This window comes from Capra hircus, assembly GCF_001704415.2.
Source record: "Capra hircus breed San Clemente chromosome X unlocalized genomic scaffold, ASM170441v1, whole genome shotgun sequence".
Lineage (NCBI taxonomy): Eukaryota > Metazoa > Chordata > Mammalia > Artiodactyla > Bovidae > Capra > Capra hircus.
The window spans coordinates 42182330-42254418 of record NW_017189516.1 but is presented as its reverse complement, the minus strand read 5'-3'; positions in this window follow the sequence as shown (position 1 = coordinate 42254418).

Here is a 72089-nt window from a genome sequence, read left to right as displayed (position 1 = left end):
CTGCATAACAACCTTATCCTTATTTACTGTGCTTTGCTCATTTATTGTGCTCTTATAACTGGCCTCCCCTCAACCCAATATCTTCTTTTGTCTGTAGCTGGAGATGTTATTTGAAGTAGTAGCTTGGGCCATTTTGGGGAGTTACCCAGCTTTCCTGGGTATCTCCCGTGGATAAAGGAGGTATGTTGTTTGGTCACTAAGTCATGTACGAATCTTTTGCGACCCCATGAACTGTAGCATACCAGGCTCCTGTGTCCACGTGATTTCTCAGGCAAAAATACTGGAGTGGGTTGCTATTTCCTTCTCTAGGGGATCTTCCTGACCCACGGATGGAACCCACACCTCCTGCATTGGCAGGTGGATTCTTTACCACTGAGCCACCAGGGAAGCCCAATTAAATATACAATATTAAACTTTTGTTTTTCTCCTGTTACTCTGTCTTTTTTATTATATGGCGGGGGGCGGGAGGCGCTCATCCAAGAACCTGGAAAGGTAGAGAAAAAATTATTTTTATTCTCCCACATAGCCAATAAAACTTTCTTGTTATTGCTCCACTTTGGGGGTAGGTCTTTATTTCAGGATCCTTCTGAGAAGGTGCTTGTGGCCATTTCTGTCACTATACTGGCAGAGCTTTCCTAAAAAGTAAACAAAGAGGAATGTAGCGTCTGAATATGGAGAAAGCACATTTCATGTTGTCATTTGATCTTTTGAATATTTCCCTCTATTTGAGGTCAAAAGCACCTCTGAAATTCTTAGTAGTGATAAATTACCTTTTGTTTCAAGTATTTTTCGGCTTGGGTTTCTGTTACCTCCAACATGAATATTTCAAGTACATGATGTCAAATATAAACAAATTCTAAGTTAGATACAGAGAGAGTTTAATTAGAAAGAAAGACAATTGCAGTTGTGAGAACTCTCCAATCTCAGAAATATGGATTTCAAATTCTAACACACCAAGTTTTTCTTCCAAAGTGTAAAGGAGGGGTGAGCAGAGACAAACTTAATCTTTTAAGGGGACACTGGACAAGAGGGTCTCCCTGAGGTCATCTGATTCCCAGGAGAAGCTGATAAGGGTGGGATAGGGGGGCAGGTTCCATTTTTTTAGTGTTTTCTAAGGTTTTGGAGCAAGCAGTGCTCAGGGGACAATAGGAAGGAGAGAAGCTTAACTAGAATTTGGTCAAAACAAATTAGAGGGTAAGAAATGGCCAGTTGCCAATACTTAGTCAAGTATAACTGGGCTGTTTGGGGTTCTGAGGATCCACCAGTGTCTTGGTGAGAAAGATAATGATGAATCTTTTATTTTGAATGCTTTGTCCCTTCTGGCTGCCAATTAAGAAATTCAATGTTTAATCTCCAGTTCCTTAAATTCAACATATGTATCTGCATCTATGGACTTCTCCTCGTTTTTAGGTGTTATTTTTTTCTTTAAGACAGTATAAAATGGCTCAAATTTCAGTTCCATGAATAATGGGAAACAGAAAATTTGCAAAAATCTGAGGATTTCTTGGGAGGGAGACAAGAAGGAGAACTTTTCCTGATTTGGTCCACATTACAGCCTGCTTCTCCACCACCATATAACTCCACAATGAAAATCTGAGCTTCAGAGCTTCTGTTCTACCATTGGGGGAAGAAGAAAATACCTTACAAATTTGCCTTAAAATTCTCTCTCTAATACCCCTGTTTCTGCTACCGCTACTTGTTTTTACATTCTGAAGTTGGTGAGCAAACTGGTATTTGTGTACCTCTTTTACAAACCCTGCAGAGATGGTCTCCTAATTGGGACTAGGAGGTTATTGCTACTTAATATCCTGTGGCCTCAGACACAAATAAGATTAAAACAGTTCCATTTAACGTCCAACTTTCACATTATTTATATTATGAATGCATTATTCATAGAAAACTCAAAGTAGTTAAGTAAACATATACTGGAAAACATATTTAAATTATCAGATACAATATTTTTTTTAATGCCATAGCTATTGAATATGTGGAGAGTGCTGTGATAAGAACAGGAAATTGTAATGGGAAAAGTTACAAAGAAAAAAGATTTAGCTGGCACTTAATTTTTAATGTGTCAATCACTGGTTTTTGAAATATACTTTTACATTATTAATTTTCAAACCTACAACATTGAAACCAAGGATGATTTTGTTGAACTGCACATCATAGGAAGCTACTCAGGTTGATAACAGTTTTCTTTCAGATCTATACCTTCTGAAAGAATGCTTTTTAGATATATTATTGTTCTCATCCATCAAACCAGAGCTATCTTAATAGACAAACTAATGAGAGATTTGTCAAGATTTTATTTATTTTACTCATAAATGTGGCCAGCATTTCATAATTCTAATAGGGCAAGGAAACAGTTTCTTCATGATAAATCCAAAGAAACCTAACTCAATTTAACTTAAAAATATTAATTTTACAAAATTTAAAACATTATTATTTAGTACTAATTGGTACGAAATAGGAGCTTCCCAGGTAGCACTGATGGTAAAGAACCTGCCTGCCAATGCAGGAGACATAAGACATGCAGGTTTGATCCCTGGGTCTGGAAGATACCCTGGAAGAGGGCATGGCAACCCATTCCAGTATTCTTGCTTGGGAAGTCCCATGGACAGAGGAGCCTTGGTGGCTATAGTCCATAGAGTCACAAAGAGTTAGACCCAATTGAAGTGACTTAGCACTCATGCATGGTACCAAATAAAAATTAGGAAAAAATACATTTAGCAAATATTCAAAATAATATTACCTATAGAAATAGAAGTTGTTGAATCAGATATTAGAGCCACTAAAATATTTTCATTACAACAGGATATCCCCTAAACATTTCGTTTAGAATGAGAACTATACTGCTATTGCCTAAATGATAGAGAATCTGTGCTCATACTGCCATTCCATGATTCAGTCCAAAACTGAAGGCAAGTCTTTGCTAATATATAAATTGTTTATTCTAGGGTATTCCACTTGGGAGAAGATAAATGCTTAATTAGTATGTTTCAGAAAAAACTGCATACTTTTATTGTGTAGTATGCATTTCATAATCACTTCACCTTTATTTTAACATTTTTACTTAATTAAAACTGTTAAGTTACTTAAAGAAATGTTACTATCTCTATTTGATACTGCTACAGAGTAAATTAGGGAGGGCTACAATATATTTGTTCCATACCTCAGTGAGAGATAGGTTTAAACATTTACATTGGATAGAAGCCCATTTGGGCTGCCTTCAGTGCATTAGCAAGGAATCATTCTGGAGTTTTCATGTCAGTTAGGCATCATTACTCTTGGAAGAAGTCAGATGTGGAGCACTGTTTTAGGTTCCATAGAAAGATACGTCTGCCTTCAAAAATATAATGATCATTTGAGGTGGAGAGCATACATAATAAACAAGTATAATTCAAATGTGGTAGCAAGCTTATGAGAACAAAACATAGAGAACCAATATTACTGATGACATTACACATGGCCTTTTGACCATAACTCTGAACTCAAGCAAATATTATACTTTTGATCTATTTCTGGCTGCAGGTAGTGTATCATAAAAACACTCACTCAAACCAAACAAAAACATATAGATTAAAAAAACACAAACAAACACCCTACCAGCTTTAAACAAACAAATGAGACAAAATCTCAGGTAGCAGGTCTACAAGTAGTATAATTTCTTAATCTCTCTGAGCCTTTTCTTCATCTGAAAAATGTGAAAAGTTATCTGTCTCCTAAAACAGAATTATGGAAAGATCTGGGCCTGACATATTGTAGGCATTCTATAAATGTAGCTCTTAATACAATGCATACAGTACATTTGCTGACAAATACATAACTGGAGGAAACGGTGTACATGAAAGCGCAAAACAACCTTTTTCTCGAAAAAAAATGAGGAGACTGAAAAGATATTAAATCAGCTCTAACACTATGGAAGGGGTTTAAAACTTAGGTTCCAAGCTTAAAGAATGTAATTTAACAATTTAGATTATACTGGCAATGAAATTCTAAGGCTCCAGTTTTAGAAAGGAAGACATAGAGGAGTGAATAAATGAGTAGACAAAAAGGAAAAAATTACTAATATTTCCAAATGTAAAAAACATATTTTTGGCATGAAGATGCCTCCTCACAGAACTTAAGCAGAACTTCTTCCCACAGAACCTCATGCAATGAAAAATATCTGTGAAATGATTTTCTAAGCCTGCACGCGAAGTTTAACCAAGTCATAACATTTTTTCTATCCATTTGTTTTCAGCCCCTCAGCTCATGATCTAAGAGGAAAATTCATCCAGTACCCATGTAGATAGTGAAGAATGCCAACGTGAATCCTATTACACCATTTCGATGACAGGAACAGGTCCAGAGAGAATTCCCCAAACTAGCATTTAAAAATAATTGTATACATGTATTCCTCAAAGAAATATTATCCATATGAGGATTCATAAAAGAGTAGGGGAAATAAAACTGGGAACTATGTAAAATTATAAAAAGAGAAAGGAGGATGAAGAAGCAGCAGCAAGAAGATCAAGAAGTGGAGGATTCTCTGGAGAGAGGCAGAAGGGAGAAAGAAGGAGAGAAGGGAGAAAGAAGCAGAAGAAATCAGGAAAAAGAGGAATGGAGCTCACCTTAAAAGTATTATTTTAAAAAAGAAAAAAAAATTAAAATAACATAAAAGGAAAAGTTTAAAACATCCTTCATAGTTTCAAGGAAATTAAAAAGAAAACTACCACTAGGAAAATGAGACTATGAGTTATAAGATGATATAGAAATGGAATGGGGTAAAAAAAATTAAAAAATTAAAAAAATGGAATGGGGTAAAAAGAATACTTCCAAAATTAAGGAATTAAATAGAGGAGAAAAGACAGAAATTTAAAATGCATATCAAAGTAGTGAAAAGCAAAAACAAAGTTGCCGAGAAGTGAGTCAATGTCTTATAAGTAAGAATTGGTGAAAGTCACAGAGATAGTAAAGAGAGGATAATGGGTAGCCTGACCAAAATAAAAAAAGAATACCTGGAACAGAAAATAAACGCCTTAAGAATATGATGCAAGGAAGTTTTTCTATAATGAAAGAAGATGAGCTACTCAATCTGAAAGTGTTCACTGTGTTCCAAGACAATTCATTTAAGTGTTAATGCTATCAATAATGCATATCCTAGTGAAATGACTAAACCACAGAGTCCCATAGGCATTTAGTCAGAGAAATAAGGCCATTAAGTTGGTGAAAAATGTTAAGAAGGACTTCTAGTTCTATTCAAGAACTTTAGACTTAAGAAGTTAAAACAGCAGTATCTACTGGATTTTTTTAAAAAAGTAACACCCCTCCACCCTCAACTTTTAAAAGTTAATATGTGTATTATAGAATCCAACAAGCAAAGAACATAAAAAAAATCCATAATCACAAGTAGTTTACAGTTTGACTTAAATTTCTACTTGTGTTGTGTGTGAGTATGTGTGTACATTTATACAATGACACAGTTTTGAGATAGAGACTGTATCAGTTCAGTTCAGTTCAGTTCAGTTCAATCACTCAGTCATGTCCAACACTTTGCTACCCCATGAATTGCAGCACGCCAGACCTCCCTGTCTATCACCAACTCCTGGAGTTCACCCAAACTCACATCCATCGAGTCGGTGATGCCATCCAGCCATCTCATCCTCTGTCGTCCCCTTCTCCTCCTGCCCCCAATCCCTCCCAGCATCAGAGTCTTTTCCAATGAGTCAACTCTTCACATGAGGTGGCCAAAGTACTGGAGTTTCAGCTTTAGCATCATTCCTTCCAAAGAAATCCCAGGACTGATCTCCTTTAGAATGGACTGGTTGGATCTCCTTGCAGTCCAAGGGACTCTCAAGAGTCTTCTCCAATACCACAGTTCAAAAGCATCAATTCTTCGGCGCTCAGCTTTCTTCACAGTCCAACTTTCTATACATGACTACTGGAAAAACCATAGCCTTGACTAGACGGACCTTTGTTGGTAAAGTAATGTCTCTGCTTTTGAATATGCTATCTAAGTTGGTCATAACTTTTCTTCCAAGGAGTAAGTGTCTTTTAATTTCATGACTGCAGTCACCATCTGCAGTGATTTTGGAGCCCAGGAAAATAAAGTCTGACACTGCTTCCACTGTTTCCCCATCTATTTCCCATGAAGTGATGGGACCAGATGCCATGATCTTAGTTTTCTGAATGTTGAGCTTTAAGCCAACTTTTTCACTCTCCTCTTTCACTTTCATGTATCATTCTTTTTCACACATAAAAATATTTACTAATTCAAAACCCAAAGGCCATGACTATTTGGACAATTGAGAATATAATACACCAACTCTGATGGTCAAATATTGCTTAAATGACAAAAATGACAAACTTCTATTAATAGATTAACAAATATTGGCAGAGAGACAAGATAGCATGTTCCCTTAATGTTCAATTTAAAATGAGACACAAAGTTTAGGAGTACAATGCGTTTACTGCTTATAAGAGAATTATCAGGTCTATACTATTAGAGAAGGCGATGGCACCCCACTCCAGTACTCTTGCCTGGAAAATCCCATGGATGGAGGAGCCTGGTGGGCTGCAGTCCATGGGGTCACGAAGAGTTGGACATGACTGAGCGACTTCACTTTCACTTTTCACTTTCATGCATTGGAAAAGGAAATGGCAACCCACTCCAGTGTTCTTGCCTGGAGAATCCCAGGGATGGGGGAGCCTGGTGGGCTGCCGTCTATGGGGTCACACAGACTTGGACAAGACTGAAGCGACTTAGCAGCAGCAGCATACTATTAAAATAATATGTAAAAGGTGTTTCTATTGAGTTGTTTTACAAGGTATTCATATAGTATGACCAAAAGGCACATATCCAGGAGTCTTCTCTGTCTTTCCCTGAGCCAGTATCTAAGTACAATGGGTACTGCTCAAAGAGAAGGCTCATTCATTCCCTTCCCCTAACATAAGATTTCACATGAATTTTAACCAAAAAGTCCCTCACATATATTAACAAAATGTGTCACTTTACTATTTCTACTTTTAACAAACTTTGTACATCTCAGGACATGTAGGAAGACTAGATATTTCAAAATAGAGCATAACATATTTAACTATATACACAAAGTGAGGATGAATATCTCACCTTTGCTATTTTCTCTTCCAATGTCCTTCAATCCAGTGCTCAAAATCTGATAGTACGCTGCACATAAAAGTACTTTAGCAATTACATTGCCAAAGAATATTTCCTATCAATATTTTCACAGCTATTCAAAAGTCTTATTTTATGACCACTATTTTAAGATTTTTTTGGGGGTGGACCACTTTTAAAGTCTTTATTGAATTTGTAACAATATTGTCTGTTTTTATGCTTTGGATTTTTGGCTTTGAGACATGTGAGATCTTAGCTCCCCAAACAGGGATAGAATCCACACCTCTGCACTAGAAGGTGAAGCCTTAACCACTGAACCACTAGTGAAGTCCCTACTACCACTACTTTAAATACCCTGGACATTTCTAAATATCTAGAAAATTTAGCTATCAAAAATAAAAACTTATCTGTCTACTTTATACACAGTTGCTATTGCCGCTGCTGCTGCTAAGTCGCTTCAGTCGTGTCCAAGTCTGTGCGACCCCATAGACGGCAGCCCACCAGGCTCCCCTGTCCCTGAGATTCTCCAGGCAAGAATACTGCAGTGGGTTGCCATTTCCTTCTCCAATGCATGAAAGAGAAAAGTGAAAGTGAAGTTGCTCAGTCGTGTCCAACTCTTAGTGACCCTATTGACTGCAGCCTACCAGGCTCCTCCATCCATGGGATTTTCCAGGCAAGAGTACTGGAGTGCGGTGCCATTGCCTTTTCCATTATACACAGTGAAAGTGAAAGTGAAGGTGAAGTCGCTCAGTGGTGCCCGACTCTTTGCAGCCCCATGGACTGTAGTCTACCACACTCCTCCGTCCATGGGATTTTCCAGGCAAGGGTACTGGAGTGAGTTGCCATTTCCTTCTCCAGAGGATCTTCCCAACCCAGAGATCGAACCCAGGTCTCCTGCATTGTAGGCAGACACTTTACCGTCTGAGCCACCAGGGAAGTCTTATTATACACAGTACCATTAAACAGAAATGCACACCTAACAAAATGATCATGGTCCAAGGTGACTTCTCATTGTGATCGTCCTGGCTCTCAACATGTCTTCCTCACCTTCTCCTTGATACTGCTAATGCAGTGGACAAGTATAGACAAGTATGCTGCTCAGAGGCAGCTGAACAAACTCAGATTCAATTTCAAAAGTATGTTTCAGAGGACAAGCTTTCCTATGAGTCTCAACACAAGATATACAAATGGGCTAATTTTAGTCATACAACTAAGAATTTGTACATTCTTAAACATTTGGATACTAGATGTTGCAAACTGAGATCTATTTGTTCATTATGGACTATAAACAGAGCAAAAGAAAATGCAGCTCAAAGAGGAAGTTTAGCCATTTCATGACCAAAAGATAAGATTTCATATGAATTTTAATAAGATAGTAATAAAATATGTTCTTTTACTCCTCTATTTTTTTATATAATTCATTTTATTAAAAAATTGTATTTACTTGTTTTTTGGGTCTTAGGTGTGTCATGTAGGGATCTTTTTGTTGAGGCACGCAGGTTTAGCTGCCCCATGGCATGTGGGATCTTAGTTCCCCAACCAGGAGCCGAGCCCATGTTCTCTGCATTGGAAGATGGATTCTTTAAGCACTGGGCCACCAGGGAAGTTCCCTACCTGTACTTTTAACATAGTTTGTGCATCTCAGAAAATTTGGAACATGAAGAAAGAGTAGATATTTCAAAAAAAGACATAACCTTATCAACCATGTATGCAGAAGGGGAATCTACATGAACGATGGTTATAACACGAAAATATCCTCTAAATATGAACACTTTCCTTTCTTTCTTTCCAAGGCCTTTTGTTCCACCTCCTCTAACCCACCAAACAAATGCGGTCCTGTGTGGCTCCTGGTGTCTATTCTAGTGGTGGCCTAAAGATTCCACTTCTGAAAGTCATGCCAGAAGACATTTGTTTTGTAAAAAAATAAAAATAGCAAAATAACAAAAGTTTACTTAATAAGATCTGTGATTTCTATTTTTTATCCAATGTCAGCATGTTAGGTCTCGAAGCCTAGAGGTAACAGAAAAAGGATTTTAATGTGTCTCTTAAAACAGCAGTACCCAACCTTTTTGGCACCAGGGACTGATTTCCTGAAAGACAATTTTTCCACAGACCAGGGTAGGGGGATGGGTTTGGTGATGATGCAAGTGCATTACATTTATTATGTATTTTATTGCTAGCATTATTACATCAGCTCCACCCCAGATCATCAGGCATTATATCCTGGAGGTTGAGGACTGCTGTCCTAAAAGGTTGAGAGAAAAACTAAGAGAAATCTTTTTATACTAAGGCAGTACTTTCTTCTATCTTTCCCCTCAGCCACTCTCCAGAGCTGGCAGCAGGCCTCCCAGCCACCTGCTGGCCACCGACCTGTCCCTTGGCCTTGTCCAGGGCACCACTCACCTGCCTGGCCAGCGAGGTACCACTCCGTCAAGCTTGGCACGTGACAGCATCTCCTTCACTGGGGACAGAGTGGCTGAAGCGGGTCCCAGGACATGCGCGTGTCCAAGAAGGCCAAGCTCACCTCGAGGGAGGCAGCTTCTTGCACCTTCTGGCATCCTCCAGCTGCTCTGACCCACTGCAGGAGGCAAAGGGCAGGCCTCGGTCAGCGTGTGGGGCTGCCAGGGTCTGGGCCGCTGCTACCACTGCAGTCAGGTTGCAGGGACAAGCCGTTGCTGCCTCTGGGCCTGGCTGGGTCCCCAGCAAGTGAGGAGACCAGTGCGGGTCCCCAGTTGACAGAGTGCCCTCAGGTTAATGTCCGCAGGGCCCCCGGAACCCTAGTGTGTGGGCACAGGCATGATCGGAAGAGCCCCCAGGGGCACCAGCTCAGAGACCGGAAATGGTGAGAAGGACCGCTGGACCAATATTTTGAGGTCCCCTGGAAAGGACATCAGCACTGAAAGCAGGTAAATGGCTGGAAGGGCCTGGGTGCCACAGTGCGTGGGCTTTGTGGTGGCCTGAAGGGCACTCCAGGATCCTCACTGCATGGGCCCTAAAGTCTCTGAAAGGGCAACTGGCTCCTAAGCTCGGCGGGGTCAGTGACTAGAACGGACGCCAGTGCATCAGTGTGCGGCAAAGATGCAGCTGGTAGGACCCTAGGGGCAGGTTGGTGAATGGAAGGAACCCTGGGTGCCAACACGTGGGAAGAACGATGGCCAAAAGGAAAAAAAGCCTTAGGTTCCTCTGAATGTAGGCGGGCCAGTTCCGGGTAGCCGGAAGAGCCCCAGCTAGCATCTGGCGTGGTATGGGCAAGGGGCAGGGGGGTGGGTGCGATAGGGAGATGGTGGATGCATGGTGATTGGAAGGGCGCTCATTTTCCCTGGACCCAAAATGGTTGGTGAGAAGGCAATGGCAACCCACTTCAGTATTCTTGCCTAGAGAACCCCATGGACAGAGGAGCCTGGCAGGCTACAGTCCATAGGGTCGCACAAAGTTGAACAGGACTGAAGTGACTTAGCAGGCTCGCATAGTCTGCTACAGTGATGAATCCTTCAAGGTATATATCAAGTTGGTCTGGCTTTAGCTAAACATTGCTCTTTCAGATCCTGGAGAAAAGGCCAGCTATGAAGCACCTAGAGTCAGCATAAGGATCTGATAGTCAGGTTTTAGTTCTTGTTGATGCCAAAGTAGGAGAGAGAAAACCTGGAAATGTTAGTTTGGAAAGATATAGTCAAGTATTGAAAGAAACTAAAAGATGGAAAATTTTGGTACAGGTTGACAGTTTGGACAGCATAATAGAATTTATTCCAGTTTACAGGTAAATGCTAAAAATGGTTCTTCCACAGTGGGAGAGAAAGTCAATTAAATCTCTATCAGACAAGATGAAATTTGCATATCCATCAGTTACTTGCAATTTACAAAGAGGTAAGAAATAGCTCAAAGACAACTGACAGGACCAGAAACTGATAACCCAGACAGATGTGTTATACTTTTTTTTAATTGAAACGTAATCAAAAATTGTTTTTATCTCATTTGTTTTTTTTCTCTCAGTTTTATTGAGATATAATTGACATATAGCACTGTATAGTTTTAAGGTATACAGCATAATGACTTGACTTACATATACTGTCAAATGATTATCATAGTGAATTTTGTTGTCCATCATCTCATATAGATAGAATAAAAATGTTTTTGTGATGAGAGCTGTTATGATCTACTCCCTTATCAACTTTAAAATGTACCATACATGAGTATTAACTATAGCCATTATGTTGTATATTACATTTCCATATCTTATAACTACAAGTTTGTACTTTTCAACCACCTTGATCCAATTTACTCAGCCCCAACCCCCACCTTTGGTAACCATTATCGTTGTTCAGTGGATAAGTTGTGTCTGACTCTGCAGCCCCATGAATTGCAGCATGCCAGGCTTCCCTGTCCTTCAGTATCTCCCAGAGTTTGTACAAGCTCATGTCCATTGAGTCAGTGATGCTGTCTAACCATCTCATCCTCTGCCACCCCCTTCTCCTCTTGCCCTCTGGTAACCATAAATCTGACCTATTTTTCTATGAAGTTTTTTTTAATATTCCACATATAAGTGAGATCATATAGTGTTTCTCTTTCTCTGTCAGACTTACTTCACTTAGCATAGCACCCACAAAGACCATCCATGTGTTGTTACAAATGGCAGAAATTCCTTCTTTTTTGTGGCTGAGTACAATTCTGTTGTATGTATATACCACACTTCCTTAATCCATTTGTCTGTTGATGGACTCTTAGGATGTTTCCGTGTCTTGGCTATGTAAATATTGCCACAATGAACATGGAAGTACAGACATGTCTTCAACATAATGATTTGCTTTCCTTCAGATATATACCCAGCAGTAGAACTGTTGGATCATTTGGTAGTTCTATTTTTAATTTTTTGAGGAACATCCATACTTTCCATAGTGGCTGTACCAATTTACGATCATACAAACAGTGAACAAGGGTTCACTTTCTCCAAACCTTAAGAGCATTTATCTCTTATCTTTTTGATGATAGCCATTCTAATAGGTGTGAGATGATGTCTCCCTCTGCTTTTGATTTGCATCTCCCTAATGATTAGTGACGTTGAGTACCTTTTCAGAAACATTTTTTTTCTACTGTCATCCCTCCCCCTTTGAGCAACCATAATATCAAAGAAATATTATTCTGGATCACAAAATAAATCTGATCTCATTAGAGCTGGCCTGATTATTTACATAGAAACAGAAATAATGATTTTGTACCTAAGCCTTTTTTAGTTTGCTGCAAGTTTTCACAAGGAATCTCAGACTGGAATGTAAGAGCCTCTTGAGGATAGGAAGCCAAGCCAAGAATTTGCCATCACATTTTACCTTCATTACCTGTAGATTTGGGTGCGTCCCTCTTTTCCTGAGATCAACAAAATACCCCAAGACTCCTTGCCTGTCAGCAAGTGATTTTCCCTACTCATTTATAAAGGTAGAAGCCTGTATATAACATATCAGGCCAATTTTCTTAAGAGCGATTTGTAAGCATTTGCTCCATAAAGTCAACCTTTGTTCCTTTCCTTTAAAGTTTCTAGTTGTATCATATTAAATGAACCTCATTCTCAAATATGACATTCCAGAAAAAGCCTTGGTTGCATAACCAATGTTTGCAATTAGGTTCTGTTAACAAGGAGGATAGACTCTATGCACATAACCAATATTGCCATGATAATGAGAATACTCAATAAGAGTTTCTGAATTGTAGAGGGATCAATCAGGAAGAGAAAGATAAATGTTTCATTTCTGCTTACAAAAGTATAGTCTGCTAAATTGTTATGAGTTAGAAATAGCTTACATGCAGAAAACAGAACACTAAAGTAGCAACAATATTCCTAACAAAACCTATAATCATCGTTCATCGCTTCATTCAGTCCTCTGTAATTAATTCTTGTTCCGCTTGATTTCAGGTTATCAGTTTCATGAACCCATCTGGTTGTCTACTAGGATTCTGGAAAGCCTGATCCTGGCCACTGGTATGGCCTCAGAGTTAAGTGATGCCATTAGAAGCCTGTGCCTAAGGATACCCAGCTGGCATAGGCCTTTTCCATGGCTCTCTGAGACAATCCTTTGTATACGATAAGCATTCTGGCCTGTAGCTGGTGGCAAGTGCTTTCAGGGAAGCACCAGAGTAACAAAAAAAAAAAAAAAAAGAAAACAATCTGTGGTTGACAAAAGACACAATGGCGGTGGTTAACTTATTACTACTGAATTTCAAAATGAATGATCTGATGAGAGTTCATTATAAAAATAATGCATTTAACCAGGAAATTTGGTTTTGTGGCATGCAACATAAAATAGTCATATCAAAAAGATTTTAGACAAACTATAAACATAACAGCCCTATTCTCAAAGAAGAGTGGATATATAATTTATGAAAATGAATGTATATAATGCTTACAGAGGAAAAATAGCCTTCAAATGTAACAAGTAATAATCCCAAGACATAATATACCAAGAATACATCAAGCATTTATTTAGAATATACCAAGAATATATCAAAAACATTAAGTAAAAAATATTAAGACTGAAGTAGGTCCTGAACATGTTAATAAAACTCCATAGACAAGTGATGGAAATTCTCAGTTGAAAACCATTGCCTAGAACATGTGTGTATGTTAGTCTCTCACTTGTGTCTGACTCTTGCCATCCCACAGACTGTAGCCCCGCCCCCACCCCCAGGCTCCTCTGTCCATGGAATTCTCCAGGCAAGAATACTGGAGTGGGTTGCCATTCCCTTCTCCAGAGGACCTTCCTGACCCAGGGACCAAACCCGGGTCTCTTGCATTGCAGGCAGTTTCTTTACCATCTGAGCTACCAAGGAAGCAGGATTTAATTTTAAGAAGTTAAATTGTGACCAAGGGAACACTTTAAAAAATAACTGAAATCATCACTAATAACATAATACTATTGTTGTCTAATATCAAGAAAAACAGTACCAGGACTCTGATAAATTGAAACATCACTGACAGCAAGGACATTGATGAATCTCTAGTAAATTCATGTAATTTCTTAAATATTTTTATTAATAACATTTTACCCATACATATTTAGCCTCAGGAAGGCTAAGTGGCTCTTCTGATTTGACAATACTTCCCACATACTCAAAACATATCAAAAATCCTAATAATTTATAGCAACTCATATTACAAGGTGAAAGAAAGAATCCTTTGTGATTTTCCAGGGGCCTTTGGGAAATTCAAAGACAGTTTTAGGTGCATGCATGCTAAGTCACTTCAGTTGTGTTGAACTCTTTGCTACCCTATGGACTGTAGTCTGCCTTGCTCCTCTATCCATGGGATTCTTCAGGCAAGAATAATGGAATGGGTTTCCATGCCCTCCTCCAGGGAATTTTAGGTGCAAAAGATGACATTTAGAATTCAGTTCTATGAGGATGAAATGTCAGAATTTGTCAGGAGGTTTGAACATTTAATTCAATGAGATCATGGGTCAGTGAAAAATGGTACTTGGCTACCTATTTTATGCAAGTGATAATAAGAAATTTTAAAAATAAATGTTGGAGTTAACATGATTGTGAAAAACTTTACATCTTTTAAGAGTGAGAACACTTTGTTTTGTTAAATAATCAAGGGTATGGTGAAGTCAACATAAGACAGGAAATTATTCTAATAAGACAGCTTATTTGCCTTCAAAGCGGATTACCAGAAGAAAAAGAAAAACCTTAAGTAACCTCTTAAGAGCAAAACAATAAGAAAATTGTGTCATTTTAACAGCAAGAGAACCAAATTCTACTTTTTCATCAGTATAATATTTGATATTAAAGCTGTTTTTAAAATCTTATTAAGAAATTTATCAACCTTAGCTAGCTTGGACCACAAATTTCCCCACCCATGAACATTTTACAACTTTTTATATCCTTTTGGGTTTTGACTAACACTTTTTTCATTTTCATTCTGGAACGACCAGTTCTTTTATTTTAGGACAAAAGTATTTCTCTTTCTTAATAATAACATACTCTCTATACCTTGCATGCAATAGATTAATTAAAAATTTTAATAACTGGTAACTTCTATTATACAGAAAAAACTTAAAAGTGGCTAATTGTGAACTGTCTGTCATTCACTAGTATTTTATAGCAGACTAGCAAAGCTTACAGATAAACTTTTCACGACTTTTTCTAGTCACATAAAGGATATAATGGGCTTCCCTTGTGGCTCAGCTGCTAAAGAGTCCGCCTGCAATGCGGGAGACCTGGTTTTGATCCCTGGGTTGGGAAGATTCTCCTGGAGAAGGGAAAGGCTACCAACTCCAGTATTCTGGCCTGAAGAATTCCACAGACTGTATAGTCCATGGGGTCACAAAGAGTCAGACATGACTGAGCCACTTTCACTTTCAAAGGATATAATGCTATTAATATATCCTGGTAAAATTTCTCAACTGGGAAAAAAATGAGCATGTTCATTAATGAATCCAAATATATACACCATTAAAATTATGCCCAGCAATTAATTTTCAGTATTTTATCTCATTTATAATGATCTAGATATTTACTGAATATCTATTCATTAACATAATTTAGCATAAATGTTTTTAGTTACCTAAGATCTTCAAAACTATCTTTTTTTTAAATACAGCTATATTGAAATATAATTCCCATACCATACAATTCACACCCTTAAGTGTATAGTTTAATGGCTTTTTGTATAGCACATTATTAATTTTAAAAAATTGTGGTTAAAAAATGTATATCATAAAATTTTTCTTTTAACCATTTTTAATTTCAGTTACATTAAGCACATTCACAGTGTTGTGCAACCATAACTACTATCCACTTCCAGAACTTTTCACCATCCCAAACAAAAACAATAATTTCCTATTCCCCTGCCCTAGCCTTGGTAACCTCTATTATACTTTCTGTCTCTACAAATTTATGTACTGAAAGTAATCCATATAAGTGGAATCATGCAACATGTGTCCTCTTGTAGCTGGTTTATTTCACTTAGCATAATGTTTTCAAAGTTCATCCATGTTGTAGCATGCATCAGAACTTCATTCCTTTTTATAGCCGAATAATATTTCGAGTGTATGTATATACCATCCTTAATTTATCTGTTCATCTGTTGATGGATACTTGAGTTGTTTCCACCTTTGGGCTATTGCAAATAATACTGCAAAGAACACTGGCATATACAAGTGTATATTTGAGGATCTGCGTTTAATTCCTTTGGCTATACACCTTGGGGTAGATTTACTGGGCTATATGTTAATTATGTGTGTAGTTTTTTGAGGTACTGCCAAACTGTTTTTCACAGTGGCTACATCATTTTACATTCCAGAAAGGTAGGTCTTTAGGCTTCCCTCATAGCTCAGTTGGTAAATAATCTATCTGCCTGCAATGCGGGAGACCTGGGCTTGATTCCTCAGTTGGGAAGATCCCCTGGAGAAGGAAATGGCAATCCACTCCAGTATTCTTGCCTAGAAAACCCCATGTAGCCTGGCAGGTTACAGTCCATGGTGTCACAAGAGTCGGACACAACTTAGTGACTAAACCACCACCACCAGAAAGGTATGAGGGTTCCAATTTTTCTACATGTTTTCTGACACTTATTCTGTTTTTTTTTTTTAATTACAGCCCTCTTAATGGATATAAAGAGGTATATAATTATGGTTTTGATTTGCATTTCCCTCAGTTCAGTTCAGTTGCTTAGTCATGTCCAACTCTTTGTGACCCCATGAACTGCAGCACACCCGGCTTCCCTGACTATCACCAATTCCTGGAGCTTACTCAAACTCATGACCATTGAGTCGGTGATGCCATCCAACCATCTCATCCTCTGTCGTCCCCTTCTCCTCCTGCCTTCAATCTTTCCCAGCATCAGGGTCTTTTCCAATGAGTCAGTTCTTTGCATCAGGTGGCCAAAGGATTGGAGTTTCAGCTTCAGCAGCGGTCCTTCCAATGAATATTCAGGACTGATTTCCTTTAGGTTGGACTGGTTGGATCTCCTTGCAGTCCAAGGGACTCTCAAGAGTCTTCTCCAACATCACAGTTCAAAAGCATCAATTCTTCGGTGCTCAGCTTTCTTTATAGTCTAACTGTCACATCCATACATGACTACTGGAAAAACCACAGCTTTGACTAGACAGATCTTTGTTGGCAAAGTAATGTCTCTGCTTTTCAATATGCTGCCTAGGTTGGTCATAGCTTTTCTTCCAAGGAGCAAGCGTCTTTTAATTTCATGGCTGCAATCACCATCTGCAGTGATTTTGGAGCCCGAGAAAATAGTCTCTCACTTTTCCCATTGTTTACCTATCTATTTGCCGTGAAGTGATGGGAACAGATGCCATGATCTTAGTTTTCTGAATGTTGAGTTTTAAGCCAACTTTTTCACTCTCCTCTTTCACTATCATCAAGAGGCTCTTTAGTTCTTCTTTGCTTTCTGCCATAAGCGTGATGTCATCTGCATATCTGAGGTTATTGCATTTCCCTAGTGACCAATTATATTGCAAATCTTTTCATGTGCTTATTGGCCAGTTGTATATCTTCTTTGGAGAAATGTCTGAGTCCCTTAATCATTTTTTAATTGGTTGCCTTTTTGTTGTATAGTTGTAGATGTTATGTGGTCTATATATTAAAACCTATAATTTCCAGATATTTTCTTCCATCCCATAGGTTGTCTTTCCACATTCTTGATGATGTGCTTTGATGCACCAAAATCTTTCATTTTGATTAAGTGCATTATTTTTTTTTTCTTTTTTTGCTCATGCTTTTGGTGTTATTTGTAAGAACCCATTTCTGAATCCAAGGTCATAAAGATTTATCCTTGTTTTCTTTGAAGAGTTTTATGCTTTTAGCATTTAAGTTGTTGCTTCATTTTGAGTTAACCTATGTATATGGTGTGAAGTAGGAGTCCAACTTCATTCTTTTGAATGTGGGAATCCAGTTCTCCTGGCCACCATCTGTTGAAGAGATTATTCTTTCCCCATTTAATGTACTTGCCACCCTTGTCAAAAAGCAGTTGGCCATAGATGTATGGGTTTATTTTTGAACTCTTAATTTTATTCTGTTGGTCGATACATCTGTCCTTATGTAAGCACCACACTGGTTTGATTAGTTTTGCAGTAAGTTTTAAAATTGAGAAGTGCGAGTTCTACAACTTTGTTTATCTTTTTCAAGATTGTTTTGGTTATACAGAACCCCCAACCCTTGCACGTCAATATGAACTTGGGGTTTGATTTTTGCACTTCTGTAAAAAAAAAAATGTTTAAGTATGTATAGGGATTGCATTGAATCTGTGCATTGCTTTGGATAGTAAAGGTATCCCCAGTTTTTCAAAAGTTCAGTTTTTGCCACTTCACTTTTAGGAAATAACTACATTTTCACTAACCAAAAGAAATCTGAAGAGAATTTTTTCTTTTACAAAAAAAAGGCAAAAAGCAAAATTAGCATTTAGCACTTCTTTTGCAGGGAGTGGTTATAGAGGTAGCATGCACCCTGAGCATCAAGAGTGACACCACCAAGCTCTTTCCTGGAGAATAAACTCAGCATCAAGTTGCCCTAGCTATGAACTGTGTCTATGAGTATCTCTGCTTCATCTCAGTTTATTTTGTGCATCCATTAGCAAGATATGTCCTCAGATAATTGCTTGTTTGCTTAACACCATTTCAGTTTACAAAAGGTTTCATAGGACACCCCACTTTCAGATAGCAGGGGAAACCTGTATTGATGTTTTGACTATATTAAATCTTCCTATCCATGAACAAGGAATATTTTTCTACTTATTTAGGCCTTCTTTAATTTTTTTCAGCATTGTTCTATGTTTTTCATTGTATAATTCCTTGGTTAAATTTATTGTTAGGTATTTTGTTCTTTTAGATGCTGTTATAAATGAAATTGTTATATTAATTTTCTTTTCTGATTTTTCATTTCTGATTTAGAAATATGTGTTGATTTTTGTACCCTTCAACTTTGCTGAATTTTTAAGTTAACTGTAATAATTTTCTTCTGTATTCTTTGGGATTTTCTACATGTAAATCTTGTCATTTGTGTTCAGTTCTCCTTCTTCATTTCCAACTGGAATGTCTTTTCTTTATTTTGCTTGCCTAATTTCTCTGGCTAAAAGTTGCAGTGCAGTGTTAAATAGCAATGGTGAACATAGGGATCCTTGACTTGTTCTTGACCATAGTAGGAAAGCTTTCAGCCTTTCAGCATTGAGTCTGTTATTAACTGTGAGTTTTTAATAAATGCCTTTTATTATGTTGAGGTAGTTCCCTTCTATTTCTAGTGTTTTGAGAGTTCTTATTCTGAAAGATTATCAGACTTTCTCAAATGCTTTTTCAGTGTCTAATGAGATGATTATGTATTTTCTTCCCTTGGTTATATCAGTGTGATGTATTGATACTATATTGATTGATTTTATATTCAACCTTGCATTTCTGGGTTAAATGCCACTTGATCATGGCATATAATTTTTAATGCTTTTAATCATATTGTATTTTATTTGCTGGTATTCTGTTGAAGATGTTTATATCTATATTCATAAAGGATATTAATTTCTAATTTTATTTCTAGTGATGCCTTCATTCAACTTTGATATCTGAATGCTGACCTCAAATAATGAGTTAAGAAGTGTTCCTTCTCATATTTTTTGGAAGAGTTTGAGAAAGGCTGGTGTAAATTATTTAAATGTTTGGTTGAATTCACTAGTGAAGGCATCTGGTGCTAGACTTCACTTTGTTGGTGGTTTCTGATTGGCCAAACTGTTTCCTGCTTTGGTTAGCTTGTGGGCTGACCAAGGTCCAAAATGTCCTATAGTGGTGGCCAAAGAACCCTTGGTTCTTCAGCCTGAGGAAAGGCTGGGGTCATTTATGAATATCTTAACCCTAGATGGTAGGAAGACTGGTAGCATGCTGGAGGTATGGTGACTGAAAGGGACCCCTGAAGCGCCATGCTGCTGGAAGGATGACTCCAGTCAGTCCCTGTATTTCACAGTGCTGCAGTGGGCAAGTGTACACAAGCAGCTGGTCTCAGAAAGGCCCGTAACATATGAGTGCAAGGTTAAAACATGTCTGAAAGTGTTCCAGAGTACCAGCATGCTGGTTGGCACATGTCCAGAAGAGCCTTCGATTTCTAGAGGTCAGAGTAGACCTGAGGGTGGTTGGAGGGATACTCAGGGTACCTGCAGGTGGGGATGGCAGGAATTACAGTAGCCAAAGGGACTCAGACACCTGAGCCAAAGGGCCCAGGATAACACCGCTGTGGTCTGAACTATGACTGAGCATACTCTGGTTCAACACCAGAGTTGCAAAATGACAGCCACAATACCTCCACGTCACTAACATGCCAAGAGAATATGGGCGGGGAGGAAATCCTTAAAGTTGCTCCTGACACTAAAATGGTGGTAGTAACAGGAGCCAAAGGTGCATATGAGCTATAGCATAAGATCTAGCTAGAGTCTTTAAGGGTACATGGGACTCCAGTGCATGGCAGTCTGGAGACCAGAAGGGCCCACAGGGCAGGTGGTGTCCAGGGGTTCCATCCACAACACCAGCGAGGTAGCAGGTGACAGGAAGAGTCCCATAACTTGAGAGGGCACAATTTAAATCATACAGAAAGGCCTCCTCTTGCTGATAGCCTACTAGGAGGACCCTATAGTTCCATCATTTAAGGAAAATCTGGGGACCTGAAGGATCCCTGGAGCCCTAGAAAGAGGGGAAGAAGCTTTGCTGGGGCACCCACATGAGGGACAGAAGATGGCTTAGAGGGCTTATGATTCTCTAGCTTCTGAGCTGACTGAAAATCTGAAGAGCTCTCCTTTCCTGTTTGGGAAGCTAGTGTCATAAACTAAATGCTCTCATTTCCTCTCTTAGGGTCTGGTGTTCCTTAGGGTCCAGAAATGTTTGGCTTCCCTGCAGACCTAAAGTCATTAGGTCATTAGACTGACATTGTGATGCAGAGATCAGGGCCTTTGCAGCCACTAGCCAGGCCTGGCCTTGGGAATGGTCCATTTTGCATGTAGCAAAAGAATCCTCCGATCCCCAGAGCATAAACATGCTGGAGTCTAATAGGAAACCTGAACTCTAGCTGTTAGAAAGTAAGAGTGAGTGGAAAGTTGCCTATGGTACAGCCCAGATGGAGATGCAGTGATGAAAGGGCCTACTTGCACCGCAGTGTCCATATGAGCTCTCCTAGAACCCACTGCATAGAGTCAGGTCTCAGAAACAACCCAGCATCCAGGCTAATGGTGTCTGGAATGTGCTCCCTCTGTGAGAGTGCCATGGACCAAACGGTGCCAGAAGAGCCTTAGGGACCTAGAGTTCAGGCTGTGAGTTTCACAGCCACTAAGAAGGTGATGATGTGAAGTGTATCTAATCCTCCAGCTGATGGATGGGCTAGGGCCATCAGAATACATGAAACTCTAGATTGAGGGACCAGATGTTGCTAGGAAGGTGCCCAGGGACACAATAGGTGCAGAGTTCCACGTTTGAAAGAATTCTAGGTTCTGTTTCAAGTGGGATAGTTGAAGACCATCCCCAAGGTGAGGCCAGGCTAGTGGCTGCAAAGGCCCCGATCTCTGCATCACAATGTCAGTCTAGTGATCTAATGACTTTAGGTCTGCAGGGAAGCCAAACAATTCTGTACTCCAAGGAACACCAGGCCCTAAGGGAGGAAACACGTTGTTGACTTGAAAGTTCATTGGTTCATCCGTGCTGTTGGGCTCAGGGTACATGTGCCCAAGTTTGGTACTGTGACCAAAAGACCTCTGGTTTTAAAAGTAATTGCCAGAAAAGTAAAGTAATTGCCAGAACTTACCCTGGTCCCAAGCATGTCCGTGAACTTTGACCAGTAAGATCTCCTGGAAACTTCCCTGATGGGATGTGGATTACAGTGCCTAATTGTGATGTAGATGACCTGGATACTGTAAGAGTGGTTTCCAATTATATATTTCATATCATCAGATTTGGGGGGAGCCCATACGATGCCAGTTCACTGGGAATGTGGCTAAATCAGGACCCCCAGAGCAGGAGTTTCATGGTGGATGGTGTCTGGAAATGCCCTGTTGGACTGCAATGTGATAGCAGGCAAGAATGCAGAAGAGTCCCAGGGCCTGAGAAACTCTAGATGGACATAGACCTAAAGGGATAATTATCAGGTTGATGGCTTAATAAGAGGAGCCCATGTTTCTATTGCCTGAGGTTTGTGGATTTTAAGGATTGCCTGAACTTTGTTGCTGTTTAGTCAGTCAGTTGTGTCTGACTTTTTGCTACCCCATGAACTGCAGCACACCAGGCTTCCCTGTCCATCACTATCTCCTGGAGTTTGCTCAAATTCATGTCCACTGAATCAAAGATGCTATCCAACCATCTCATCCTCTGTTGCTCTTCTCCTGCCATTAATCTTTCCCAGCATCAGGGTCTTTTCCAGTGTATTGGCTCTTCCCATCAGGTAGCCAAAGTATTAGAGCTTCAGCTTCAGCATCAGTCCTTCCAATGAAAATTTGAGGTTGATTTTCTTTAGGATTGACTGGTTTGATCTCTTGGCTGTCCAAGGGACTCTCAAAAGAGTCTTCTCCAACACCACAGTTCAAAAGCATTAATTCTTCCATGCTCAACCTTCTTTATGGTCCAACTTTCACACCCATACATGACTATTGGAAAAACCATAGCTATGACTACACAGACCTTTGTCAGAAAAGTGATGTCTCTGCTTTTTAATATACTGTCTAGTTTTGTCATAGCTTCTATTCCATGGAGCAAGCTTTTTTTTTTTTTTTTTCAATTTCATGGTTGCAGTCACCATCTGCATTATTTTTTCCCTATCTATTTTCCATGAAATGATGGGACCAGATGCTATGATCTTAGTTTTTAGAATGTTGAGTTTTAAGCCATCTTTTTCACTCTCCTCTTTCACCTCCATCAAGAGGCTCTTTAGTTCCTCTTCGCTTTCTACCATAAGGGTGGTGTCATCTGCATATCTGAGGTTATTGATATTTCTCCCCGCAAACTTGACTCCAGCTTGTGTTTCATCCAGCACAGCATTTCACATGATGTACTCTGAATATAAGTTAAATAAGCAGGGTGACAATATACAACCTTGTCGTACTCTTTTCCCAATTTGGAACCAGTCCATTTTTCCATGTCCAGTTCTAATTGTTGCTTCTTGACCTGCATACGGGATTTTCAAGAGGCAGGTAAAGTGGTCTGGTATTCTGATCTCTTTAAGAATTTTCCACAGTTTGTTGTGGTCCACACAGTCAAAGCCTTTAGTGTAGTCAATGAAGCAGAATTTGATGTTTTTCCGGAATGATCTTGCTTTTTCTATGATCCAGTAGATGTTGGCAGTTTGATCTCTAGTTGCTCTGCCTTTTCTAAATCCAGCTTGAACATATGGAAGTTCTCAGTTCACGTACTGTTGAAACCCAACCTGAAGGATTTTGAGCATTACCATGCCAGCCTGTGAAATGAGTGCAGTTGTGCAGTAGTTTGAATATTTTTTAGCATTGCCTTCTTTTGGGATGGGAATGCAAACTGACCTTTTCCAGTCCTGTGGCCACTGCTGATTTTGCTAAATTTGTTGACATACTGAGTACAGAACTTTTAATAGCATCATCTTTTAGGGTTTGAATTAGCTCAGGTGGAATTCCATCACCTCCACTAGCTTTGTTCCTAGTGATGCTTCCTAAGGCCCACTTGACTTCATACTCAAGGATGTCTGACTCTATATGAGTGACCACACCATTGTGGTTATCCAGATCATTAAGATCTGTTTTGTACAGTTCTCTGTATTCTTGCCACCTCTTCTTAATCTCTTATGCTTATGTTAGATCCTTACTATTTCTGTCCTTTATTTTGCCCATCTTCACCTGAAATGTTCCCCTATGTATCTCTGATTTTCTTGAAGAGATCTATAGTCTTTCCCATTCTATTATTTTCCTGTATTTCTTTGCATTAGTCACTTAAGAAGGCTTTTTTTATCTCTCTTTGCTATTCTTTGGAACTCTGCATTCAGATGGGTATATCTTTCCCTTTTGCTTCTCTTCTTTTCTCATTTATTTGTAAGACCTCCTCAGACAACCATTTTGCCTTCTTGCATTTCTTTTTCTTTGGAATGGTTTTGGTCTCTGCCTCCTGTACAATATTACAAACCTCTGTCCATAGTTCTTCAGGCAGTCTATCAGATCTAATCCCTTGAATCTATTTGTCACTTCCATGATATAATCATAAAGGATTTGGTTTAGGTCATACATGAATGGTCTAGTGGTTTTCCCTATTTTCTTCAATTTAAGTCTGAATTTTGCAATAAGTAGCTCATGATCTGAGCCACAGTCAGCTCCCAGCCTTGTTTTTGCTGGCTGTATAGAGCTTCTCCATCTTCGGCTGCAAGAATATAATCAATCTGATTTTGGTATTGATGATCTACTGATGTCCACGTGTAGAGTCATCTATTGTGTTGTTGAAAGAGGGTATTTGCTATGAACCTTGGAGAGAGGGAAATTTAGCAGCAGGAAAAATTGCTGCAGCATCCATGAGAGGGCAGACTGTGGCCGAAAGAGTGTGATCTCGAGACTGCTAGCTAATTGAAGGCCTGAAAGGCTCCAGTTCCACCTGGTGGGTATTAGTGCCATGAGGGGGAAATCATCGGTTTTCACTGCAGAAGAGCAGGCTGGTTGTCCAAGCACCCTTGGTTCCTCAGTAGAAATTCACACTGGGGGCCAGTGGATATCCCAGAACCCTAAACTGCCAAGAAGTCTGCAGGCCAGAAGCTTTCCAGGTATACCAGGTCGAGGTGCAGTGATGGAGAAGGGCCCTATTGCTTCAGATGTCTGGATGGATGTTTGCTTATAGGTGTCTGTGTTCCAAAGCAGTAAGCAGGCTGATGTCCTTATGGGATCTTCTGGAAGCTAGTGAGTGGACAGCCTGGTCTCAGCACACCTAAGACACCAGTATGTGTTTAGTCACTCAGTTGTGTCTGACTCTTTGTGACCCCATGATCTGTAGCTCACCAGGCTCCTCTGTCCATGGGGATTCTCCAGGCAAGAATACTGGAGTGGGTTGCCATGCCCTCCATGGGATCTTCCCAACACAGGGATCAAACCCAGGTCTCCCATATTTCAGGTGGATTCTTTACTGTCTGAGCCACCAGGGAAACCCAAAAATATTGGAGTAGTAGCCTATCCCTTCTCAAGGGGGAACTTCCCAACCCAGGAATCAAACTAGGGTCTCCTGAATTTCAGGCAGATTCTTTACCAGCTGAGCTACCCGGGAAGCCCCAAGACACCAGTACCAGGGCAGATACAGTGCAAGAGTGCCCATAGCACGCCAGCGCTCCTGGATGGCTCATGCCGTGAAACCCACCTCCATGTTAGAAATGATCCCCAGTTGACTCTGTGTTCCACAGTCTGCAGGGCAGATGGTGGTCAGAAGGTATATGGTTCCTCATCTTGCATTCTGTCTGTGGTCCATAAGGGCATAGGGAACCCCAGAGGCTGGGCCAGATACGAATTGGAAGGTCCCCAGAGACACTGTCTCATGGGAGGCCTTTAGCCAAATGGATTATAGGGTCTATTGAAAACAGAGAAGCTAAAGACTGAAAGGGTCATCAGTTACGCAGTTCCAGGCCTGTTCGGTGACCATAAGGGTTCTGGGTTCGCCATCACACAGACAGGCTAATATCAGAATCACATTTGATTCCTGGGTACATGTGATAACTACAGGCCAGAAGGAGCTCTGAACCCTTAGTGAGAGGCCATGTTGGTGTTTGGAAGATTTCCCTGGGTAACCAAGTGAGAACCCAGGGGAAGTGGGGGTTCCAGAAAGAGGAGGATGGATAGTGTCTGAAAGTCTCAGATTCTGGATCTGAAAAGGCCCATGATATCCCAGAAAGCATCCTAAATTGTGACAGAACATGATTCGGGTTCAGTAGCAGATAGGCAAATTAATGGCCAGAAATCCCTGGGACCCAGACACAACCATGTACTGTGGGCAGGATGGACTCTCAGAAATTTATGGGAACATAAGTGTCCTCATGACACTAACATGAAAGTACAAGAATGGTTCCCAGTAGGGATGTATATTCTCGATTTGAATTCTTACTTTAGTCCATAGTGTTCCAGTACACAGGCAGTCACAAAAGGACCCCCAGGACAGTAATGCCAGGTAAGATGGTGTCTGAAAGTGCTCACCTGGGCATCAACCCAATATTAAATTGGTATCCAGAGGCACCCTGGGGACTGAGAAAGAGAGAATGACAGAGACAAAAAGAGCTAGTCCTTCTGAAAACCATGTAAGAGGAACTCATGGTTGCATTGCATAAAGACAATATGGGGGCCTGAATAATTGCTGGAACCCCAGTGAGTGGTCAGGTTTTTGACAGGAGCTCACCTGGGAAGATTTCCTGAGTCACCTATGTAAGAGACAGATGGTGGCCATGAGGGCCACCTGAGCTTGAGGGCTGAGTGATGGCTGGGAGGGCTCACAATTCCCTTGCAGGGTGGCAGTGCTGTGACTGAAAATACTCTCCTTCCCACCTCAGACAGGCAGGCTGGTCACCAACGAACCCTTAATTCCACAGAGCATGCAGAGTATTGGACTGTAGAAAACCCAGAACCCTAAATAGCATCAAGTGCCATGGCCAGAAGATTTCCTGGGTCAACACCCTGATGAAGTTGAAGTGGCAAAAAGTAGTCCCATGCTTTTGATTTCTGAAAGGGTAGTTGCCAACAAAGAACTCAGTTCCAAAGCAAAAGTGTGGGCTAGTGTACATAAAGGCTCTCCTGGAACACTACACAAAGACATCATGATTAAGAAAGGACCCACAGGCCACCAGGACCAGAGCAGAATGTCCAGAAGTCCTCTCTGAGTGCCAGTGGCCAGGGCAGCATGATTACGAAGGAACCCCCCTAGGTTCCTCCTGATCAAAATGGATGAGATGCACTAAATGCTCCACATTCTGTGCCCTATTGGGAGGGTGATGGTCACAAGGGTACAGAGTACCCCTAAATAACAGTGAGACTTTGGGCCATAAGGTGTGTAGGAACCCTAAATGCTGGGTGGACTGGTGATTAGAATGTCCCCAGGGACACTAGCAAATAGACCAGTGACTGCAGCAGTTCAAAGTGCCGTGGCACATGAGCTAGCAGAGGACTGGAGGAGCAATTGGTCACCACAGCCGGGCCTAACTCTGCACTTAAAGGGTTCTAGAATCCTGCATCACAGGGGCAGGTTTGTGGCATAAGGACCTTCGGTTCCCAGGGACATGATTGATAGCAGGGCAGAAATAGTGCTGGAACTCTAGAGCAAGGGTACAGTTGGTGGTTGGTGATCCTACTGGGCACCTGAGCTGTAGGTGAATGATGGTGGCCTAAAGGGCTCAAATTCCATAGATGAAATGGCCCAGGTGATGGATGGTGGCTGAAAAGGCCCAAAATCCCTTAGTGAAAAGGACCTGGTGTATCTCGGTCAGGGATATATACCTCAAATGAATGTGCTCCAGTTTCAACAGTAGGCGGGTGGTCAAACTGAACTGACAACCTGTGATTCCCGTAGGGACTGTGAGCAGGAAGGACCTCACAAAAACATTTAAGGCTGGAATGGCCCTCATGACATTAACAGAATGGGAGTACTGGGGCCAAAGGAGACCTCAGGCACCAGCAAGCTGTTGGTATGCTTTCCGGTAAGGTCATATATTCTACAGCACGGATTCTTAACTCAGTTTGCAGGACCCAAGTGAAGTGACAGTCTACTTGCCCAAAGGGTTACCAGGACAACAATGTCAGGGGACATGGTGTCCGGAAGTACCCCACCAAGGCGTCATTGATGTGTCAGGCATGTACGCAGTAGGGTACTGGGATGTAAGAGGGAGCAGATGGCTTGCTGGGCCCAAAGCTTGTAAAAGCCAACTCCTACTGAAATGCTGGTAGAAGGATCCCATGTATCCACCGAGGGATATGAAGAATCCAAAGAATGTTATGCGGGAGGCCAGTTGGTGGCTGGAAGTTTACTCTGGAGCACATCTGCATGGGTGGATGGTGGCCCAGAGGGATCTTACTTCATTAGTTTGCTGACTTAGACTGGTTGAGGCCTACACCTATCGACCCAGTGGCTAGTGCCATGACCAGGTGCTTTCCTTTCCATCACAGGCAGACCCTCTGGTCACTAAAAACCTGAGACTCAGCATACATACAGACTAGGGGCCAATGGGAATTCCCGAATTGCTTGCTGGCAGGAAGTCTGGCAGCTGGAAGGTTTTGGGGCAGCACTGCCTGGAAAAATGTGTGGTGGCTAAAAGGAGCCATTTGCAGCAGTGTTCTCAATAGGTAGTTGCCTATAAAGCCATATATTCCTCAGCATTAGAGCAGGCTGTTTCCCATAAGGGCTCTTCTGAAACCCACTACATGAGCAGCACTGTTTTAAAGGACCTGCGGGGCACCAGCACCAGGGTAGAAGGTGTCTGAAAGTGGTTCAGAGTGCCAGTGCCTTGAACCACACCTGTCTGGAAGGATTCCAGGAGCACTAGATGCTTCAAATCTCTGGTTTCCATAGCCCATGGGAAGGGAGATGGTCTCAAGAGTATGTACTTTCTTGATGACTTTGGGTGAGAAGGACCTCTGAAATTATAGTGAGGGGTACATTGGTGGTTGGCAGGTCCTTAGATGGATGGGGGTGGAGAGGTAGGGATGGTGGGTGAAATGGCTCAAGTTACTGAACCAAAAGGAATTCTGACCAGTGTGGCAAACGTAAGCCAAAATCTCAGGGTCTGCAGCATCAACTGTGGGCAGAAAGATTTCCCTGAAATGCTTAGTGCTGAAAGGGCCTTCATGACACCAGTACAACAGGATGCAGCCAAAAGGGATCCAGGCAGCTGGAAGTTTATGTCTAAGAGGACCATGTTGCACAGCAAGGGTTTTAGGCAGGGGCCCTGGCACAGTCGTGCACAGTAAATCTTGTTGCCGAAAGGACTCAGGTGGAGAATGTCCGGGCATATGATGTCCACAAGTTGCTCCATGGCCCTATGCCCCTCTCCCGTGACCCCAGTGAAGCGGTAAGAGTCCAGATGTTTGATGGGTAAAGATGTTGCCAGACCGAAAGACCTGTTGATGGCCTGGTATGTGTTGCCTGGGTTTCTGCCTTAATAAGGAACACCTGGTGGCCTGAAGGATCCACGGAACCTTGACAAGTGGGCAGGTTTCTGGCAGGAACGTGCCAGGGGCATCTGCCCGAAAGAGAGATAGTGGCCGAAAAAGTTTGTGTTTCCCAAACTTGTGAGCTGACTGAAGGTTGAACAACAACTGCTACCTCTGTGGGATGCCATGGTTGTGACTGAAAATGCTATCCTTTCCATAGCAGATGGGCAGCCTGAGTGCCTAAGAACCCTGGATACCTCAGCATGCACACAGACTGGAGTGGAAGGCATCCCGGTCTCTAGCTGGTAGGGAGGGTTTGGAGGTCAGACAGTTTCCAGCTGCACAGGTGTGATGTAATTAATAGGTGCCCACATGCTTACTGCCCAGGAAGGAGGAGCCACATGTTCCGCTGCACTGGCTACCATCTAGTTACCCTGGACCACAGTTTGTGTGCAATATGGTCAGAGAAGGGACATCTAGGGCACTGTTGCCAGGATGGAGAGAGTCTGGAAGTGCACCCAGGCTCAGCAAGGTGGCAGGTACATTTCCAGTAGAGTTCTGGGGTCAGAAAGAGGGAGGTGGACTGAGGCAGGGAGTGCTAGCTTGCTGATGGCCAAGTAAGAGTTGTGGATTTTACTGCACTTGGGTTTCTTCAGAAAGGGCCCTAGAAGCAGTACCATGCAAGGGTTTTGGTTACCAATAGGGTCCTAAGTTCCTTTGCCAGTGTGTAGCCTAATGGTCCAAGGCCAATGGGATTCCATTGATGGACAGGCTGGTGTTGGCCCAGGTCTTTCATGGTGTATCTGGAGGGCTGTAGGGTGGTTGAAAGGTTCCCCTGGCTTCCAACATGTGGTCAGACTGGTGCCCATGAGCAGAGTCTATTAAGCCTATAGTCTTCTGGGTTCAATGTGTGAAAAAAAATCAGAAAAGGAAAGAATCACCAAAGTGGTAATTAGTGAAAGTTATTATGCACATACCAAAACATAGTTTGCAAACTGGGAGCACTTAAACCACCCACATAAGGGGCAGACGATGGCCTAGAGGGTTCATGATTGTCCAGCTTGTGAGCTGATTGGAGGCCTGAAGGGCTCTCCACTCCTGTTTGGGAAGCAAGTGCCATAAACTAAATGCTCTCATTGCAGTCACAGGTAACAGTCATGTAGCAAAAGAATCCTGCAATCCCCAGAGCATACACAGGCTGGAGTCCAATGGGAAACCTGGAACTCTAGATGTTAGAAAGTAAGAGTGAGCAAAAGGTTGCCTATGGTACAGCACAGATGGAGATGCAATGGTGAAAAGAGCCTCCTTGCACTGCATTAGAGCACCGCACAAGGGTTGTGTCCATATGAACTCTCCTAGAACCCAGTGTGCAGAGAGGCAGGTCTCAAAAATGACCTGGCATCAAGGCTAATGTCTCAGACAGTAAAGCATCTACCTGTAATGCAGCAGACCCACCTGGGTCGGGAAGATCCCCTGGAAAAGGAAATGGCAACCCACTCCAGTATTCTTGCTTGAAAACTCCCATGGACGGAGGAGCCTGGGGGGCTACAGTCCATGGTTTTGCAAAGAGTTGAAAAGGACTGACCGACTGACCCTTTTACTTTTCCCTTTCCAGGCTAACAGAGTCTGGACGTGTTCCTGGGATTCCAGCACCCTGGACAGCACATTCTGGATGAGCCCTTAGGGACATAGAGATTCAGATGGACACATTGTCCAAGGGCTATACGTTATACATTCCACAAGAAGAGGGATGGTAAGAAGGGTACACAATTGTGCAACATGCAGGCCAACTAGTAGATCTGAGGAGACCTGGAATTCTGGGTTCTAGGGTAGATGGTGATCCCAATGTGCTGTGTATAACTTCTGCAAAGACACTTGACAAAGGGATTCTAGGTTGCAATTCAAATGGTATAGCTGAGGACTGTAAGGACCATAGTTTCCCATGCCTTTCCATAACCAGAAAGGTTTTTGGTTTTGTATCACTATCAGGCTTTGGGCAAGAACGTTTGGTTCCTAAGGCAAGCAGAATAACTCCAGGCCAAAAGGAACCTGGAAGCATTGCAAGGAGATACACTGGTTATCAGAAAATTCATCAGTGCACCCACATTGTGGGGAAGTGTGGTGGCTGAAGTGGCTCAGGATTTTTAACTGCAAATGCCCAGTTTATTCCAGAGTGAAGCCTCTATTATAACTGAAAATGCTCTGGTTTCAACAGCCGTTCGGAAGACTGGTGGCTGGAAATCTCCCAGGTGCCCAGCACACCAACAGGCTTTGATTAGAAATTTAGAGCCAGAAGGGCCTTCATGTCATTAACATGTGTGGTGCAAGGTGCCCAAATGGGACCACAGGAACTGGCATACTGCAAACTATGGTGCACAGTAGGGCCACATACTCCACAGCCCAGATTTTTTCATGGCCAAGGAGATCCTAGGTTTTCAGAAGTATAGTTCGAAATTGAGCCCCCAAAGCACCATGCCCGGGCAGATGATGTCCAGAACAGCCTGCCATGGCACTAGTGAGGGGCAAGCTCACATGAAGAAGAGTCCCAGGGCCTAGGAAATCATGATGGACTCAAACCAAATGTCTCCTCCTGCTGACAGAGTAACAGGAGGTGCCTACCACACAAGTGTGATTGGGAGCCTGAAATATCTCCAAAACCTTAGTGAATGGACATGTTGTTGTCACCCTAAGGGGTGAGAAATGGAGGGCGAGAGGATTCATCATCCTGGGCTGGAAGTGCCGATGATAGCTCATGGTAACTGAAGCCTGTACTGTGAAGAGAGGTGCTTCGTTTAAAACACCAGGCCTGCAGTTGCTCTGTAGGATGTTAGTGGTATGAGGGGAAGTGCTCTCATTCTGGCGACCGCTAGCAGTCTGGTCCCTTAAGAGTGCAACGCAGTTCCCAGCACTCCGGGCTGCACACAGGCTGGGAGCTGGCGGGAAACCCGAAACATAGGCTGGTGGCAAGTCTGGAGGCTCGAATGGTCCCTGGTGCACTGTGCAGATTAAGGCAGGATGTGAACGGGGCAGTCTCGTAGCAGGGCTCTAGATAAGTGGTTGCTTACAGGGTTGTGTGTTCCACAGGACCAGGCAGCCTGTGGTCCTTGTAGAACACAGTGCATACACAGCCTGGTCTCTGAGACTATCCCCAGAACTCAGCACAAGGGCAGGGCCACCAGAAGTGCTCCGAGTGCAACTCTCCAGTAAACTCCCTGTTCTTGGATGTCGGGATGGAAAACCATGCCTGAAGGGCTGTGGGTGCCACAGCCAAGTGTAGGGTGATTGTGCAAAGGTGATGTGAAAATGGTGTAGCTGAGCTAGGTCTGACCAGTGACTGGATGAGTTCTTTCTGAAACATGCAGGAAGCCTTGTGGCCAAAATACCTTCAGGTCCTAAGCATGCTAGACGACCCCATGCTAGAAAGAACCTGAGAACCCTAACAAGGAGCCACATCTCTTGTGAAAGTTTCATTATGGCTGCAATGTGTGCTTGGGTAGAGGGCAGGGGAAAGATGGCTGAAATGCTTTCAACACCAGAACCTAAATCACCTGCATTACCTCAGCATGTGTCACGTACTGTGAGTGAAAGTGCTCCCATTTCAACACTAGACAGCTAAACAGCTGGCTGGAAAGCACCAGGCCCCAAGCACACTGGTGCATCTTAGATGGGCCCTACCCCAAAATTCCATGGTGAGGAAGGCCCTTCTGACATTTACGTGACACAGTGTGGGTTCCGAAATGGGTGTTAAGTAACAGCATTTTACTAGTATGGGGCTTTACATTCCATAACACAGGCTGTGTCAAGGGCCCATGGGAGCCCTGGATGCAGGCAGTGTCTCACTTAAAGGGCCGTCTGTGTAGCAGATGTCTTCTAGGAGTAATGCCTGTGGTATCAGTGAGGGGCATGGAAATGGCCCAGACATAAGAGGTTGACATACCCCAAAAGTTAAAGACCTTGTTCTGCTTTGAGGCCAGTTGGAAGATCCTGGGGTTCCATCATGTGAGAATAGTGTAGGAGCCTTAATTAACATCAAACCTTGCTCAGCAGTCAGGTTGGTGGAAGGAAGGTTTTCCTGGGCACCAACACGAGGGACACCTAGTGAACAAGAGATCTCCAGATACCCTAGCTAGCAAGCTCTCGGTTTGCGGGCGATGTTAGTGCTGTGACCCCAACAGTTCTCCACCTAAGTAGGGGAGACAGGGTGCCAAGTAACCTTGGTTCTCACGAACATGGAAATGTGGGCCCAGCAGGAAAGCTGGAACCCTAGCTAGCCAAAAGTCCAGTGCCAAGAAATTTCCCAGGCACTTCCATATCAAGATGCACTGGGGAAAAGAGGTCCCTTGCCCCAGATCTCTGGGTCGATGATTACCCTTAGGGCAGTGTGTGCCTTATATCTGGCATAGGGCAGTGCTTGTGTGTGTTCCCCTGGAGCTCAGTGCTTGAGTACTTGACTTCAGAAAGAACCCACAAGGAACAAGCACCAGGGCGGAACATGTCCGGAAGTGCTCCCTCGGTGAGAGGGCCCTGGACCCAAGGTGGGCAGAAGAGCCTTAGGGACCTAGAGTTCAGGCTCTGAGTTTCACTGCCACTACGAAGGTGATGATGTGAAGCGTATCTGATCCTCCAGCTGATGGATGGGCTAGTGCCATAAGGACAGGCGGAACTTCAGATGCAGGGACCAGATGTTGCTAAGAAGGTGCCCATGGACACAGTGAGTATGGAATTCCAAGTCTGAAAGGGTTCTAGGTTCCGTTTCACGTGAGATAGTTGAGGACCCTCCCCAAGGCCAGGCCAGGCTCGTGACTGCAAAGGCCGTGATCTCTGTATCACAATGTCAGTCTAGTGACATGATCACTTTAGGTCTGCAGGGAAGCAAACCAATTCTGGACCCTAAGGAACACCAGACCCTAAGGAGGAAACACATTGTTGACTTGATATTTCGTTGGTTCATTGCTAGTTGTAAGTTCTGTGTGTGAAAGGGCTGAAATACTTTAGTTGTGAGGGCTCAGGGTCACATGCTCAAGTCTGGTACTGTGACCAAAATACCTCTAGTTTTAAAAGCCACCAGTAACTGATCAGCAGAAATCCTGTTAGTCTGTAGCATGTCATTGAACTGTGAGCAGTAAGACCTCCTGGACAATTCCCCAATGGGATGTGAAGTAAGGTACTAATTGTGACCAAGACCACCAGAGTACAGGAAGGGTGGTTTTCAATTAGGCTATATATGCCATAGCACAGGATTGTGTACAGCCCACCTCATGACAGTTCACTGGCAATCTGGGTAAATCAGGAACCCAAGGGCAGCACTTCCATGGCAGATGGTGACTGGAAATGCCCCCTGGGACTCCAGCGTGCTAGCAGGCAAGAATCCAGAAGAATCCCAGGGCCTGAGAAAAATCTAGATGGACAGAGACCTAAAGGGATTATTCTGATGACTTAAAAAGAGGAGCCCAGATTTCCTGCCTGAGTGTGCTTTGTGGACCCGAATGATTGCTGGACTCTTGTATACATGGTAAGTGGATTCAGTCCTCTCCATCTCTCTGTGACCTCATGGACTGTAGCCTGTCAGAATCCTCAGTCCCTGGGATTTTCTAGTCTTGGATACTGGAGTGGGTTGCCATTTCCTTCTCCAGGGGCTCTTGCCCACCCAGGGATTGGACCGATGTGTCTTAGGTCTCCTGCACTAGCCAAGTGTGTTCTTGACCAGTAGCGCCACCTGCAGGAATCTTGGGAGAGAGGGATATTTAGTGCAGGAAAAATTCGTGGGCCATACACTAGACCGCCGACTGTGGCAGTGAGCACTCATTTCATCTCAAGACTGCGAGCTAATATGAGGCCTGTCAGGCTTACAGTTTCCACCTGGAGAGTATTGGTGCCCTGAGGGAGACATACTCTGTTTTCACTGCAGTCGGGCAGGCTGGTTTTCGAGCACCGTCGATTCCCCAGAATAAATTCACACTGGGGGCCAGAGGGTAGCCGGAATCTAGCTGCCAAGAAGTCTGCACATGAAAATCGCCAGGTACACCAGTTACTCGGAGGTGCCAGTGATTCAGGAGGGCCCCCTCCCTGCGCGGGTCTGAACAGCTGGTTGCCAAACAAGAACACTGTTTCAAAGACACCTGTGTGCTAGTGTACGTACAGGCTCTCCTGGAACCCTACGAAAAGATCCGTGGTCTCAGAAAGGACCAGCAGATCACCAGCATCAGAGTGGAATGTGTCCAGAAGTCCTGAGGACTAGTGGCCAGGGCAGCGTCATTGCAGTGCAACACCCTGTAGGTTCCTCCCAATCAAAATGCATGAGATGCACTAAGGGCTCTGAGTCCTGGCCCTATCGGGAGGGGATGGTCACAAGGGTAGCTGCTGCTAAGTCGCTTCAGTCGTGTCCAACTCAGCACGACCCCATAGACTGCAGCCCACCAGGCTCCCCCCCCCCTCCACCCGACCCACCCCCGACCCCGTCCCTGGGATTCTCCAGGCAAGAACACTGGAGTGGGTTGCCATTTCCTTCTCCAATGCATGAAAGTGAAAGTGAAAGTGAAGTCGCTCAGTCGTGTCCGATTCTTAGCGACCCCATGGACTGTAGCCACCAGGCTCCTCTGTCCATGGGATTGTCCAGGCAAGAGTACTGGAGTGAGGCGCCATTGCCTTTTCCGCACAAGGTAGCGTGCCACTAAAGAACAGTGAGACTCGGGGCCATAAGGAGTGTAGGAACCTTAGGTGCTGGGTGGGCTGGTGATCGGAACTCTCCAGAGACCACTAGCGAGCAAGCCCGTGACTAAAAGTGTTCAAAATGCCAGGCAATATGCTGGCGGAGGACTGGAGGAGCAATTGGCTAACCGTAGACAAGCCTAACTCTTGACCTGAAGCGTCCAATTTCTGCATGACATGGCAGGTAGGTAACAATAACGTTTGGATCCTGGGCACGTGATTGGCAGGAAGCCAGAGAACATCCTGGAACCTTAGAGCTAGGGTACTGTTGGTGGTCGGTGATTCTGCTGAGCACTGGAGCTCGAGGTGAAGGAAGGTAGCCTGCAAGACTCAAATTTATCCTTTGAAATGGTCTTGGAGAAGTATGGTGGCCGGTAGGGCTCAAAATTCCTAAGAGCATACACATTATATCTCTGTCGGATATCTATACCTGAATCAAATATGTTCCAGTTTCAGCGGTAGGGCTGGTGGTCAGATTTGACTGACGACCCGCGCTCCCCATATAGGCTGCGGAAAGGAAATACCTGACGAAAACGTTTGAAGTTGGAATGACCTCACGAGGCTAATAGGATGGGAGTACTCGGGCCGAAGGGCCTGCAGATACCCACAAGCTGTTACAGTGATTTCCGTAAGGCCCTATCTTTCACAGCAATGATTTTTAATTCAGTTCCTAGGAACCCAGTGCACTGACAAGTCTAGTTGCCAAAAGGGTCACCCGGACAGTAAAGTGAGGGGGAATGGTATCCGGAAGTACCCTACCAAAGCATCATTTCTGTGTCAGGCACGTACAAAAGTATGGTACCGTGTTGTGAAAAGGAGCGATGGATCACTGGGCTCAAGGCCCAAAGGCCGTCCCCTGCTTAATGCTGGTAGGAGGAACCATGCTTCCTTTGAGGGATATGAAGAACCCATGGAACCCTATGGAAGAGGCAGGTTGCTGGCCGGAATGGAAGTGTGGTGCACCATCCGGATTGCTCGACGGTGGCCTCGAGGGATCGCGCTTCATCAGTTTGCTTAGAGTGATTGAGGCCAACCCTTCCAGCCTGTGGCTAGTGCCATGATCGTGTGCTTTCTTTTCTACAACAAGCGAGCATTCTTGTTACTAAAGGACATTAATACTCGCTAGCACACATACAGATTGGGGGCCAGTGGGAATTCTGTTTCACTTTCTGACGGAAAGTCTGGTGGCTGGTAAGATTTCCGGGAGCAGTGCCGAGTAGCCAGTTCATTGTTAAAAGGAGTCCCTTGCAATCATGTTCTCAATCAGTGGTTGTCTATAAAGCCTCATGTTCCTCAGCGATAGAGCAGGCTATTTCCCATAAGGGCTCTCCTGGATCCCAGTATCGGGCTAACAGTGTATTCTAAAGGATGAAAGAGGGTAACAGTGCCAGGACAGAGGTGTCTGGAATTGGTTCAGAGTGCCCGTGCCCTGCACTGCATGTCTCTAGAAGAACTCCTGGAGTGCTAGATGCACAAAATCACTTGGTTCTGCAGCCTGTGAGAAGGGAGATGATCTCAAGGGTATAAGCTTTCCTTTGACTTCGGGCCAGAAGGAGCGCTGCAATTGTAGTGAGGGGTCAAATTAGTTATTGGCAGGTAGTTATTGGATGGGGAGGAGTGGGTAGAGATGGTGGCTGAAATAGCTCAAGTGACTGAAACAAAAGGAATTCTGAGCAATGCAGCTGGCGTAGAATCCGTATCTTGGACTCCACAGCATCAACTAAGGCGGAAAGATCTCCCCGAAACAGTTCAGGGTTAAAGGTCCTTCCTGAGTCCAATACAACGGTAGAATGCTGCCAAAAGGGGTCCAGGGAACTGGCAGTTTAGTTCCCACGGGGCCATATTGCACAGCAAGAGTCTCCAGTAAAGACCCTGGCTCAACCAAAGTGGTAGGCTTGTTTGCCAAAGCAGCGCACAGTGCAGAAGTGGCCTGGCAGATGGTGTTCAGAAGTCCCTGCCCAGCCCTGTGCCCCTCATGACCTGACATTCGATCGAGTCCAGTAATGTTCTGATGTTCAGCACCCTGGACAGCACATTCTGCAAGAGCACTTAGAGCCCTGAGGATCAAGATACACCGAATGTCCACGGACTGTAGGGTCCACATCCAACACAAGAGTTCAGAATTGCACGGGTACATGGTGTCCAGAAGTCCCTCCCCGTGGAGAAGGCAATGGCACCCCACTCCAGTACTCTTGCCTGGAAAATCCCATGGACGGAGGAGCCTGGTAGGCTGCGGTCCAAGGGGTCGCTAAGAGTCGGATACCACTGAGCGACTTCACTTTCACTTTTCACTTTCATGCATTGGAGAAGGAAATAGCAACCTACTTCCGTGTTCTTGCCTGGAGAATCCCAGGGACCCCGGGAGTCTGGTGGGCTGCCATCTATGGGGTTGCACAGAGTCGGACACGACTGAAGTGACTTAGCAGCAGTAGCAGCAGTCCACTCCCCATCCTGTTCCCTAATGAACAGCTTCCAACTAACAGTCTCAAACTGTTGCGTTTCAGCACCCTGGACAGCACATTCTGGAGGAATCCTTGGGGATCAAGTTGTACAGAATATCCATGGGCTACAAAATCTACATCCTACTAGAAGAGAGATGGTCAGAAGGTACACGGTTGCCCAGCTTCCAGAACACGCTGCAGATCTTACGACTCCTGGAATTCTGAGTTCCAGGTGGATGGTTATACTATTGTGCCGCGTAGACTAACTTTTCAAAGGCTTTGACAGAAGAAAGGATTTCAGTAGCATTTCAAATGGCATACCCGAGGCCTATAAGGTCATAGTTGCCCTGCCTCTCCGGTATCCAGGTTTCTACTTTCTGTATCACATTCTCAGGCATGTGGAAGGAGCTTTTGGTTCCCAGGCAAGCAGGATAAATCCAGGTCAGAAGGGTTCTGGGAATATAGAAAAGGAATACTTTGGTGATCAGAAAATCCTTCCAGTGCACCCACGCTGGGGGGAAGTGTGGTGGCTGAAAGTGCTCAGCTTACTTACCTAACTCCAAGGCACAGTTTATTCCACTGTGACCCTGTATGATGAGTGAGAATGTTCTGTTTTCAAAAGCGTTTTGGAAAGCTGGTGTGTAGAAACCACCTCTGTGTCCAGCACACCAACAGAGTTTGATTAGGAATTGAGAGACACAAGGGCCTTCATGTTATTAACATGTGTGGTGTTAGGTGCCTAAATGGGCCACCGCTCAGGCACACCAGAAAGTATGGTGCACAGTAGGGCCACATATTCTAAAGCACAGATTTGGTCTTGACCCATGAGTCCTAGGTTTCAGAAACATAGTTGGAACCACGCTCCCAGGGCAGCGTGCCCAGCAGAGAGTTCAGTGTCCTGAACTTCATCCCATGGCACTGGTGTGGGGGAAGCTCACGTCCAGAAGAGTACCAGGGCCTGAGAAATCAAGATGGACTCATACCAAAATGTCTCCTCCTGCTGACAGACTGATAGGAGACTGGGTTCCACCGCAGTAGTGTGATTGAGTGAGTGAGTGAAAGTCACTCAGTCGTTACCGACTCTTTGTGACGCCATGGACTATACAGTCCGTGGAATTCTCCGAGACCGAATACTGGAGTAGGTAGCATTTTCCTTCTCCAGGGGATCTTCTCAACCTAGGGATCAAACTCATGTCTCTCTCATTGCAAGCATGTTGTTTACCAGCTAAGCTCCAAGGGAAGCCCAAGGATACTGGAGTGGGTAGCCTAGTCCTTCTCCAGTGGATCTTCCCGACCCAGGAGTCAAACCGGGGTCTCCTGCCTTGCAGGTAGAATCTTCCCAACTGAGATATCAGGGAAGCCTACAGAAGTGTGATTAGGAGCCTAAAAGATCCTCAGAACCTTAAAAAATGGATATGTTGTTTGGATGGTGGTTCTTGAGGGTCCCAGGGAGGACAAATGGTGGCCTACAGGGGTCATGATTCCTGGGCTGGAATCGCCCATGACATCTCTAATGAGGCCTATACTGAAAACAGGTGCTCTGGATCCAACACCAGGCCAACAGTTGCCCTGGGAGACAGTAGTGTTTTGAGGGGATGTACTCTCCTTCTGCCACCCATGAGCAGGCTGGTCACCCAGAGGGCAACACACTTCTCAGTTCTCCAGGCTTCACAAAGGTGGGTGCTGGCAGGAATCCTGGAACCCTAGATGGCAGCAAGTCTGGTGGCCTGGAAGGCCTCTTGGTGCACGACACAGATGAAGGCACGATGTGAAAGGGACTATCTTGTACCATGGCTCTAGATAAGTGTTACTTACAGGGTTCTGTATTCCACAGCACCTGGCCAGCCTGTGGTCCTTGAGAATCCAGTAGACAAGCACCCTGGTCTCTGAGAGTATCCCAGGACACCACTTCAGGGCAGGGTCACCGGAAGTGCTCCAAGTGCAAGAATCCACGATAGAAAACCATGCCAGGTGGGCTCTGGCTGCTACAGCCTTCATTAGGGGTGTCTGTGGAAGGGCATGTGCAAATGACATAGGTGAGTCCTGCAACCGCAAAAATGTCCCTAGAGCTAGGCCTGACCAGTGGCTGTAGGAGTTCTCATTGGTACACCATGTGGGAAGCCTGGTGCCAGAGTATCTTCAATTCCTGGGCATGCCAGAAGGCCCACACGAGAAAGAACCCCCAAACCCTAGCAAGAACACACGTCTGTGGTTGGAAGTTTCATTAGGGCTTCCATGTGGAGCTGGGTAGAGGAAAAGGGAAACGGTGGCTGAAATGGTTCTGACACCAAACTCGAAAGTACCCACTTGACCTCAGCCCGTGTTAAGTACTGTGACTCAACGTGCTCCCATTTCAGTAGTAGACAGCCAAACTGATGGCTGATGAACTCCCAGCCCCAAGCAAACCGGTGCACCCTCGATGGAACTACTCCAAACGTCCATTTGAGGAAGGCCCACCTGACACTCTTGCGATACAGTGTGGGAGCCAACATGTGTCTATAGTAGCAGCATTTTACAAATATGGTTCCACTAGGGCTGTATATTCCACAGCACAGGCTCTGTCCAGTTCCAGTTGGAGCCCTGGATACATGTACTTTCCCCACTTAAAGGTCCGACTGTGCAGCAGATGTCTTCCAGGAGTAACGCCTGTGTTACCAGCTAGGGGCATATAAATGTCCCAGGCATGAGAGGGTGACATACCCCAAAGTGAAAAGCCTGGTCCTGCTTGGATCCATCAACGGGGCTTCCATCACGTGACAATAGAGTATGAGCCTTAAATATCATCAGAACCTTAGAAAGCAGTGAATTGTTGGCAGGAAGGTTCTCTGCGGCACCACACGTGGGACAGCTAGTGGTCGAGAGAACTCCAGATACCCTAGCTGGCGAGCTCTCGGTTCGTGTGCAGTGAAGGTGCTGTGACCCAACGGTTCTCCGCCTAAGTGGGGGAGACAGGTGCCAAGTAACCTTGGTTCTCATGAACATGCAGATGTGGCCCAGCAGGAAAGCTGGAACCCTAGCTAGCCAAAAGTCCAGTGCCAAGAAATTTCCCAGGCACTTCCATATCAAGATGCACTGGGGAAAAGAGGTCCCTTGCCCCAGATCTCTGGGTCGATGATTACCCTTAGGGCAGTGTGTGCCTTATATCTGGCATAGGCAGTGCTTGTGTGTGTTCCCCTGGAGCTCAGTGCTTGAGTACTTGACTCAGAAAGAACCCACAAGGAACAAGCACCAGGGCGGAACATGTCCGGAAGTGCTCCCTCGGTTGAGAGGGCCCTGGACCCAAGGTGGGCAGAAGAGCCTTAGGGACCTAGAGTTCAGGCTCTGAGTTTCACGCCACTACGAAGGTGATGATGTGAAGCTGTATCTGATCCTCCAGCTGATGGATGGGCTAGTGCCATAAAGGACAGGCGGAACTTCAGATGCAGGGACCAGATGTTGCTAAGAAGGTGCCCATGGACACAGTGAGTATGGAATTCCAAGTCTGAAAGGGTTCTAGGTTCCGTTTCACGTGAGATAGTTGAGGACCCTCCCCAAGGCCAGGCCAGGCTCGTGACTGCAAAGGCCGTGATCTCTGTATCACAATGTCAGTCTAGTGACATGATCACTTTAGGTCTGCAGGGAAGCAAACCAATTCTGGACCCTAAGGAACACCAGACCCTAAGGAGGAAACACATTGTTGACTTGATATTTCGTTGGTTCATTGCTAGTTGTAAGTTCTGTGTGTGAAAGGGCTGAAATACTTTAGTTGTGAGGGCTCAGGGTCACATGCTCAAGTCTGGTACTGTGACCAAAATACCTCTAGTTTTAAAAGCCACCAGTAACTGATCAGCAGAAATCCTGTTAGTCTGTAGCATGTCATTGAACTGTGAGCAGTAAGACCTCCTGGACAATTCCCCAATGGGATGTGAAGTAAGGTACCTAATTGTGACCAAGACCACCAGAGTACAGGAAGGGTGGTTTTCAATTAGGCTATATATGCCATAGCACAGGATTGTGTACAGCCCACCTCATGACAGTTCACTGGCCAATCTGGGTAAATCAGGAACCCAAGGGCAGCACTTCCATGGCAGATGGTGACTGGAAATGCCCCCTGGGACTCCAGCGTGCTAGCAGGCAAGAATCCAGAAGAATCCCAGGGCCTGAGAAAATCTAGATGGACAGAGACCTAAAGGGATTATTCTGATGACTTAAAAAGAGGAGCCCAGATTTCCTGCCTGAGTGTGCTTTGTGGACCCGAATGATTGCTGGACTCTTGTATACATGGTAAGTGGATTCAGTCCTCTCCATCTCTCTGTGACCTCATGGACTGTAGCCTGTCAGAATCCTCAGTCCCTGGGATTTTCTAGTCTTGGATACTGGAGTGGGTTGCCATTTCCTTCTCCAGGGGGCTCTTGCCCACCCAGGGATTGGACCGATGTGTCTTAGGTCTCCTGCACTAGCCAAGTGTGTTCTTGACCAGTAGCGCCACCTGCAGGAATCTTGGAGAGAGGGATATTTAGTGGCAGGAAAAATTCGTGGGCCATACACTAGACCGCCGACTGTGGCAGTGAGCACTCATTTCATCTCAAGACTGCGAGCTAATATGAGGCCTGTCAGGCTTACAGTTTCACCTGGAGAGTATTGGTGCCCTGAGGGAGACATACTCTGTTTTCACTGCAGTCGGGCAGGCTGGTTTTCCGAGCACCGTCGATTCCCCAGAATAAATTCACACTGGGGGCCAGAGGGTAGCCCGGAACCCTAGCTGCACATGAAAATCGCCAGGTACACCAGTTACTCGGAGGTGCAGTGATTCAGGAGGGCCCCCTCCCTGCGCGGGTCTGAACGGCTGGTTGCCAAACAAGAACACTGTTTCAAAGACACCTGTGTGCTAGTGTACGTACAGGCTCTCCTGGAACCCTACGAAAAGATCCGTGGTCTCAGAAAGGACCAGCAGATCACCAGCATCAGAGTGGAATGTGTCCAGAAGTCCTGAGGACTAGTGGCCAGGGCAGCGTCATTGCAGTGCAACACCCTGTAGGTTCCTCCCAATCAAAATGCATGAGATGCACTAAGGGCTCTGAGTCCTGGCCCTATCGGGAGGGGGATGGTCACAAGGGTAGCTGCTGCTAAGTCGCTTCAGTCGTGTCCAACTCAGCGCGACCCCATAGACTGCAGCCCACCAGGCTCCCCCCCCCCTCCACCCGACCCACCCCCCGACCCCGTCCCTGGGATTCTCCAGGCAAGAACACTGGAGTGGGTTGCCATTTCCTTCTCCGATGCATGAAAGTGAAAAGTGAAAGTGAAGTCGCTCAGTCGTGTCCGATTCTTAGCGACCCCATGGACTGTAGCCACCAGGCTCCTCTGTCCATGGGATTGTCCAGGCAAGAGTACTGGAGTGAGGCGCCATTGCCTTTTCCGCACAAGGGTAGCGTGCCACTAAAGAACAGTGAGACTCGGGGCCATAAGGAGTGTAGGAACCTTAGGTGCTGGGTGGGCTGGTGATCGGAACCTCTCCAGAGACACTAGCGAGCAAGCCCGTGACTAAAAGTGTTCAAAATGCCAGGCAAATATGCTGGCGGAGGACTGGAGGAGCAATTGGCTAACCGTAGACAAGCCTAACTCTTGACCTGAAGCGTCCAATTTCGGCATGACATGGCAGGTAGGTAACAATAACGTTTGGATCCTGGGCACGTGATTGGCAGGAAGCCAGAGAACATCCCGGAACCTTAGAGCTAGGGTACTGTTGGTGGTCGGTGATTCTGCTGAGCACTGGAGCTCGAGGTGAAGGAAGGTAGCCTACAAGACTCAAATTTATCCTTTGAAATGGTCTTGGAGAAGTATGGTGGCCGGTAGGGCTCAAAATTCCTAAGCACATAGACACATTATATCTCTGTCAGATATCTATACCTGAATCAAATATGTTCCAGTTTCAGCGGTAGGCTGGTGGTCAGATTTGACTGACGACCCACGCTCCCCATATAGGCTGCGGAAAGGAAATACCTGACGAAAACGTTTGAAGTTGGAATGACCTCACGAGGCTAATAGGATGGGAGTACTCGGGCCGAAGGGCCTGCAGATACCCACAAGCTGTTACAGTGATTTCCCGTAAGGCCCTATCTTTCACAGCAATGATTTTTAATTCAGTTCCTAGGAACCCAGTGCACTGACAGTCTAGTTGCCAAAAGGGTCACCCGGACAGTAAAGTGAGGGGGAATGGTATCCGGAAGTACCCTACCAAAGCATCATTTCTGTGTCAGGCATGTACAAAAGTATGGTACCGTGTTGTGAAAAGGAGCGATGGATCACTGGGCTCAAGGCCCAAAGGCCGTCCCCTGCTTAATGCTGGTAGGAGGAACCATGCTTCCTTTGAGGGATATGAAGAACCCATGGAACCCTATGGAAGAGGCAGGTTGCTGGCCGGAATGGAAGTGTGGTGCACCATCCGGATTGCTCGACGGTGGCCTCGAGGGATCGCGCTTCATCAGTTTGCTTAGAGTGATTGAGGCCAACCCCTTCCCAGCCTGTGGCTAGTGCCATGATCGTGTGCTTTCTTTTCTACAACAAGCGAGCATTCTTGTTACTAAAGGACATTAATACTCGCTAGCACACATACAGATTGGGGGCCAGTGGGAATTCTGTTTCACTTTCTGACGGAAAGTCTGGTGGCTGGTAAGATTTCCGGGAGCAGTGCCGAGTAGCCAGTTCATTGTTAAAAGGAGTCCCTTGCAATCATGTTCTCAATCAGTGGTTGTCTATAAAGCCTCATGTTCCTCAGCGATAGAGCAGGCTATTTCCCATAAGGGCTCTCCTGGATCCCAGTATCGGGCTAACAGTGTATTCTAAAGGATGAAGAGGGTAACAGTGCCAGGACAGAGGGTGTCTGGAATTGGTTCAGAGTGCCCGTGCCCTGCACTGCATGTCTCTAGAAGAACTCCTGGAGTGCTAGATGCACAAAATCACTTGGTTCTGCAGCCTGTGAGAAGGGAGATGATCTCAAGGGTATAAGCTTTCCTTTTGACTTCGGGCCAGAAGGAGCGCTGCAATTGTAGTGAGGGGTCAAATTAGTTATTGGCAGGTAGTTATTGGATGGGGAGGAGTGGGTAGAGATGGTGGCTGAAATAGCTCAAGTGACTGAAACAAAAGGAATTCTGAGCAATGCAGCTGGCGTAGAATCCGTATCTTGGACTCCACAGCATCAACTAAGGGCGGAAAGATCTCCCCGAAACAGTTCAGGGTTAAAGGTCCTTCCTGAGTCCAATACAACGGTAGAATGCTGCCAAAAGGGGTCCAGGGAACTGGCAGTTTAGTTCCCACGGGGGCCATATTGCACAGCAAGAGTCTCCAGTAAAGACCCTGGCTCAACCAAAGTGGTAGGCTTGTTTGCCAAAGCAGCGCACAGTGCAGAAGTGGCCTGGCAGATGGTGTTCAGAAGTCCCTGCCCAGCCCTGTGCCCCTCATGACCTGACATTCCGATCGAGTCCAGTAATGTTCTGATGTTCAGCACCCTGGACAGCACATTCTGCAAGAGCACTTAGAGCCCTGAGGATCAAGATACACCGAATGTCCACGGACTGTAGGGTCCACATCCAACACAAGAGTTCAGAATTGCACGGGTACATGGTGTCCAGAAGTCCCTCCCCGTGGAGAAGGCAATGGCACCCCACTCCAGTACTCTTGCCTGGAAAATCCCATGGACGGAGGAGCCTGGTAGGCTGCGGTCCAAGGGGTCGCTAAGAGTCGGATACCACTGAGCGACTTCACTTTCACTTTTCACTTTCATGCATTGGAGAAGGAAGTAGCAACCTACTTCCGTGTTCTTGCCTGGAGAATCCCAGGGACCCGGGAGTCTGGTGGGCTGCCATCTATGGGGTTGCACAGAGTCGGACACGACTGAAGTGACTTAGCAGCAGTAGCAGCAGTCACTCCCCATCCCTGTTCCCTAATGAACAGCTTCCAACTAACAGTCTCAAACTGTTGCGTTTCAGCACCCTGGACAGCACATTCTGGAGGAATCCTTGGGGATCAAGTTGTACAGAATATCCATGGGCTACAAAATCTACATCCTACTAGAAGAGAGATGGTCAGAAGGTACACGGTTGCCCAGCTTCCAGAACACGCTGCAGATCTTACGACTCCTGGAATTCTGAGTTCCAGGTGGATGGTTATACTATTGTGCCGCGTAGACTAACTTTTCAAAGGCTCTTGACAGAAGAAAGGATTTTCAGTAGCATTTCAAATGGCATACCCGAGGCCTATAAGGGTCATAGTTTGCCCTGCCTCTCCGGTATCCAGGTTTCTACTTTCTGTATCACATTCTCAGGCATGTGGAAGGAGCTTTTGGTTCCCAGGCAAGCAGGATAAATCCAGGTCAGAAGGGTTCTGGGAATATAGAAAAGGAATACTTTGGTGATCAGAAAATCCTTCAGTGCACCCACGCTGGGGGGAAGTGTGGTGGCTGAAAGTGCTCAGCTTACTTACCTAACTCCAAGGGCACAGTTTATTCCACTGTGACCCTGTATGATGAGTGAGAATGTTCTGTTTTCAAAAGCGTTTTGGAAAGCTGGTGTGTAGAAACCACCTCTGTGTCCAGCACACCAACAGAGTTTGATTAGGAATTGAGAGACACAAGGGCCTTCATGTTATTAACATGTGTGGTGTTAGGTGCCTAAATGGGGCCACCGGCTCAGGCACACCAGAAAGTATGGTGCACAGTAGGGCCACATATTCTAAAGCACAGATTTGGTCTTGACCCATGAGTCCCTAGGTTTTCAGAAACATAGTTGGAACCACGCTCCCAGGGCAGCGTGCCCCAGCAGAGAGTTCAGTGTCCTGAACTTCATCCCATGGCACTGGTGTGGGGGAAGCTCACGTCCAGAAGAGTACCAGGGCCTGAGAAATCAAGATGGACTCATACCAAAATGTCTCCTCCTGCTGACAGACTGATAGGAGACTGGGTTCCACCGCAGTAGTGTGATTGAGTGAGTGAGTGAAAGTCACTCAGTCGTTACCGACTCTTTGTGACCCCATGGACTATACAGTCCGTGGAATTCTCCGAGACCGAATACTGGAGTAGGTAGCATTTTCCTTCTCCAGGGGATCTTCTCAACCTAGGGATCAAACTCATGTCTCTCTCATTGCAAGCAGGTTGTTTACCAGCTAAGCTCCAAGGGAAGCCCAAGGATACTGGAGTGGGTAGCCTAGTCCTTCTCCAGTGGATCTTCCCGACCCAGGAGTCAAACCGGGGTCTCCTGCCTTGCAGGTAGAATCTTTCCCAACTGAGATATCAGGGAAGCCCTACAGAAGTGTGATTAGGAGCCTAAAAGATCCTCAGAACCTTAAAAAATGGATATGTTGTTTGGATGGTGGTTCTTGAGGGTCCCAGGGGAGGACAAATGGTGGCCTACAGGGGTCATGATTCCTGGGCTGGAATCGCCCATGACATCTCTAATGAGGCCTATACTGAAAACAGGTGCTCTGGATCCAACACCAGGCCAACAGTTGCCCTGGGAGACAGTAGTGTTTTGAGGGGATGTACTCTCCTTCTGCCACCCATGAGCAGGCTGGTCACCCAAGAGGGCAACACACTTCTCAGTTCTCCAGGCTTCACAAAGGTGGGTGCTGGCAGGAATCCTGGAACCCTAGATGGCAGCAAGTCTGGTGGCCTGGAAGGCCTCTTGGTGCACGACACAGATGAAGGCACGATGTGAAAGGGACTATCTTGTACCATGGCTCTAGATAAGTGGTTACTTACAGGGTTCTGTATTCCACAGCACCTGGCAGCCTGTGGTCCTTGAGAATCCAGTAGACAAGCACCCTGGTCTCTGAGAGTATCCCCAGGACACCACTTCAGGGCAGGGTCACCGGAAGTGCTCCAAGTGCAAGAATCCAGATAGAAAACCATGCCAGGTGGGCTCTGGCTGCTACAGCCTTCATTAGGGGTGTCTGTGGGAAGGGCATGTGCAAATGACATAGGTGAGTCCTGCAACCGCAAAAATGTCCCTAGAGCTAGGCCTGACCAGTGGCTGTAGGAGTTCTCATTGGTACACCATGTGGGAAGCCTGGTGGCCAGAGTATCTTCAATTCCTGGGCATGCCAGAAGGCCCCACACGAGAAAGAACCCCCAAACCCTAGCAAGAACACACGTCTGTGGTTGGAAGTTTCATTAGGGCTTCCATGTGGAGCTGGGTAGAGGAAAAGGGAAACGGTGGCTGAAATGGTTCTGACACCAAACTCGAAAGTACCCACTTGACCTCAGCCCGTGTCAAGTACTGTGACTCAACGTGCTCCCATTTCAGTAGTAGACAGCCAAACTGATGGCTGGATGAACTCCCAGCCCCAAGCAAACCGGTGCACCCTCGATGGGAACTACTCCAAACGTCCATTTGAGGAAGGCCCACCTGACACTCTTGCGATACAGTGTGGGAGCCAACATGTGTCTATAGTAGCAGCATTTTACAAATATGGTTCCACTAGGGCTGTATATTCCACAGCACAGGCTCTGTCCAGTTCCAGTTGGAGCCCTGGATACATGTACTTTCCCCACTTAAAGGTCCGACTGTGCAGCAGATGTCTTCCAGGAGTAACGCCTGTGTTACCAGCTAGGGGCATATAAATGTCCCAGGCATGAGAGGGTGACATACCCCCAAAGTGAAAAGCCTGGTCCTGCTTGGATCCATCAACGGGGCTTCCATCACGTGACAATAGAGTATGAGCCTTAAATATCATCAGAACCTTAGAAAGCAGTGAATTGTTGGCAGGAAGGTTCTCTGCGGCACCCACACGTGGGACAGCTAGTGGTCGAGAGAACTCCAGATACCCTAGCTGGCGAGCTCTCGGTTCGTGTGCAGTGAAGGTGCTGTGACCCCAACGGTTCTCCGCCTAAGTGGGGGAGACAGGGTGCCAAGTAACCTTGGTTCTCATGAACATGCAGATGTGGGCCCAGCAGGAAAGCTGGAACCCTAGCTAGCCAAAAGTCCAGTGCCAAGAAATTTCCCAGGCACTTCCATATCAAGATGCACTGGGGAAAAGAGGTCCCTTGCCCCAGATCTCTGGGTCGATGATTACCCTTAGGGCAGTGTGTGCCTTATATCTGGCATAGGGCAGGGCTTGTGTGTGTTCCCCTGGAGCTCAGTGCTTGAGTACTTGACTTCAGAAAGAACCCACAAGGAACAAGCACCAGGGCGGAACATGTCCGGAAGTGCTCCCTCGGTGAGAGGGCCCTGGACCCAAGGTGGGCAGAAGAGCCTTAGGGACCTAGAGTTCAGGCTCTGAGTTTCACGGCCACTACGAAGGTGATGATGTGAAGCGTATCTGATCCTCCAGCTGATGGATGGGCTAGTGCCATAAGGACAGGCGGAACTTCAGATGCAGGGACCAGATGTTGCTAAGAAGGTGCCCATGGACACAGTGAGTACGGAATTCCGAGTCTGAAAGGGTTCTAGGTTCCGTTTCACGTGAGATAGTTGAGGACCCTCCCCAAGGCCAGGCCAGGCTCGTGACTGCAAAGGCCGTGATCTCTGTATCACAATGTCAGTCTAGTGACATGATCACTTTAGGTCTGCAGGGAAGCAAACCAATTCTGGACCCTAAGGAACACCAGACCCTAAGGAGGAAACACATTGTTGACTTGATATTTCGTTGGTTCATTGCTAGTTGTAAGTTCTGTGTGTGAAAGGGCTGAAATACTTTAGTTGTGAGGGCTCAGGGTCACATGCTCAAGTCTGGTACTGTGACCAAAATACCTCTAGTTTTAAAAGCCACCAGTAACTGATCAGCAGAAATCCTGTTAGTCTGTAGCATGTCATTGAACTGTGAGCAGTAAGACCTCCTGGACAATTCCCCAATGGGATGTGAAGTAAGGTACCTAATTGTGACCAAGACCACCAGAGTACAGGAAGGGTGGTTTTCAATTAGGCTATATATGCCATAGCACAGGATTGTGTACAGCCCACCTCATGACAGTTCACTGGCAATCTGGGTAAATCAGGAACCCAAGGGCAGCACTTCCATGGCAGATGGTGACTGGAAATGCCCCCTGGGACTCCAGCGTGCTAGCAGGCAAGAATCCAGAAGAATCCCAGGGCCTGAGAAAATCTAGATGGACAGAGACCTAAAGGGATTATTCTGATGACTTAAAAAGAGGAGCCCAGATTTCCTGCCTGAGTGTGCTTTGTGGACCCGAATGATTGCTGGACTCTTGTATACATGGTAAGTGGATTCAGTCCTCTCCATCTCTCTGTGACCTCATGGACTGTAGCCTGTCAGAATCCTCAGTCCCTGGGATTTTCTAGTCTTGGATACTGGAGTGGGTTGCCATTTCCTTCTCCAGGGGGCTCTTGCCCACCCAGGGATTGGACCGATGTGTCTTAGGTCTCCTGCACTAGCCAAGTGTGTTCTTGACCAGTAGCGCCACCTGCAGGAATCTTGGAGAGAGGGATATTTAGTGGCAGGAAAAATTCGTGGGCCATACACTAGACCGCCGACTGTGGCAGTGAGCACTCATTTCATCTCAAGACTGCGAGCTAATATGAGGCCTGTCAGGCTTACAGTTTCACCTGGAGAGTATTGGTGCCCTGAGGGAGACATACTCTGTTTTCACTGCAGTCGGGCAGGCTGGTTTTCCGAGCACCGTCGATTCCCCAGAATAAATTCACACTGGGGGCCAGAGGGTAGCCCGGAACCCTAGCTGCACATGAAAATCGCCAGGTACACCAGTTACTCGGAGGTGCAGTGATTCAGGAGGGCCCCCTCCCTGCGCGGGTCTGAACGGCTGGTTGCCAAACAAGAACACTGTTTCAAAGACACCTGTGTGCTAGTGTACGTACAGGCTCTCCTGGAACCCTACGAAAAGATCCGTGGTCTCAGAAAGGACCAGCAGATCACCAGCATCAGAGTGGAATGTGTCCAGAAGTCCTGAGGACTAGTGGCCAGGGCAGCGTCATTGCAGTGCAACACCCTGTAGGTTCCTCCCAATCAAAATGCATGAGATGCACTAAGGGCTCTGAGTCCTGGCCCTATCGGGAGGGGGATGGTCACAAGGGTAGCTGCTGCTAAGTCGCTTCAGTCGTGTCCAACTCAGCGCGACCCCATAGACTGCAGCCCACCAGGCTCCCCCCCCCCTCCACCCGACCCACCCCCCGACCCCGTCCCTGGGATTCTCCAGGCAAGAACACTGGAGTGGGTTGCCATTTCCTTCTCCGATGCATGAAAGTGAAAAGTGAAAGTGAAGTCGCTCAGTCGTGTCCGATTCTTAGCGACCCCATGGACTGTAGCCACCAGGCTCCTCTGTCCATGGGATTGTCCAGGCAAGAGTACTGGAGTGAGGCGCCATTGCCTTTTCCGCACAAGGGTAGCGTGCCACTAAAGAACAGTGAGACTCGGGGCCATAAGGAGTGTAGGAACCTTAGGTGCTGGGTGGGCTGGTGATCGGAACCTCTCCAGAGACACTAGCGAGCAAGCCCGTGACTAAAAGTGTTCAAAATGCCAGGCAAATATGCTGGCGGAGGACTGGAGGAGCAATTGGCTAACCGTAGACAAGCCTAACTCTTGACCTGAAGCGTCCAATTTCGGCATGACATGGCAGGTAGGTAACAATAACGTTTGGATCCTGGGCACGTGATTGGCAGGAAGCCAGAGAACATCCCGGAACCTTAGAGCTAGGGTACTGTTGGTGGTCGGTGATTCTGCTGAGCACTGGAGCTCGAGGTGAAGGAAGGTAGCCTACAAGACTCAAATTTATCCTTTGAAATGGTCTTGGAGAAGTATGGTGGCCGGTAGGGCTCAAAATTCCTAAGCACATAGACACATTATATCTCTGTCAGATATCTATACCTGAATCAAATATGTTCCAGTTTCAGCGGTAGGCTGGTGGTCAGATTTGACTGACGACCCGCGCTCCCCATATAGGCTGCGGAAAGGAAATACCTGACGAAAACGTTTGAAGTTGGAATGACCTCACGAGGCTAATAGGATGGGAGTACTCGGGCCGAAGGGCCTGCAGATACCCACAAGCTGTTACAGTGATTTCCCGTAAGGCCCTATCTTTCACAGCAATGATTTTTAATTCAGTTCCTAGGAACCCAGTGCACTGACAGTCTAGTTGCCAAAAGGGTCACCCGGACAGTAAAGTGAGGGGGAATGGTATCCGGAAGTACCCTACCAAAGCATCATTTCTGTGTCAGGCATGTACAAAAGTATGGTACCGTGTTGTGAAAAGGAGCGATGGATCACTGGGCTCAAGGCCCAAAGGCCGTCCCCTGCTTAATGCTGGTAGGAGGAACCATGCTTCCTTTGAGGGATATGAAGAACCCATGGAACCCTATGGAAGAGGCAGGTTGCTGGCCGGAATGGAAGTGTGGTGCACCATCCGGATTGCTCGACGGTGGCCTCGAGGGATCGCGCTTCATCAGTTTGCTTAGAGTGATTGAGGCCAACCCCTTCCCAGCCTGTGGCTAGTGCCATGATCGTGTGCTTTCTTTTCTACAACAAGCGAGCATTCTTGTTACTAAAGGACATTAATACTCGCTAGCACACATACAGATTGGGGGCCAGTGGGAATTCTGTTTCACTTTCTGACGGAAAGTCTGGTGGCTGGTAAGATTTCCGGGAGCAGTGCCGAGTAGCCAGTTCATTGTTAAAAGGAGTCCCTTGCAATCATGTTCTCAATCAGTGGTTGTCTATAAAGCCTCATGTTCCTCAGCGATAGAGCAGGCTATTTCCCATAAGGGCTCTCCTGGATCCCAGTATCGGGCTAACAGTGTATTCTAAAGGATGAAGAGGGTAACAGTGCCAGGACAGAGGGTGTCTGGAATTGGTTCAGAGTGCCCGTGCCCTGCACTGCATGTCTCTAGAAGAACTCCTGGAGTGCTAGATGCACAAAATCACTTGGTTCTGCAGCCTGTGAGAAGGGAGATGATCTCAAGGGTATAAGCTTTCCTTTTGACTTCGGGCCAGAAGGAGCGCTGCAATTGTAGTGAGGGGTCAAATTAGTTATTGGCAGGTAGTTATTGGATGGGGAGGAGTGGGTAGAGATGGTGGCTGAAATAGCTCAAGTGACTGAAACAAAAGGAATTCTGAGCAATGCAGCTGGCGTAGAATCCGTATCTTGGACTCCACAGCATCAACTAAGGGCGGAAAGATCTCCCCGAAACAGTTCAGGGTTAAAGGTCCTTCCTGAGTCCAATACAACGGTAGAATGCTGCCAAAAGGGGTCCAGGGAACTGGCAGTTTAGTTCCCACGGGGGCCATATTGCACAGCAAGAGTCTCCAGTAAAGACCCTGGCTCAACCAAAGTGGTAGGCTTGTTTGCCAAAGCAGCGCACAGTGCAGAAGTGGCCTGGCAGATGGTGTTCAGAAGTCCCTGCCCAGCCCTGTGCCCCTCATGACCTGACATTCCGATCGAGTCCAGTAATGTTCTGATGTTCAGCACCCTGGACAGCACATTCTGCAAGAGCACTTAGAGCCCTGAGGATCAAGATACACCGAATGTCCACGGACTGTAGGGTCCACATCCAACACAAGAGTTCAGAATTGCACGGGTACATGGTGTCCAGAAGTCCCTCCCCGTGGAGAAGGCAATGGCACCCCACTCCAGTACTCTTGCCTGGAAAATCCCATGGACGGAGGAGCCTGGTAGGCTGCGGTCCAAGGGGTCGCTAAGAGTCGGATACCACTGAGCGACTTCACTTTCACTTTTCACTTTCATGCATTGGAGAAGGAAGTAGCAACCTACTTCCGTGTTCTTGCCTGGAGAATCCCAGGGACCCGGGAGTCTGGTGGGCTGCCATCTATGGGGTTGCACAGAGTCGGACACGACTGAAGTGACTTAGCAGCAGTAGCAGCAGTCACTCCCCATCCCTGTTCCCTAATGAACAGCTTCCAACTAACAGTCTCAAACTGTTGCGTTTCAGCACCCTGGACAGCACATTCTGGAGGAATCCTTGGGGATCAAGTTGTACAGAATATCCATGGGCTACAAAATCTACATCCTACTAGAAGAGAGATGGTCAGAAGGTACACGGTTGCCCAGCTTCCAGAACACGCTGCAGATCTTACGACTCCTGGAATTCTGAGTTCCAGGTGGATGGTTATACTATTGTGCCGCGTAGACTAACTTTTCAAAGGCTCTTGACAGAAGAAAGGATTTTCAGTAGCATTTCAAATGGCATACCCGAGGCCTATAAGGGTCATAGTTTGCCCTGCCTCTCCGGTATCCAGGTTTCTACTTTCTGTATCACATTCTCAGGCATGTGGAAGGAGCTTTTGGTTCCCAGGCAAGCAGGATAAATCCAGGTCAGAAGGGTTCTGGGAATATAGAAAAGGAATACTTTGGTGATCAGAAAATCCTTCAGTGCACCCACGCTGGGGGGAAGTGTGGTGGCTGAAAGTGCTCAGCTTACTTACCTAACTCCAAGGGCACAGTTTATTCCACTGTGACCCTGTATGATGAGTGAGAATGTTCTGTTTTCAAAAGCGTTTTGGAAAGCTGGTGTGTAGAAACCACCTCTGTGTCCAGCACACCAACAGAGTTTGATTAGGAATTGAGAGACACAAGGGCCTTCATGTTATTAACATGTGTGGTGTTAGGTGCCTAAATGGGGCCACCGGCTCAGGCACACCAGAAAGTATGGTGCACAGTAGGGCCACATATTCTAAAGCACAGATTTGGTCTTGACCCATGAGTCCCTAGGTTTTCAGAAACATAGTTGGAACCACGCTCCCAGGGCAGCGTGCCCCAGCAGAGAGTTCAGTGTCCTGAACTTCATCCCATGGCACTGGTGTGGGGGAAGCTCACGTCCAGAAGAGTACCAGGGCCTGAGAAATCAAGATGGACTCATACCAAAATGTCTCCTCCTGCTGACAGACTGATAGGAGACTGGGTTCCACCGCAGTAGTGTGATTGAGTGAGTGAGTGAAAGTCACTCAGTCGTTACCGACTCTTTGTGACCCCATGGACTATACAGTCCGTGGAATTCTCCGAGACCGAATACTGGAGTAGGTAGCATTTTCCTTCTCCAGGGGATCTTCTCAACCTAGGGATCAAACTCATGTCTCTCTCATTGCAAGCAGGTTGTTTACCAGCTAAGCTCCAAGGGAAGCCCAAGGATACTGGAGTGGGTAGCCTAGTCCTTCTCCAGTGGATCTTCCCGACCCAGGAGTCAAACCGGGGTCTCCTGCCTTGCAGGTAGAATCTTTCCCAACTGAGATATCAGGGAAGCCCTACAGAAGTGTGATTAGGAGCCTAAAAGATCCTCAGAACCTTAAAAAATGGATATGTTGTTTGGATGGTGGTTCTTGAGGGTCCCAGGGGAGGACAAATGGTGGCCTACAGGGGTCATGATTCCTGGGCTGGAATCGCCCATGACATCTCTAATGAGGCCTATACTGAAAACAGGTGCTCTGGATCCAACACCAGGCCAACAGTTGCCCTGGGAGACAGTAGTGTTTTGAGGGGATGTACTCTCCTTCTGCCACCCATGAGCAGGCTGGTCACCCAAGAGGGCAACACACTTCTCAGTTCTCCAGGCTTCACAAAGGTGGGTGCTGGCAGGAATCCTGGAACCCTAGATGGCAGCAAGTCTGGTGGCCTGGAAGGCCTCTTGGTGCACGACACAGATGAAGGCACGATGTGAAAGGGACTATCTTGTACCATAGCTCTAGATAAGTGGTTACTTACAGGGTTCTGTATTCCACAGCACCTGGCAGCCTGTGGTCCTTGAGAATCCAGTAGACAAGCACCCTGGTCTCTGAGAGTATCCCCAGGACACCACTTCAGGGCAGGGTCACCGGAAGTGCTCCAAGTGCAAGAATCCAGATAGAAAACCATGCCAGGTGGGCTCTGGCTGCTACAGCCTTCATTAGGGGTGTCTGTGGGAAGGGCATGTGCAAATGACATAGGTGAGTCCTGCAACCGCAAAAATGTCCCTAGAGCTAGGCCTGACCAGTGGCTGTAGGAGTTCTCATTGGTACACCATGTGGGAAGCCTGGTGGCCAGAGTATCTTCAATTCCTGGGCATGCCAGAAGGCCCCACACGAGAAAGAACCCCCAAACCCTAGCAAGAACACACGTCTGTGGTTGGAAGTTTCATTAGGGCTTCCATGTGGAGCTGGGTAGAGGAAAAGGGAAACGGTGGCTGAAATGGTTCTGACACCAAACTCGAAAGTACCCACTTGACCTCAGCCCGTGTCAAGTACTGTGACTCAACGTGCTCCCATTTCAGTAGTAGACAGCCAAACTGATGGCTGGATGAACTCCCAGCCCCAAGCAAACCGGTGCACCCTCGATGGGAACTACTCCAAACGTCCATTTGAGGAAGGCCCACCTGACACTCTTGCGATACAGTGTGGGAGCCAACATGTGTCTATAGTAGCAGCATTTTACAAATATGGTTCCACTAGGGCTGTATATTCCACAGCACAGGCTCTGTCCAGTTCCAGTTGGAGCCCTGGATACATGTACTTTCCCCACTTAAAGGTCCGACTGTGCAGCAGATGTCTTCCAGGAGTAACGCCTGTGTTACCAGCTAGGGGCATATAAATGTCCCAGGCATGAGAGGGTGACATACCCCCAAAGTGAAAAGCCTGGTCCTGCTTGGATCCATCAACGGGGCTTCCATCACGTGACAATAGAGTATGAGCCTTAAATATCATCAGAACCTTAGAAAGCAGTGAATTGTTGGCAGGAAGGTTCTCTGCGGCACCCACACGTGGGACAGCTAGTGGTCGAGAGAACTCCAGATACCCTAGCTGGCGAGCTCTCGGTTCGTGTGCAGTGAAGGTGCTGTGACCCCAACGGTTCTCCGCCTAAGTGGGGGAGACAGGGTGCCAAGTAACCTTGGTTCTCATGAACATGCAGATGTGGGCCCAGCAGGAAAGCTGGAACCCTAGCTAGCCAAAAGTCCAGTGCCAAGAAATTTCCCAGGCACTTCCATATCAAGATGCACTGGGGAAAAGAGGTCCCTTGCCCCAGATCTCTGGGTCGATGATTACCCTTAGGGCAGTGTGTGCCTTATATCTGGCATAGGGCAGGCTTGTGTGTGTTCCCCTGGAGCTCAGTGCTTGAGTACTTGACTTCAGAAAGAACCACAAGGAACAAGCACCAGGGCGGAACATGTCCGGAAGTGCTCCCTCGGTGAGAGGGCCCTGGACCCAAGGTGGGCAGAAGAGCCTTAGGGACCTAGAGTTCAGGCTCTGAGTTTCACGGCCACTACGAAGGTGATGATGTGAAGCGTATCTGATCCTCCAGCTGATGGATGGGCTAGTGCCATAAGGACAGGCGGAACTTCAGATGCAGGGACCAGATGTTGCTAAGAAGGTGCCCATGGACACAGTGAGTACGGAATTCCGAGTCTGAAAGGGTTCTAGGTTCCGTTTCACGTGAGATAGTTGAGGACCCTCCCCAAGGCCAGGCCAGGCTCGTGACTGCAAAGGCCGTGATCTCTGTATCACAATGTCAGTCTAGTGACATGATCACTTTAGGTCTGCAGGGAAGCAAACCAATTCTGGACCCTAAGGAACACCAGACCCTAAGGAGGAAACACATTGTTGACTTGATATTTCGTTGGTTCATTGCTAGTTGTAAGTTCTGTGTGTGAAAGGGCTGAAATACTTTAGTTGTGAGGGCTCAGGGTCACATGCTCAAGTCTGGTACTGTGACCAAAATACCTCTAGTTTTAAAAGCCACCAGTAACTGATCAGCAGAAATCCTGTTAGTCTGTAGCATGTCATTGAACTGTGAGCAGTAAGACCTCCTGGACAATTCCCCAATGGGATGTGAAGTAAGGTACCTAATTGTGACCAAGACCACCAGAGTACAGGAAGGGTGGTTTTCAATTAGGCTATATATGCCATAGCACAGGATTGTGTACAGCCCACCTCATGACAGTTCACTGGCAATCTGGGTAAATCAGGAACCCAAGGGCAGCACTTCCATGGCAGATGGTGACTGGAAATGCCCCCTGGGACTCCAGCGTGCTAGCAGGCAAGAATCCAGAAGAATCCCAGGGCCTGAGAAAATCTAGATGGACAGAGACCTAAAGGGATTATTCTGATGACTTAAAAAGAGGAGCCCAGATTTCCTGCCTGAGTGTGCTTTGTGGACCCGAATGATTGCTGGACTCTTGTATACATGGTAAGTGGATTCAGTCCTCTCCATCTCTCTGTGACCTCATGGACTGTAGCCTGTCAGAATCCTCAGTCCCTGGGATTTTCTAGTCTTGGATACTGGAGTGGGTTGCCATTTCCTTCTCCAGGGGGCTCTTGCCCACCCAGGGATTGGACCGATGTGTCTTAGGTCTCCTGCACTAGCCAAGTGTGTTCTTGACCAGTAGCGCCACCTGCAGGAATCTTGGAGAAGGGATATTTAGTGGCAGGAAAAATTCGTGGGCCATACACTAGACCGCCGACTGTGGCAGTGAGCACTCATTTCATCTCAAGACTGCGAGCTAATATGAGGCCTGTCAGGCTTACAGTTTCACCTGGAGAGTATTGGTGCCCTGAGGGAGACATACTCTGTTTTCACTGCAGTCGGGCAGGCTGGTTTTCCGAGCACCGTCGATTCCCCAGAATAAATTCACACTGGGGGCCAGAGGTAGCCCGGAACCCTAGCTGCCAAGAAGTCTGCACATGAAAATCGCCAGGTACACCAGTTACTCGGAGGTGCAGTGATTCAGGAGGCCCCTCCCTGCGCGGGTCTGAACGGCTGGTTGCCAAACAAGAACACTGTTTCAAAGACACCTGTGTGCTAGTGTACGTACAGGCTCTCCTGGAACCCTACGAAAAGATCCGTGGTCTCAGAAAGGACCAGCAGATCACCAGCATCAGAGTGGAATGTGTCCAGAAGTCCTGAGGACTAGTGGCCAGGGCAGCGTCATTGCAGTGCAACACCCTGTAGGTTCCTCCCAATCAAAATGCATGAGATGCACTAAGGGCTCTGAGTCCTGGCCCTATCGGGAGGGGGATGGTCACAAGGGTAGCTGCTGCTAAGTCGCTTCAGTCGTGTCCAACTCAGCGCGACCCCATAGACTGCAGCCCACCAGGCTCCCCCCCCCCCTCCACCCGACCCACCCCCCGACCCCGTCCCTGGATTCTCCAGGCAAGAACACTGGAGTGGGTTGCCATTTCCTTCTCCGATGCATGAAAGTGAAAAGTGAAAGTGAAGTCGCTCAGTCGTGTCCGATTCTTAGCGACCCCATGGACTGTAGCCACCAGGCTCCTCTGTCCATGGGATTGTCCAGGCAAGAGTACTGGAGTGAGGCGCCATTGCCTTTTCCGCACAAGGGTAGCGTGCCACTAAATAACAGTGAGACTCGGGGCCATAAGGAGTGTAGGAACCTTAGGTGCTGGGTGGGCTGGTGATCGGAACCTCTCCAGAGACACTAGCGAGCAAGGCCGTGACTAAAGTGTTCAAAATGCCAGGCAAATATGCTGCGGAGGACTGGAGGAGCAATTGGCTAACCGTAGACAAGCCTAACTCTTGACCTGAAGCGTCCAATTTCGGCATGACATGGCAGGTAGGTAACAATAACGTTTGGATCCTGGGCACGTGATTGCAGGAAGCCAGAGAATCCCGGAACCTTAGAGCTAGGGTACTGTTGGTGTCGGTGATTCTGCTGAGCACTGGAGCTCGAGGTGAAGGAAGGTAGCCTACAAGACTCAAATTTATCCTTTGAAATGGTCTTGGAGAAGTATGGTGGCCGGTAGGGCCTCAAAATTCCTAAGCACATAGACACATTATATCTCTGTCAGATATCTATACCTGAATCAAATATGTTCCAGTTTCAGCGGTAGGCTGGTGGTCAGATTTGACTGACGACCCGCGCTCCCCATATAGGCTGCGGAAAGGAAATACCTGACGAAAACGTTTGAAGTTGGAATGACCTCACGAGGCTAATAGGATGGGAGTACTCGGGCCGAAGGGCCTGCAGATACCCACAAGCTGTTACAGTGATTTCCCGTAAGGCCCTATCTTTCACAGCAATGATTTTTAATTCAGTTCCTAGGAACCCAGTGCACTGACAGTCTAGTTGCCAAAAGGGTCACCCGACAGTAAAGTGAGGGGAATGGTATCCGGAATACCCTACCAAAGCATCATTTCTGTGTCAGGCATGTACAAAAGTATGGTACCGTGTTGTGAAAAGGAGCGATGGATCACTGGGCTCAAGGCCCAAAGGCCGTCCCCTGCTTAATGCTGGTAGGAGGAACCATGCTTCCTTTGAGGGATATGAAGAACCCATGGAACCCTATGGAAGAGGCAGGTTGCTGGCCGGAATGGAAGTGTGGTGCACCATCCGGATTGCTCGACGGTGGCCTCGAGGGATCGCGCTTCATCAGTTTGCTTAGAGTGATTGAGGCCAACCCTTCCCAGCCTGTGGCTAGTGCCATGATCGTGTGCTTTCTTTTCTACAACAAGCGAGCATTCTTGTTACTAAAGGACATTAATACTCGCTAGCACACATACAGATTGGGGCCAGTGGGAATTCTGTTTCACTTTCTGACGGAAAGTCTGGTGGCTGGTAAGATTTCCGGGAGCAGTGCCGAGTAGCCAGTTCATTGTTAAAAGGAGTCCCTTGCAATCATGTTCTCAATCAGTGGTTGTCTATAAAGCCTCATGTTCCTCAGCGATAGAGCAGGCTATTTCCCATAAGGGCTCTCCTGGATCCCAGTATCGGGCTAACAGTGTATTCTAAAGGATGAAGAGGGTAACAGTGCCAGGACAGAGGGTGTCTGGAATTGGTTCAGAGTGCCCGTGCCCTGCACTGCATGTCTCTAGAAGAGACTCCTGGAGTGCTAGATGGCACAAAATCACTTGGTTCTGCAGCCTGTGAGAAGGGAGATGATCTCAAGGGTATAAGCTTTCCTTTGACTTCGAGCCAGAAGGAGCGCTGCAATTGTAGTGAGGGGTCAAATTAGTTATTGGCAGGTAGTTATTGGATGGGGAGGAGTGGGTAGAGATGGTGGCTGAAATAGCTCAAGTGACTGAAACAAAAGGAATTCTGAGCAATGCAGCTGGCGTAGAATCCGTATCTTGGACTCCACAGCATCAACTAAGGGCGGAAAGATCTCCCCGAAACAGTTCAGGGTTAAAGGTCCTTCCTGAGTCCAATACAACGGTAGAATGCTGCCAAAAGGGGTCCAGGGAACTGGCAGTTTAGTTCCCACGGGGGCCATATTGCACAGCAAGAGTCTCCAGTAAAGACCCTGGCTCAACCAAAGTGGTAGGCTTGTTTGCCAAAGCAGCGCACAGTGCAGAAGTGGCCTGGCAGATGGTGTTCAGAAGTCCCTGCCCAGCCCTGTGCCCCTCATGACCTGACATTCCGATCGAGTCCAGTAATGTTCTGATGTTCAGCACCCTGGACAGCACATTCTGCAAGAGCACTTAGAGCCCTGAGGATCAAGATACACCGAATGTCCACGGACTGTAGGGTCCACATCCAACACAAGAGTTCAGAATTGCACGGGTACATGGTGTCCAGAAGTCCCTCCCCGTGGAGAAGGCAATGGCACCCCACTCCAGTACTCTTGCCTGGAAAATCCCATGGACGGAGGAGCCTGGTAGGCTGCGGTCCAAGGGGTCGCTAAGAGTCGGATACCACTGAGCGACTTCACTTTCACTTTTCACTTTCATGCATTGGAGAAGGAAGTAGCAACCTACTTCCGTGTTCTTGCCTGGAGAATCCCAGGGACCCGGGAGTCTGGTGGGCTGCCATCTATGGGGTTGCACAGAGTCGGACACGACTGAAGTGACTTAGCAGCAGTAGCAGCAGTCACTCCCCATCCCTGTTCCCTAATGAACAGCTTCCAACTAACAGTCTCAAACTGTTGCGTTTCAGCACCCTGGACAGCACATTCTGGAGGAATCCTTGGGGATCAAGTTGTACAGAATATCCATGGGCTACAAAATCTACATCCTACTAGAAGAGAGATGGTCAGAAGGTACACGGTTGCCCAGCTTCCAGAACACGCTGCAGATCTTACGACTCCTGGAATTCTGAGTTCCAGGTGGATGGTTATACTATTGTGCCGCGTAGACTAACTTTTCAAAGGCTCTTGACAGAAGAAAGGATTTTCAGTAGCATTTCAAATGGCATACCCGAGGCCTATAAGGGTCATAGTTTGCCCTGCCTCTCCGGTATCCAGGTTTCTACTTTCTGTATCACATTCTCAGGCATGTGGAAGGAGCTTTTGGTTCCCAGGCAAGCAGGATAAATCCAGGTCAGAAGGGTTCTGGGAATATAGAAAAGGAATACTTTGGTGATCAGAAAATCCTTCAGTGCACCCACGCTGGGGGAAGTGTGGTGGCTGAAAGTGCTCAGCTTACTTACCTAACTCCAAGGGCACAGTTTATTCCACTGTGACCCTGTATGATGAGTGAGAATGTTCTGTTTTCAAAAGCGTTTTGGAAAGCTGGTGTGTAGAAACCACCTCTGTGTCCAGCACACCAACAGAGTTTGATTAGGAATTGAGAGACACAAGGGCCTTCATGTTATTAACATGTGTGGTGTTAGGTGCCTAAATGGGGCCACCGGCTCAGGCACACCAGAAAGTATGGTGCACAGTAGGGCCACATATTCTAAAGCACAGATTTGGTCTTGACCCATGAGTCCCTAGGTTTTCAGAAACATAGTTGGAACCACGCTCCCAGGGCAGCGTGCCCCAGCAGAGAGTTCAGTGTCCTGAACTTCATCCCATGGCACTGGTGTGGGGGAAGCTCACGTCCAGAAGAGTACCAGGGCCTGAGAAATCAAGATGGACTCACACCAAAATGTCTCCTCCTGCTGACAGACTGATAGGAGACTGGGTTCCACCGCAGTAGTGTGATTGAGTGAGTGAGTGAAAGTCACTCAGTCGTTACCGACTCTTTGTGACCCCATGGACTATACAGTCCGTGGAATTCTCCGAGACCGAATACTGGAGTAGGTAGCATTTTCCTTCTCCAGGGGATCTTCTCAACCTAGGGATCAAACTCATGTCTCTCTCATTGCAAGCAGGTTGTTTACCAGCTAAGCTACAAGGGAAGCCCAAGGATACTGGAGTGGGTAGCCTAGTCCTTCTCCAGTGGATCTTCCTGACCCAGGAGTCAAACCGGGGTCTCCTGCCTTGCAGGTAGAATCTTTCCCAACTGAGATATCAGGGAAGCCCTACAGAAGTGTGATTAGGAGCCTAAAAGATCCTCAGAACCTTAAAAAATGGATATGTTGTTTGGATGGTGGTTCTTGAGGGTCCCAGGGGAGGACAAATGGTGGCCTACAGGGGTCATGATTCCTGGGCTGGAATCGCCCATGACATCTCTAATGAGGCCTATACTGAAAACAGGTGCTCTGGATCCAACACCAGGCCAACAGTTGCCCTGGGAGACAGTAGTGTTTTGAGGGGATGTACTCTCCTTCTGCCACCCATGAGCAGGCTGGTCACCCAAGAGGGCAACACACTTCTCAGTTCTCCAGGCTTCACAAAGGTGGGTGCTGGCAGGAATCCTGGAACCCTAGATGGCAGCAAGTCTGGTGGCCTGGAAGGCCTCTTGGTGCACGACACAGATGAAGGCACGATGTGAAAGGGACTATCTTGTACCATAGCTCTAGATAAGTGGTTACTTACAGGGTTCTGTATTCCACAGCACCTGGCAGCCTGTGGTCCTTGAGAATCCAGTAGACAAGCACCCTGGTCTCTGAGAGTATCCCCAGGACACCACTTCAGGGCAGGGTCACCGGAAGTGCTCCAAGTGCAAGAATCCAGATAGAAAACCATGCCAGGTGGGCTCTGGCTGCTACAGCCTTCATTAGGGGTGTCTGTGGGAAGGGCATGTGCAAATGACATAGGTGAGTCCTGCAACCGCAAAAATGTCCCTAGAGCTAGGCCTGACCAGTGGCTGTAGGAGTTCTCATTGGTACACCATGTGGGAAGCCTGGTGGCCAGAGTATCTTCAATTCCTGGGCATGCCAGAAGGCCCCACACGAGAAAGAACCCCCAAACCCTAGCAAGAACACACGTCTGTGGTTGGAAGTTTCATTAGGGCTTCCATGTGGAGCTGGGTAGAGGAAAAGGGAAACGGTGGCTGAAATGGTTCTGACACCAAACTCGAAAGTACCCACTTGACCTCAGCCCGTGTCAAGTACTGTGACTCAACGTGCTCCCATTTCAGTAGTAGACAGCCAAACTGATGGCTGGATGAACTCCCAGCCCCAAGCAAACCGGTGCACCCTCGATGGGAACTACTCCAAACGTCCATTTGAGGAAGGCCCACCTGACACTCTTGCGATACAGTGTGGGAGCCAACATGTGTCTATAGTAGCAGCATTTTACAAATATGGTTCCACTAGGGCTGTATATTCCACAGCACAGGCTCTGTCCAGTTCCAGTTGGAGCCCTGGATACATGTACTTTCCCCACTTAAAGGTCCGACTGTGCAGCAGATGTCTTCCAGGAGTAACGCCTGTGTTACCAGCTAGGGGCATATAAATGTCCCAGGCATGAGAGGGTGACATACCCCAAAGTGAAAAGCCTGGTCCTGCTTGGATCCATCAACGGGGCTTCCATCACGTGACAATAGAGTATGAGCCTTAAATATCATCAGAACCTTAGAAAGCAGTGAATTGTTGGCAGGAAGGTTCTCTGCGGCACCCACACGTGGGACAGCTAGTGGTCGAGAGAACTCCAGATACCCTAGCTGGCGAGCTCTCGGTTCGTGTGCAGTGAAGGTGCTGTGACCCCAACGGTTCTCCGCCTAAGTGGGGGGAGACAGGGTGCCAAGTAACCTTGGTTCTCATGAACATGCAGATGTGGGCCCAGCAGGAAAGCTGGAACCCTAGCTAGCCAAAAGTCCAGTGCCAAGAAATTTCCCAGGCACTTCCATATCAAGATGCACTGGGGGAAAAGAGGTCCCTTGCCCCAGATCTCTGGGTCGATGATTACCCTTAGGGCAGTGTGTGCCTTATATCTGGCATAGGGCAGGGCTTGTGTGTGTTCCCCTGGAGCTCAGTGCTTGAGTACTTGACTTCAGAAAGAACCCACAAGGAACAAGCACCAGGGCGGAACATGTCCGGAAGTGCTCCCTCGGTGAGAGGGCCCTGGACCCAAGGTGGGCAGAAGAGCCTTAGGGACCTAGAGTTCAGGCTCTGAGTTTCACGGCCACTACGAAGGTGATGATGTGAAGCGTATCTGATCCTCCAGCTGATGGATGGGCTAGTGCCATAAGGACAGGCGGAACTTCAGATGCAGGGACCAGATGTTGCTAAGAAGGTGCCCATGGACACAGTGAGTACGGAATTCCAAGTCTGAAAGGGTTCTAGGTTCCGTTTCACGTGAGATAGTTGAGGACCCTCCCCAAGGCCAGGCCAGGCTCGTGACTGCAAAGGCCGTGATCTCTGTATCACAATGTCAGTCTAGTGACATGATCACTTTAGGTCTGCAGGGAAGCAAACCAATTCTGGACCCTAAGGAACACCAGACCCTAAGGAGGAAACACATTGTTGACTTGATATTTCGTTGGTTCATTGCTAGTTGTAAGTTCTGTGTGTGAAAGGGCTGAAATACTTTAGTTGTGAGGGCTCAGGGTCACATGCTCAAGTCTGGTACTGTGACCAAAATACCTCTAGTTTTAAAAGCCACCAGTAACTGATCAGCAGAAATCCTGTTAGTCTGTAGCATGTCATTGAACTGTGAGCAGTAAGACCTCCTGGACAATTCCCCAATGGGATGTGAAGTAAGGTACCTAATTGTGACCAAGACCACCAGAGTACAGGAAGGGTGGTTTTCAATTAGGCTATATATGCCATAGCACAGGATTGTGTACAGCCCACCTCATGACAGTTCACTGGCAATCTGGGTAAATCAGGAACCCAAGGGCAGCACTTCCATGGCAGATGGTGACTGGAAATGCCCCCTGGGACTCCAGCGTGCTAGCAGGCAAGAATCCAGAAGAATCCCAGGGCCTGAGAAAATCTAGATGGACAGAGACCTACAGGGATTATTCTGATGACTTAAAAAGAGGAGCCCAGATTTCCTGCCTGAGTGTGCTTTGTGGACCCGAATGATTGCTGGACTCTTGTATACATGGTAAGTGGATTCAGTCCTCTCCATCTCTCTGTGACCTCATGGACTGTAGCCTGTCAGAATCCTCAGTCCCTGGGATTTTCTAGTCTTGGATACTGGAGTGGGTTGCCATTTCCTTCTCCAGGGGGCTCTTGCCCACCCAGGGATTGGACCGATGTGTCTTAGGTCTCCTGCACTAGCCAAGTGTGTTCTTGACCAGTAGCGCCACCTGCAGGAATCTTGGAGAGAGGGATATTTAGTGGCAGGAAAAATTCGTGGGCCATACACTAGACCGCCGACTGTGGCAGTGAGCACTCATTTCATCTCAAGACTGCGAGCTAATATGAGGCCTGTCAGGCTTACAGTTTCACCTGGAGAGTATTGGTGCCCTGAGGGAGACATACTCTGTTTTCACTGCAGTCGGGCAGGCTGGTTTTCCGAGCACCGTCGATTCCCCAGAATAAATTCACACTGGGGGCCAGAGGGTAGCCCGGAACCCTAGCTGCCAAGAAGTCTGCACATGAAAATCGCCAGGTACACCAGTTACTCGGAGGTGCAGTGATTCAGGAGGGCCCCCTCCCTGCGCGGGTCTGAACGGCTGGTTGCCAAACAAGAACACTGTTTCAAAGACACCTGTGTGCTAGTGTACGTACAGGCTCTCCTGGAACCCTACGAAAAGATCCGTGGTCTCAGAAAGGACCAGCAGATCACCAGCATCAGAGTGGAATGTGTCCAGAAGTCCTGAGGACTAGTGGCCAGGGCAGCGTCATTGCAGTGCAACACCCTGTAGGTTCCTCCCAATCAAAATGCATGAGATGCACTAAGGGCTCTGAGTCCTGGCCCTATCGGGAGGGGGATGGTCACAAGGGTAGCTGCTGCTAAGTCGCTTCAGTCGTGTCCAACTCAGCGCGACCCCATAGACTGCAGCCCACCAGGCTCCCCCCCCCCACCCGACCCACCCCCCGACCCCGTCCCTGGGATTCTCCAGGCAAGAACACTGGAGTGGGTTGCCATTTCCTTCTCCAATGCATGAAAGTGAAAAGTGAAAGTGAAGTCGCTCAGTCGTGTCTGATTCTTAGCGACCCCATGGACTGTAGCCACCAGGCTCCTCTGTCCATGGGATTGTCCAGGCAAGAGTACTGGAGTGAGGCGCCATTGCCTTTTCCGCACAAGGGTAGCGTGCCACTAAATAACAGTGAGACTCGGGCCATAAGGAGTGTAGGAACCTTAGGTGCTGGGTGGGCTGGTGATCGGAACCTCTCCAGAGACACTAGCGAGCAAGCCCGTGACTAAAAGTGTTCAAAATGCCAGGCAAATATGCTGGCGGAGGACTGGAGGAGCAATTGGCTAACCGTAGACAAGCCTAACTCTTGACCTGAAGCGTCCAATTTCGGCATGACATGGCAGGTAGGTAACAATAACGTTTGGATCCTGGGCACGTGATTGGCAGGAAGCCAGAGAACATCCCGGAACCTTAGAGCTAGGGTACTGTTGGTGGTCGGTGATTCTGCTGAGCACTGGAGCTCGAGGTGAAGGAAGGTAGCCTACAAGACTCAAATTTATCCTTTGAAATGGTCTTGGAGAAGTATGGTGGCCGGTAGGGCTCAAAATTCCTAAGCGCATAGACACATTATATCTCTGTCAGATATCTATACCTGAATCAAATATGTTCCAGTTTCAGCGGTAGGCTGGTGGTCAGATTTGACTGACGACCCGCGCTCCCCATATAGGCTGCGGAAAGGAAATACCTGACGAAAACGTTTGAAGTTGGAATGACCTCACGAGGCTAATAGGATGGGAGTACTCGGGCCGAAGGGCCTGCAGATACCCACAAGCTGTTACAGTGATTTCCCGTAAGGCCCTATCTTTCACAGCAATGATTTTTAATTCAGTTCCTAGGAACCCAGTGCACTGACATCTAGTTGCCAAAAGGGTCACCCGGACAGTAAAGTGAGGGGGAATGGTATCCGGAAGTACCCTACCAAAGCATCATTTCTGTGTCAGGCATGTACAAAAGTATGGTACCGTGTTGTGGAAAGGAGCGATGGATCACTGGGCTCAAGGCCCAAAGGCCGTCCCGTGCTTAATGCTGGTAGGAGGAACCATGCTTCCTTTGAGGGATATGAAGAACCCATGGAACCCTATGGAAGAGGCAGATTGCTGGCCGGAATGGAAGTGTGGTGCACCATCCGGATTGCTCGACGGTGGCCTCGAGGGATCGCGCTTCATCAGTTTGCTTAGAGTGATTGAGGCCAACCCCTTCCCAGCCTGTGGCTAGTGCCATGATCGTGTGCTTTCTTTTCTACAACAAGCGAGCATTCTTGTTACTAAAGGACATTAATACTCGCTAGCACACATACAGATTGGGGGCCAGTGGGAATTCTGTTTCACTTTCTGACGGAAAGTCTGGTGGCTGGTAAGATTTCCGGGAGCAGTGCCGAGTAGCCAGTTCATTGTTAAAAGGAGTCCCTTGCAATCATGTTCTCAATCAGTGGTTGTCTATAAAGCCTCATGTTCCTCAGCGATAGAGCAGGCTATTTCCCATAAGGGCTCTCCTGGATCCCAGTATCGGGCTAACAGTGTATTCTAAAGGATGAAGAGGGTAACAGTGCCAGGACAGAGGGTGTCTGGAATTGGTTCAGAGTGCCCGTGCCCTGCACTGCATGTCTCTAGAAGAACTCCTGGAGTGCTAGATGCACAAAATCACTTGGTTCTGCAGCCTGTGAGAAGGGAGATGATCTCAAGGGTATAAGCTTTCCTTTTGACTTCGGGCCAGAAGGAGCGGCTGCAATTGTAGTGAGGGGTCAAATTAGTTATTGGCAGGTAGTTATTGGATGGGGAGGAGTGGGTAGAGATGGTGGCTGAAATAGCTCAAGTGACTGAAACAAAAGGAATTCTGAGCAATGCAGCTGGCGTAGAATCCGTATCTTGGACTCCACAGCATCAACTAAGGGCGGAAAGATCTCCCCGAAACAGTTCAGGGTTAAAGGTCCTTCCTGAGTCCAATACAACGGTAGAATGCTGCCAAAAGGGGTCCAGGGAACTGGCAGTTTAGTTCCCACGGGGGCCATATTGCACAGCAAGAGTCTCCAGTAAAGACCCTGGCTCAACCAAAGTGGTAGGCTTGTTTGCCAAAGCAGCGCACAGTGCAGAAGTGGCCTGGCAGATGGTGTTCAGAAGTCCCTGCCCAGCCCTGTGCCCCTCATGACCTGACATTCCAATTGAGTCTAGTAGTGTTCTGAAGTTCAGCACCCTGGACAGTACATTCTGGAAGAGTCCTGAGGATCAAGATGTACCGAATGTCCAGGGACTCTAGGGACCACATCCAACACAAGAGTTCAGAATTGCACGGGTACATGGTTTTCAGAAACCCCTCCCCAGCCCTGTGCCCCTCATGACCTGGCATTCCGATTGAGTCCAGTACTTTTCTGAGTTTCAGCACCCTGTACAGGACATTCTGGAAGCACCCTTAGAGCCCTGAGGACCAAGATGGACCGAATATCCAGGGACTGTATTGTCCACATTCAACACAATAGTTCCGAATTGCATGGGTACATGGTGTCCAGAAGTCCATCCCCATCCCTATTCCCTAATGCCCTGCTTCCAGACTAACAGAGTCTCAAACTGTTGCATTTCAGCACCCTGACAGCACATTCTGGAAAAACCCTTATGGACCTAGCGATCAAGTTGGACAGAATATCCAAAGGCTACAAAATCTACGTCCTACTAGAAGAGAGATGGTCAGAAGGTACACGGTTGCCCAGCTTCCAGAACACGCTGCAGATCTTACGACTCCTGGAATTCTGAGTTCCAGGTGGATGGTTATACTATTGTGCTGTGTAGACTAACTTTTCAAAGGCTCTTGACAGAAGAAAGGATTTTCAGTAGCATTTCAAATGGCATACCCGAGGCCTATAAGGGTCATAGTTTGCCCTGCCTCTCCGGTATCCAGGTTTCTACTTTCTGTATCCCATTCTCAGGCATGTGGAAGGAGCTTTTGGTTCCCAGGCAAGCAGGATAAATCCAGGTCAGAAGGGTTCTGGGAATATATAAAAGGAATACTTTGGTGATCAGAAAATCTATCATTGCACCCATATTGAGGGTAAATGTGGTGGCTGAAAGTGCTCAGCTTTCTTAACTCAAAGTGCCCAGTTTATTCCATTGTGACCCTCTATTATGAGGAAAATGTTCTGTTTTCAAAAGCTTTTTGTAAAGCTGGTGTCTGGAAATCACCTGTGTGTCCAGCACACTAACAGACTTTGATTAGAAATTTAGAGCCAGAAGGGCTTTAATGTTTTTAATATGTGTGGTGGTAGGTGCCTAAATGGGACCATGTGCTCAGGCATACTGGAAAGTATGGTTCATAGTAGGGCCACATATTATATAGCACAGATTTGACCTTGGCCAACGAAACCCTAGGGTTTCAGAAACATAGTTGGAACAAAGCCACCGGGACAGCGTGCCTGGAGATGATGTCCTGAGCAGCCTCCCATGGCACCAGTTCAGGTGCAGCCTCACATCCAGAAGAGTCCCAGGGCCTAAGAAATGAAGATGAACTCAGACAAAAGTGTCTCCTCCTGCTGACGGACTGATAGGAAGAGACTGGGTTCCACTGCCAAAGTATGAGTGCATGAGTGAGTGAGTGAAAGTAGCTCAGTCATGTCCGACTGATTGCGACCCCATGCTCTATACAGTCCATGGGTTTCTCCAGGTCAGAATACTGGAGTGGGCAGCATTTTCCTTCTCCAGGGGATCTTCCCAACCCAGGGATCAAACACATGTCTCTTGCATTGCAGGTGGATTTTTTACCAATTAAGGTATCAGGGAAACCCTATAGAAGTGTGATTAGGAGCCTAAAAGGTCCTCAGAACCTTAAAAAAAATGGATATGTGGTTGGGATGATGATTCTTCAGGGTCCCAAGGGAGGACAAATGGTGGCCTACAGGGGTCATGATTCCTGGGCTGGAATCGCCCATGACATCTCTAATGAGGCCTATACTGAAAACGGGTGCTCTGGTTCAAACACCAGGCCAACAGTTGCCCTGGGAGACAGTAGTGTTTTGAGGGGATGTACTCTCCTTCTGCCACCCATGAGCAGGCTGGTCACCCAAGAGGGCAACACACTTCTCAGTTCTCCAGGCTTCACAAAGGTGGGTGCTGGCAGGAATCCTGGAACCCTAGATGGCAGCAAGTCTGGTGGCCTGGAAGGCCTCTTGGTGCACGACACAGATGAAGGCACGATGTGAAAGGGACTATCTTGTACCATGGCTCTAGATAAGTGGTTACTTACAGGGTTCTGTATTCCACAGCACCTGGCAGCCTGTGGTCCTTGAAGAAACCAGTAGATAAGCACCCTGGTCTCTGAGAGTATCCCCAGGACACCACTTCAGGGCAGGGTCACCAGAAGTGCTCCAAGTGCAAGAATCCAGATAGAAAACCATGCCAGGTGGGCTCTGGCTGCTACAGCCTTCATTAGGGGCGTTTGTGGGAAGGGCATGTGCAAATGACATAGGTGAGTCCTGCAACCGCAAAAAAATGTCCCTAGAGCCAGGCCTGACCAGTGGCTGTAGGAGTTCTCATTTGTACACCATGTGGGAAGCCTGGTGGCCAGAGTATCTTCAATTCCTGGGCATACTAGAGGCCCCATACAAGAAAGTACCCCAAAACCCTAGCAAGAACACATGTCAGTGATTGGAAGTTTCATTAGGGTTTCCATGTGGAGTTGGGTAGAGGGGGAGGGAAACGT